This window comes from Lactuca virosa, chromosome 3 (genome assembly GCF_052849685.1).
Source record: "Lactuca virosa cultivar CGN04683 chromosome 3, Lactuca_virosa_CGN04683_v6, whole genome shotgun sequence".
NCBI classification, from domain to species: Eukaryota; Viridiplantae; Streptophyta; class Magnoliopsida; order Asterales; family Asteraceae; genus Lactuca; species Lactuca virosa.
The window spans coordinates 144,333,644-144,405,732 of NC_136428.1; the positions used below are offsets into that span (position 1 = coordinate 144,333,644).

Consider the following 72,089-nt stretch of genomic DNA (forward strand, 5'->3'; position numbering starts at 1 on the left):
GAGTGTAGGGAGCAGAGAAATTGTGTGTGACTCGCTTTTCAGCAAGAAATTCTTCAAACGATTGGTTTTTTATTCAAGCACGTTATCACTGTGAACGTTGCGAACCAGCTTTCTCAGTTGAACTTCCATCTGCTTCATGAAATCCTTGAGCTTTGGGGTTGCATCAGATTTCTGTCTAAGAAAGAACACCCAAGTGAAACGAGAAAAATCATCAACAATTACTAGCATATACTTACTACCACCAACGCTTTCAATCGTAGAAGGACCGCAAAGGTCGATGTGTAGAAGTTCCAAAGGTTTGATAACTTTCGTGTTCACAATAGTTGGATGACTTTTTCTACTTTGCTTTCCCATATCACAAGTAGCACACAAATGATCCTTGTTGAATTTCAATAGAGGAAGTCATCGCACATGATCACCAAGAACAAGCTTTTTGATGGGTTTGAAGTTTAAATGCAAAAGACGTCTATGCCATAACCAGCTTTCGTGTGAGTGAGCTTTTGTAAGCAAGCAAATGGAAGGTTTTCCTCGTATCGGGTTCAGATTCAGTGGAAACATTTCACCTTTTCGTTCTGATTTTAGAAGACCGTTTTTTGGATTTCTTTTCAATAATTTTTGAACCTTCGTCATCAAAGGACACTTTCAATCCTGTTCCCACGACCAACTGCGAGACACTGATTAGGTTGTGTTGTAAGCCTTCAACATAGGACACTTTACGAATAGAAAATTCTCCATTTGTTATCATGTCGTAGCCTTTTATTTTGCCAAATGAATTATTTCCGTATTTTACATTGTCGCCATCCTTGAGAGACCTGAACTCTCGCACCTCCTCCTTCCTTCCTGTAATGTGACGAGAACAGCCACTGTCGATGTACCATTCAATGTCGTACTGTTCGTCACAAATAACTTGCAACAATTAAGCAGATTTAGGAACCTAAAGTTTCTTGGGTCCTTGTGATCCTTTCACACAACTAGGAAAAGTAATATCAAGATTAACATATATGTTCGATTTATAAGAGTGGTTTCATCTTTGCGTTTAACGGTGAAAACTTTGATTTTGTCATTTTTGGAGTTAGTTTCCATGGAATCAAAAGTTTTATTCTTGTTATGAACTTGATTCTTGACAGACTTCTTTTCAGCTTCCTTGGGATTCGCGTTAGTTTTCTTAGTTAGAGCTTTTGGTTCTGAAAACAGCTTTCCCTTTCCCTTGATGCTATTATGTGCTGACTGCTTGGATTTTGAGAGACAAAGCTTTGGTTTCTCCATTGGTTGCTTTGCGAAGAAGGGTTGTGGAGTCCCTTTTTGCTGAGAGTCCCTTGGACTATGAAAACAACAGTGCGAACACTGATTAGAGTTTACTTGCGAATGAGCTTTCGCTTTAGGATTCTTCCTTCTTTCGTGGCGAACATAATCCAAATTTTGGGATTGCCAAAATTGCTTTCTTTCACTGATATTCCTTCTATATCTGTCATTTCTTTGTCGTTTTTGATCCGCAAGTTGCTTTGACGACTTATGGATGTTCACCTCAGGGTTCGCTTTTCTCATTTCAGGTTCGCTTTTCTTCACGGAGTTGGGTTCGCTGCGAACCTCCTAGATACCACTGGAACTACCTTTTTCAAACGCTGAGCGATTCTTTAAAGGTTCAGCCACATATCTTCCTTTGACTTTCCAGGAAGTTCTTTCAGATAAACCAACTGTTTTGTCAGCATTATCTATGGGAGTTGACTAGAAGAATTCATCACATCCGTCTTTGTTGTCTTCGTCGACAATGGTTTTCAGCTCGACGGTTTGAGTTTATGTTACCCCCATTGACTTTAAAAACTTGATTTGGCGTTATTTGAACCTTTGGGAAAACAGTTGGTTTTTCTTTCAAAATTTCAGGTTTGTTTTGAACAACTTTTGCGAATTCAACGGAATTTTCAAAAATAAGAGGTTTCGCAGGTTTAGATTCACTTTTAACAAACACTGAACAGTCAACCTCATCCTCTACAGAAATTACACTCATATCACTATCCTCATGAAATTCAGAAGTACTATCAACATTTATTTTACTTTTTGAACTTAATTTGGCATTCAATGAGTTAAATTTATGCACAGTATCAGATTTGATCTGCTTTTTGTCATTCTCATCCAAAAGTTGTTACAACATGTTTTTGTGGTCTTTGGACTTAATGCAACTTTCAATACGTTCAAGACCGACTTTGGATGCATCATAAGTTTCTTCAGACGAAACAATAGATTCGCATTTGTAACAATTTGCGTCTATTTCGTCTTCCTTTAATTTGAGAAATGGCAATATCATTTTATGGATTTTCTTACCAATTTCACAATCAAGGTGCAGTTGAGTGATATTAAAATAAAGCCTTTTGCAATTAAACAAAAAATGTTTCGCTGTTTAAAAAGCATTAAATTATCTCTCTATAAATAAATAGATTCATCCCTAGACTTAGATAAATCCGACTCAACCTTATGGATCCACACACGTCTCTCCTCACTTTTGGATGTTGCCCTGCTCAATTGATCAGTTAGGTTAGAGTTTGATAGATGAGTTTGCTTTAAACTATTTCTTATACTTGAAAAGGTGAATTTTAGATCATTAAATTATGTTTCGTATCTAGATGTAGGAATATTAAGTGATTCAAGAATGGAATTTACCTTATTGATCAGTTGTTCGCATTCATTGATCTGTTCTGGAACAGTCTTTGTCGCGAAACAGCTATCTTCGCTTCTTCCACTCTCATTTGTATTCTCCTGCATCCGTGATCCACCTTCAGACACCATCAAGCACCTTCCTGAGAAATGCGAATTTTGTTGTTTCGCAGCGAATGCTCTTCCATGTGAGGGCTTGCGTACTTCTTCATCTTCTGAGTCTGTTGACCAGACTTCTACTCCTCCGAACTCTCCTTGAGCCAAGTTTTCCTGTACAACAAAAGCAGGCATAGAATTATCATTAGATTTCTTCTTCTTAATCTCTTCCAGCTTTCGTTTGTGATAGGCCTCCTCATCCTCTTCTTCATTCTTCTCATTTTTCCTTCTCAACATTCACTCCTTAGCAAGATGGTTTTTACCATGACAATAATTGCAATCGTATCCTGAGTCTCCAACTAACTTTCTCTCCTTCTTCTCTTCCTCTTTAGGACAACCACTTTTGTTTTCTTCTTTCGCTTTCTCTAAGTTGTAGCTTCCCTGCCAGTTTCTATTTTTGCTTGAGGGAAACTTCTTACTAGCAAATCACTTAGGGTTGGACACCATCAAAGCAAAATCTTCGTTTAAGAGCTCGTACTCAGAATGATCTGAATCAGATCCGTTATCAGCAACAGCCATGCCTTTTGTAACTAAGGCTAGAGATCCCATCCCAGACATCACCTTTGCTTCTTTCATTATCTCACTCTCTCGCGCCTTCAGAATTCCCACACGTTTCGCAAGAGTATACTTATTGAATTGTTCGTGTGCCTTTACAGTTGACACTACAGCTTGCCACTCTAATCGAAGCCCGTTCATGAACGTGACCTTTTGCTCAATCAGTTCACGTCTAATCCCGTTTTTGATCATCTTGCTGAGAATATGATTGTATCGATTGAAAGTAGCACTTAGAGTTTCTTCAGGATTTTGGAGGAATTCGCCAAACTCAGATAACAAAAGTGTTTGAGTTGAGTGTTCTAGATCTCCGTCTGTAGAATAGAGTTCTCTCAACCTATCACATATACCTTTCGTTGTATCATACGAACTTAGAAGACAAAAAGTATCTCCTTACAATGCAAATCTGATGATCCTCATTCCTTTAATGTTGCTCATGAGTTTGTCTTTTTCATCTTGAGGCACGTCCTTCATATCAAGAACTAGCTGGTTGTATTCCATCTGGGTTTTGATGGTTCTTTTGGTCTCTGAGTGAACAAACGGACCTAGAGTCATTGCTTCCCAGATCAGATAACCATTGTCTTCTGAACCCAAAACATAATCTTCAAAGTGCATGGCCCAAACTTCATATTCTTGAGGAAAGAGAATTGGAATCCTTGTGGTTGATCCGATGATGCTTGAGATATTAAAGGAGTTGATATTTGAGTCTTCGTTCTGCATGGTTAATGATCTTTTAATACCTGTAACTAATCAGACTGTAAGCATTTATTAGGTTAATATTGAGATCACAGAGTAACGTCAATAAATCAGTGACGGCTCTTAATAGATCGAATATTTTCGGAAACCCTAATAATTTCTTCAAACAAAAGAGATGTGTATTAAGAACACAGTCTCCTGCTCTGATACCAATTGATAGGAATAAATCCTTAATGATCGAATAGATTAAAACAAGTAAAGAACCATTATGATAAAACTGGTGCTGAATGATTAATCGTCACGCCTCAGAAGAACTCGATGAAGAATTGCTTCTGTAGAGGCGTTAATTAGGGTTACAAAATATGTTATCAGACTTAAATAAAAATACGTAGCATGCATGCACCTTATATACTATAACCCTAACATTAAATACGAGTGGACAGGCCCAACTCGTTTATACAAAATGGACTAAATAACATAAGCCCAATGACGCAACACTAATATCTTCAACACTTCCTAAACCAGAAACATCTCGAACCTCTACAGATACACCTGATCATCATAAAACTGTGTCACCTATCTTACTTGCGATATGGAATTCACCTAGGCCACTAAACGAAAAGAACAAATGAGTCTTAAATATTCCATTGCTATAAGACGGAAACGATTGACCACGAACTGACCAATACCCATTCTTGCTATAGAAATTGATGTAGAGAAAACCTTCCATTTTTCCGATCTATCGACTGACACACATCCAATCGTTTATCCCTTAAACACGGGAAGCTAGAAGAACATAACCCCATCATAGAGAATGACATTCGAGCAATCGGCTAACCACCCTTCCTTAGATTGCAATGTTCGAGGCGATCAACACACTCGCTTCCTCTTAAATAATGCGACTCGAACTAGGTCTTCGACACCTTCGGATCAGCTAATGTGTATAGATATGCACCCTTTAGGCCCAAAATTCCATGGCTACTTGGGCCCGAACAAGCACCCAATTTTCCCTCATCTAGAGAAACCATAACCAAGCGACTCACAACAAGAGGACATGGTATAACTAAGCCTAACACATCACTACTCAGCCATCCATTCCTCGGACTCGTGACTTACTTGATACGCATACGGAGTCTGTGCTTATAGTAGTACAGATCCATATTACCTTCCACACATACCCGTATTTGTCTCGAAGGATCACCATGAATCACTTGGGCTACTAGGCCCGAACCAAACAGGGAACGCATATTCCCAATACTCGTTCTCTCAAGAGTAACTATCAGATCCTCACTATTGTTGGCCTTCTAAAAATCTACACCCAACTCATGAAACCTTCACTAGATCTGCAGTCGCCTTGTGTATGCTAATCATGCATGAAACTGGATTCGATAGACAGTCGAACAATTGGTTCTACCCTAATCCTACAACCAGACGTGGAACAGGAAATAAGGCTAACTCAAAAATTTGTTGGATTAGGTGTCGATGCCAATAACAGAATTAGTATATACTTGAACTATTAGAAAAGTCCTTTTAGGTTTCCCTTACATCCAATAAGTGAATAGGATGAGGTTTAGAGAGAGAGACTGATTTATTGATTTTATATATGATTAATAAATAGAAATAAATGAATTTATTGACATGTTATGGAAATAATATTTCAATTAGAAATAGTTTTTTTTAATTAACAATTAATCAAAAATGAATTTGAATTAATTTTAGGATTAATTTGATTAATTAAAAGTACAGGGGTCTAACTGTAATTGTTCAACGAGATTCGACAACCTTCTTCCCTTAGGGTGGACAGTTTCTGGAGGGAATATTCTAGGGTTTCTAGAATATCCTTTATAGATAATTAGGGAGTAGATAATTACCTAATGTGAGATATTAATATAATATTCAAATTAGGGTTATCTAGGGTTTCCTAATTCAACTATAAATAAACCCTAAGGGCTACAAAATTTCAGCCTTAATTATTCCAAGGCATAGCCGAAATTCTATTGTTCCCCTCTTCTCTCTCTTTAAGCCTCATTGTTGCTAGGGTTTGGTGTGAACCATCAGAGGCACCAGAATTCTGGTGCTAGCTTCCAAGTGACTACAATAAGGATTATGATTAATTATCTACTAGTATAATCAAAAGGTATGTAACCCTAATCTCTTGTTATTTTCAAAAATTCTAGGGTTTTTAATGTTCCATTGGTTATTGCATTCAATAGTGAAAACATAAATCCTTCAGGTTGCAAGTGAACATAGGGTTTAAGTTTTTTCGCCAAAATATGAATTTTGTAACCTATAAATCCCATCAGTGGTATCAGAGCCATTTTTTTCAATTGAATATGCATCATAGTTAAATAGATCAAGATTAGGTTCTATAGAAATTAAACCCTTGGATATGGTTTTTGAAACCCTAGCTTCCACCCTTATCTTCTAAATTTATAGGGTTTTCTAGGGTTTCCTTATTTGACAGTTATTGCTTTTAATTGTTTGATTTTTGAAAATTTAGATGGAAAGGGATTAGGATTAAATTTAAATTATTTGGTTAATAGTTAACGTTAAATAATTATTTAATCCTCATAAGATTTAAATTAATATAATTGATTGTTAATTAAAAGATAAAGATTAAATCTTAATTGGTTTATTTTAAATTTAATTAATTATTTTAATTTCGAAAATTTAAATTAAACCTAGTATTTTAGAAAAATTCTAAAATACACCTTATATATAATATTATAAATTAATTACTATATGTATAAGATTAATTTAGTCGGATCGCTAGTATGCCTCATTGACGAAGCTGAACTATAAGGGGGTATAAGGAAACTGCCTATAAAATGGTAGTTGAATGGGTATCCACTCTTACCCACCACTTTCTTGTTTGGTGGAGGGTCGTTAGCAGAAAGGATCTGATTGGACATTAATTTCATTAAAATTACAATAGTATTAAAGTACTAGAACTCTTTTATAAAATCTCACTCTAGTTACTTTAGGAAAAATGTGAAAAGTATTCTAATCCATGAAAACCGCACATTATCCTTTATATGTCGTTAGTGGAGTGTGTTTCGTTAACTAGCAAACTAATTGGAACTATATATATTATTAATGGGCATTTAGAGAATTATCATTGTTTATGGAGCGTGTGTGGTTAACCAGCACGTCAATTAGATATTATAAATGACATCCATGTTGCCAAGCACATTTGCATGGTTATTCACATCTTGATTGTGATCATCGGTATCCCATTCACAAATAGAAAGAGCATAATCTAAGATATAACATGCCATTGATATATTCACTGAATCTCAAAAGATCTAGGAATTTCATTTTTGACTGAAATTGGTAAATTTATTTTACCTACCTTTATAAAATTTATAATTAGATTACAGCATCCCTCTTCGAGATTGTGAATTGCATAGTTGGATCCTAATCTCAAATATTTATTATTGGTTAAATATTAAGTATTATTTTATTATCTAACTAAAACTACCTTTTTCTCTATAGATGTATACTCCTGGTGATGCTTCTGCTCCTGCATCGTCTACCTACCACTCGGGTTTCTCCCTACTCTCGATCGTGTCCAAGGTCACATTTGATGGCACCAAATACAATGACTGGATGTGTAATATCAATATGGCACTTTGATTCAACGGAAAATAGTATGTCCTTGAAGAAAAACATTTTGAAATCGATGAAGCCACTGCTACTCCAAAACAACTAGCCTCCTACAAAGAACACTACGACGATGCAACAAAAGTTGTTTGCATCATGGTCGCTACTATGGCCCCCGAATTGTAGAGATTCTATGAGGACTATTGGCCATATGAGATGAATAATGACCTTGTGGAAAAGTACCACAAGAGGGCTCATCAAGAGAAATATGATGTGGTCAAAGCTCTCATGGATTGCAAGATGAAAGAGAGAGAGTCTATGTGCAACCACGTGTAGTGAATGCAAAGGTTCGTGGAACGCTTTGTTAGGTTCAATGTGCATTTTGATGAGCAGTTGGCCATTGAAATGGTCTTGAACTCCTTGCCAATTTGTTATGATTAGTTTATTTTAGATTATCATTTGAACAACAGAGAAACCACATTAGCCAAACTACATAACTTGTTACAGACTGCTGAGTCGGGAATGAAGAGAAAGAATCCAACCCCCTCCACTAATGCTCTTGTTCTCGCCATTGGGCAAAGAAAATGGAAGAAAATGAAGGCTACTCCCAAAGATAACTAAAGGGCAAGGCCCATGTTGGGTCATCTAGAAATGGCCCAAAAGCGAGGCCCAGTTCAGACATTCTAGCTGCTATTGACCCCAAAGAGGCCACTTGTTACTATTACAATGACAAGGACCATTGGAAGACGAGCTGCCCCAAGTACCTGCCAGACATCAAGGAGGGCAAGGTGAAGCCATCCTCAGTAGGTATATACACTATTCAAACTAATAACTCACAATCTACTCATTCTTGGGTCCTTGTACAAGATGTGGTTTTAACATTTGTTCTGATTTGCAGGGATTAAAAGAAAGTGAAGGGGTGAAGCATGGGAGGATGAACCTAGTCATGGGAAATAGGCGATCTTCTCCTGTTACCAAGATTGGAACTTATCAGATAGTGCTTAGTGGTGATGTTAGGATTACTTTTATTGATTGTTGTTATTCATCAGAAATGACGCAAAACATTAATTCATTTCATGCATTGTTCAGACAAGGTTTTTGTTACACGTTTAATGATTTTAATGATTCAATTTTATCTTATAAAAAAAATTATATTTGAAACTCTACCTTTCAATGGTGTGTATGAAACAGTGACTTGTGTTGATAGCTTAGGCAATAATGTATTTCACATTGATTCGTGTAATGGTTTAGATAAGGCATGCTTGTTGCATTATCATCTTGGGCACATTAATAAGAAATTCATCGCCCAAATCCAAAAGGATGGAGTGTTGAAATCATTTGACCTAAGGTCAGATGATGGGTACACGAATCTTGTCTTTTGGGCAAGATGACAAAATCACCTTTCATTGGATCTTGTGAAATGGGTGAAGGTTTGTTGGACCACATACACACATATGTGTGTGGACTGTGGACCCTCAAATCCACCACAAGAGATGGTAATCGGTTTTGTGTAACATTTACGAATGATTATAGCAGGTATGGTTATATCTACTTGATCAAACATAGATCAGATACCATTGAAAAGTTCAAAGAGTTTAAACATGAAGTCAAGAATCAATTAGGCAGGAAGATATAACTGCTCTAATCTAATAGAGGAGAGTATCTTAGTTTTGAGTTCCATGACTACCTCAAGGAATGTGGAATAGTTTCACAATTGAGTCCCCCTAGAGCACCACAACTTAATGGTCTGGCTAAGAGGTGCAATTGGACCTTTTTGGACATGGTTCGTTCCATAATCAGTCAAGCCACTATTCTTATCTCTTTCTTGGGGTATACCTTAGAGACAGCCGCCCATATCCTCAATCTTGTCCCTACTAAGAATGTTTCCAAAACACCTCACAAGATGTAGACGGGAAAAGTTCCCTCGTTGGTACATATCGAAGTCTCGGGTTGTGAAACTGTTGTTAGACAAGAGACTCATGACAACTAGAAGCTAGAAGTGAGAAGTGTATTTTCATTGGCTATCCATAAAAGTGTTTTGGATAGTTGTTCTATAGATCTAATGAGAACGTGGTCTTTGTAGCACGAAGATGATTCTTCCGCGAGAGAGATCTCATATGCAAAGAGGATGGTAGGAGCACAATTGACCTTGATTGGATTCAAGAGTCAACAAATAAAGGAACCTTAGAAGACACTAGCTTTTAACGAGAGGAAGAAATTCTAGATGAACCAGTTGACAATCCATTACCTCTTTGTCGTTCTAGAAGAGTTAGCATGCCACCTCAGTTTTATGGTTTCCATATAACTACAGATGGTGATACGTTTATTGGTGATCGTACCCTGGTAAATTTGGAAGATCCAGCTAACTACAAGGAAGCAATGGCGGGGCCTGAGGCCTCAAAGTGGAAAAAGGCAATGGACAACGAGATCAAGTCCATGTATGATAAACAAATTTGGAATATGGTTGATCATGTACCCGATCGAAAGACAGTTGGATGCAAATGGATGTTCAAGAAAAAGACTGACATGAATGTGCACACATTCAAGGCATGACTTGTTACGAAGGGCTTTACTCAAACACCAGGGATTGACTATGATGACACCTTCTCACCAGTGGCCAAGATAAAGTCTATTAGGATAATGCTCGCCATAGCTGCCTTTCATGATTATAAAATTTGGCAGATCGATGTCAAAACCGCTTTCCATAATGGGAAGTTGGCCGAAGATGTTTACATGAGTCAGCTAGAGGGTTTTGTTAATGCAAAGTTTCCCAGTAGAGTGTGTATGCTTGAAAAATCCATTTAAGGATTGAAACAAGCATCTCGCAGCTAGAATCTTTGCTTCCATGAGAAAGTCAAAGAGTTTGGTTTCTCTAAAAGTGACGTTGAGTCTTGTATGTATGTCAAGGCTAGTGGGGCTATAGTAACTTTTCTAGTATTGTACGTTGATGACATACTACTTATAAGAAACGATGTTCCAACCTTACAATAAGTGAAATCTTTTCTTGGAAAGAATTTCGCTATGAAGGATCTAAGAGAGGTAGCCTATATTCTCGGGACTAGAATTTTATGAGATAGAAACAAAAGACTAATAGGACTTAGTTAAAGCACATACTTGGACAAGGTACTGAAACGATTTAGTATGGAAAATTCCAAGAAATGAGAGCTACCTATTCAGAGTAATGCCAAATTGAGTAAGGCTCAAAGCCCCAAAACGAATGAAAAGATACCTAACATGAGTCGAGTCCCTTATTCTTTGGTAGTAGGATCGATCATGTATGATATGACATGTACTCTCCCTAATGTATCTTTTGCTTTGAGCATGGTTAGTAATTTTCATGGAAATCCTGGCAGGGCTCATTAGATAGCAGTAAATAACATTCTTAAGTATTTGTAAAGGACAAAGGACATGGTTCTAGTTCTTAGTGGCAGTGATACGTTGAGAGTGACTGGGTATAGTGACGCTAGCTTCTAGACAGATAGAGACAACTTTCGTTCTCAGTCAGGATGGGTATTTCTATTAAATGGTGGAGCAGTTACTTGGAAAAGTTCCAAACAAGACACAGTGGCTGATTCTGCAGATGAATCAAAGTACATAGCGACAAGTGAAGCATCAAAGGAAGCGGCTTGGCTGAAGAACTTTATCGGAGCTCTTGGAGTAGTTCCAACCATTCAAGAGTCAATGGAAATGTTCTGCGATAGACCATGGCAAGTCAAGACATATTGATAGAAAGTACCAGTACATCAAACATAGAGTAGAAGAAGGTCACCTCATTTAAAAGAGGGTGTCATCAGAAGAGAATCTTGTGGATCCTTTGACGAAGGCTTTGAGTAGGGTTAAGCATAATCAGCATACTAAAAGCATTGGTTTAAGAGATGATATTAGTTTTAGTAGTTAGATGAGTAGTTTGAAACTTGTAACAAAATAAATGTAGTTGATTTTTTCTGATTAAATAATAGAGATTATTTATGAGTTTGTTTACTGCCTTTGTCAATTGTTTATTCTTGTGTGTCGTTTTGCATGTTTTACTTCCTGAATAATTTAATTATTCAAATTCCACAGTCACTCGTACTTTTGGAAGTAAGTAGTGAGTTAAGACTGTCATGAATTGGATTGTAGATTGTCTAAGGGAGTTAGATATAGAAATTGTATTGCTACAACATTCATGAGTACTTAGAATTGGAGATTTAAGTATTGGGTAAACCCACGCTCAGACAATTACTTCATGAATTATATCACAGGTAATTTTGAGACTATAATATCTTATATTCTTAAAACGGATATATAAGGTGTAATTTTCAAGTCGGTTGTGCATTGGTGTTGTGAAAACGCGTCAGTAACATGATGTTATAAAACGCAGTGGCATGTATGATTTGGTGAGTAAATGATGTATGCATATAAGTCAAAGTTTATTCGTTCATTTTTCCCTAACAGGAAAAGAAATATCTTTGGGGCCCTCTGTGATTTGGTGTTGACTTATGGTGATAAGCCTAGCTAGGACTAAATTGATGTGTTCAATTAGAAGTCTTATGATGTTATCATAAATCAGAAATCGGGAAACAAAACTTAGACAATGAGATTGATTCTAGTCCGTATCTTATGTCCATATGATATCTTGAAGAACGGAGGAATAATGGATCACTTAATCTTAGGGCCAATGTTTGGTCAGTTAGGAGTTCAGGAATTGCTATGGAAGCACTCTTTGCTGTTAAATTTAGAAATTATATTGGTAATTGCAATTATAGACTTATACAAGTGGGTGACTGTTGGATTAGGTGTTTAAGCCAATAACTGAATTAGTATATACTTGAATTATTAGCAAAGTCTTTTTGGGTTGCCCTCAAATCTAGTAATTAAATAGGATGACTTTTAGAGAGAGAGAGAGAGAGACTAGTTTATTGATTTATTATATGATTAATAAATAGCATTAAATAAATTTATTAATATGTTATGGAAACAATATATTAATTAGAAATAGTATTGTTTAATTAATAATTAATCAGAAAATAATTGGAATTAATTTTGGGATTGATTGGGTTAATTAAACGTACAATGGTGTAACTGTAATTGTTCAATAGTTGAACAAGAGGTTCTAGAACTTCCTCCCTTAGGGTGGATGATTTCTGGAGGAAATATTCTAGGGTTTCTATAATATCTCTTATATATAATTAGGGAGTAGATAATTACCTAATTTGAGATATTAATATAATATTCAAATTAGGGTTATCTAGGGTTTCCTAATTCAACTATAAGTATACCCTAAGGGCTTCAAAATTTCAGACAGTTTATTATTCCAAGTCATAACCAAAATTCTACTTCTCCCCGTCTCATGTCTCTTTAAGCCTCCTTGTTTCTAGGGTTGGGTGTGAACCATCAGAGGCACGAGAACTCTGGTGCTAACTTCCAAGTGACTATAAGACGGATTGTTACTGATTATCTACTAGTATAATCAAAAGGTATGTAACCCTAATCTCTTTTGTTATTTTCAAAAATTATAGGGTTCTTGTTGGGTTATTGATGTTCAATTGGTTATTGCATTCAATAGTGAAAACATAGATCCTTTAAGTTGCATGTGAACTTAGGGTTTAAGTTTTTCCGCCAAAATATGAATTTTGTAACATATAGATTCCATCACTATTCTCATGCTATCAAATCTTAGTTATGTACACCCATGATGCATACACAAAAAAACAATAGTAGTAATGTCACTTTCAAATTACACAAAGAAATCAACAGACAAACATTCAATCTACCAGGGAATACCTAGGCTATAAGGCATCTCAAATATTAGGCAACTCTAACATGTAATATCTAATAGATCCTTAGCCTATCCACTAGCATGTAATTCCAACAATTCTCATATCAGCAGATATATACAATAAACATGGGTATTTTAAGAACCACTTTCCAATTCAAGCTCAGGTTGATTTTATACACCACACCTTCCTTGTTAAATCTCGAGTCGAGTCAGAGATCAATGTTCCCAATACTAGGCCAACAATCAAACAAGAACATGACCAAGAACTGAGTTCATGTCTTTAGCCCAACTATTTTCTTAAATCCATTTTGAAAATGTTTGTGAAAATTCCAAGATCCTATTTTCAGTTTGGATTCACACGATTTTTCATCCAAATCCCTTAAATCAAGGCTCTTATAACAACTTGTAACATCCTACATTCCATAAAGTCAGGAAAACAATGTGGAATCTTTAATCATAAAACCGTTGATGTGGGTGTACACAGTCCCACCTTCACAATCTGATAAGTACATGAAAAACATTTAAATCACAACTATAATCCAAAGCTTAGTGAGTTTCCCAAAATACCCGACACAACAATACATATACAATGCATGCATACTAGGCCACCAATATAAAACTAGATTGCACTCAAGCCCACAGTTATCAGACTGGATTGCCCCCGGGGCCACAGTCATCAGAATGTATTTCCATCGGGCCCACAGTTATCAAACTGGATTTCCCCTGGGCCCACAGTCATCAGATTGGATTACCCAAGGCCTATTGTCATCATACTAGATTGACCCCGGGCCCATAGTCTTCAGACTGGATTTCCCTTGAGCCCATAAAACAGAGTTGGATTGCCCCGGGTTTGTTGGCCTACAACACAAAGTCATACCGCATCAACCCAACCGCATTATGTCGACATATGCAAAGAGATAAACAATAACGAGCACTAAAAGTAAACGTACAAATCTACTAATCTAACAGATCACTATAGTATACCAATTTTTCTACACACAAGAACATATACTTTAGTACAGAGTATAGTGAGAAAAATTACCTGAACAAAGAGCTGAAATCCACTACTCCAAGTTCCACGGTATTAGCTACACGATCCTCCTAAACCAAACACAGGCTAAACCTCAGACTACAGCTTAACACCCATCAATGTTTAACCAAAAGTCAAACTGGTCAAAAGCAACGGTCAACGGCCAAAGTCAAACCCTTACCACGCCTATGTCGTGACCACTCATTGGTCACGGCGTGGCATATCCACGACAAAACAGTCACTATGGCACCATTTTTCACTTTGTAGCAAGCAGATTGCCACGCGTGAAAGCTGAAATCTCACAGCTTAATGGATTAAGCAATTAATCCTTCAAGCCACCCATCCCTACTTCCAGAAGGCTCTATTACTTCTATTCCAATATAAAAATTGTAGCATTATAGACATGCACACTCAATTCAAGCCTAAAACTCAAACTAGGTCAAAATATAGAAATAAGACCAAAATCTCATACATGAAGCTCAATACACAATGAAACTTTAGATCCAAAAGATATAGAGACCAAGGGACTAAGATGAGCTTTAAAGTTGAAAACTTTATCTCATCTAACTATCCCAAACTCAAAAATGAGCCAAGAAATTCAATAAATTCTAGATCTATAGAGAGAGAACCAAAAAATTGGAAGCTTTATACCTTCCCAAGCTCCACTAGATGCATGAGATGCAAGATCTGGAGTGATACACTCTTTCAACTAGAAAGCACACCATCTACTTCTTCTTCAAGGGATAAAATCACAACAAATAGATCACAAGGTCAATATGAAGGATAAGGTTTCTTGGAGCATGAAAGGGAGGTTATGGAGGGTGATGGTGTGCAAACCCTAGCATTCACTTCCCTTAAATAGAAGGATAAATCTCAAAATTAGGGTTAAACACCCAGGTGGCCATCACACCTTGACCAAAGGCTTGTCACGTCATGATGCATAAGATTCAAATGCACTTATACAGATATTGTCACATCGTGGCAACCCATGTCCCATATCGTGGCATAAGGTTTTTCCCCAAAAAACCCATATATGATCCATTAAGTTTTTAGCTGACCCATTCTGCAAAATGGGTCTTATAATGGGTTTCTTGGATATCTATTAGGTTGAATGAAGTGATAAGGTGGATTGTAGTTTCTATGGAAGGGAGGATGTGCGAACTGTTTCTTATTGTGGTAGATGTAAGGAGGTAGTTTGTTGAACTGTTGACTTATAAGGGATAAAGTGTCTTGAAAAGCTTCTTCATCATCTAAGTACATGTCTTGTTTGTATGACCCTTGTGAGTAGTCATGTGAAGGTGGATACGAGGATGCTCCAGAGTAATAAAACTGTGGTGGTCTGTTGGTCGTCTACAGTGAGTGAGAAACGAGGGCTAATGGTCCACCAAGATCCATAAAGTCTTTCATCATTGTGTATTCTTGAGCTTGAAGTTCACCATATATCTTGTACAAAGAGAGTTTTGATTTTTCTATCACCTTGAACAATCAGCTTCACCGTTTTCCACTATCTTCCTAGACAATTTAGAAACTAGAGATTAGTTTCAGGATTCTTTCATATGGTAGCCGCATTTGAGAGTCTAATGACAATTAAGTTGAATCTCTTGAAGGAATCATCAAGACTTTCACCAGGAAGAGATTTAAAGTTTTTGAAATCATTCAATGTCGTGGTCAGCTTTTTATCTTAAGCTTGTTCCGTTCCTTCGTACATGTTTTTGAGAATATCCCAAATTTCTTTCGCTGATTTACAGTTGTTAACAACATCATAAGTATCAGGTACAACTGGAACATAAGGTCCTTCCTCAACAGATTGCTAAATGTCTTCACTAAGTCTTCTTCAATACCTTTAAATTCTTTGACACCAGTGATAGTACTCACTTGCAACGAGTATTGCACCTTGATTAGAGCTTCCAATATTGTTAGATATATTTTAAAGAGTAATGTTGTGCCATATTTTCTATAATTTTGAGAAAGATGAGCTAAGTGGTATACAAGGCCTTTTAAATCAGAGACAAATTTTGAATGATAGAAATAAGTTAATCTCATGGATCTTTAAGTAGTTAAAAATTAACTTAAGATGCATAATTTACGAACAGTTTATATAGAGATATAAGAACAACATATCAAAATTAAACATAAAGAAATTAAAGAAGATACTATGTTGAATTGTAACTAAACTTGCTTGCAAGATTTAAGTTAGTAGATGGTGAACAACAAATGTATAAATGGGTGAAAGAGACTTGTATTAGATTAAAATCGATTACAAAACAAATAATATAATCCAAAACAATCTTTTGAAGATACATTATTACCCTATATTTATATATAAAATAACTAGACTATGTTGACTAGACAATGCCAAGATATGGCGTTAGATGGACATGCCTCCCATGGTTGATCTGACAGAGCCTTCAAAAAGATTAACTGATAAAGTGAATAGTGTATTATCTTCTTCAATGCACATCAATATAAAAGGGGTTCACTCTTCGTATCATCTCTTCATTCAATTCTTTGTATAACATAACTTCAGACATCAAGTCTCAACTACAAGCTACTTTTCGCATATCCCATCCATAACTTCACATATCACCAATATTCACCCAAACTTCTTAGTTTTCAAGGGTCACTTCGTGTATCAACACCAAGAGAGAACTAGGTGGAAGAGAGAGAGAGAGAGAGAGAGAGAGAGAGAGAGAGAGAGTAATAGATGCATAAAGAAGACGGGCTTTTATTTGAGTAGATCAAGAAGAATGACCATGGAAAGTGTGTGAGTTAATTGTAGACAATTAAGTAAAATATTACTAGAGGGTTAATATCATTACAAAGAATCGAAGTGCTATTCGATTATTATATAAGATGTTACTCCTTATATGTATAATTGAATTAAGAGTTGAGAGTACAAATAATTGAAATTATGAAATGAGAGAGTTCAAAGATTTCTTACGTAACCATTGTGAGTATTATAAAAAAGAAGACCATATCAAGTTATTTCAAAATAAAAGTTCAAGTAATAGAAGTCTGTTTTTAGTGAATATAATTGAGGAAATCAGTACTTTAAATCATCATCGAAAAGAGTTAGATGTTGAGTTGAGAAGATTGAGTAATAATACCTAAAAGTTATGGATAATAGTAAGAGAAATAGTATTCGTTGAGAATATCCAAATCGTATAGTTAACAATGAACGCTAGTATGTGAAATAATACTAGTTGAAAATAGTTAGGAGTTGTGATTGATAGTAAGTAAAATACTATCTATGAAAATGACTAGAAATTGAGAGAGATAGAAATTGACAAAGTCTATTGATAATCGAGAGCGAACTGCAAAGCCCTTAGTTGATAATAAATAATATGCGAATTTCTATCCCTTTTTGTATGACTGACTATAATCCCTTTAATTGTGATTTTATCATATAGGTATCTCGGTTAATTTTAATACTAAGAAAGATAATAAGACTTAACCTTTTTTTATAATGCTCGATTGGTGAACATAGTAGTAGAGTATAATAATAGTTGAAATTATGTTAGTATTGACTTAACATTATTTTAAGCATATTTACTTTTGAGATTTTTCTTTGAGGTCTTAGAAATTGGTTTAACAATCAATATGCTTTCAACTATAGAATAATGTTTAAGGACTAACGTTTGGATGTTGATGAATATGTTTGAGATATATATAAACATTGTGTGTGACAGTTTCAGTCAGCGTATAATATGATTACTATAGTTGACATGATAAGTTGAAGAGATGAGTTAATTAAGTTGTTGTCCAAATAGAGAATAACAACTAATTAGTCATTTAAATAAAATTGAAGAGAATACAAGTTTTAATATAAGTGCGAGTATCATATTGTCAATATTCTATGGCATGAGAGAGTAATACAAAATGTAAAAGATTTATGTTTGCTCTAAGAGACCTATAGTCTGGTTAAGGTAAATATAGCATAAACAAAATAAATCCAGAAAGGGCCAAAATGACCAGTGTTTTTTCTATTGAGAAGAAACTGGACACTGAAAGAGGAACAACTCTGCTTATCTCATCGAGCTGGGGTTTTCTGGTATAACCAACACTTCATATATCCATATGATAAAACCATTTATTTTTCCACCATACACTTGAGTATTTAATATTACATGTGAAGCTAGTATTTGATATTATGTACATATGTTTGGAAGAAGTAAGAAACTGATTACAGAAAAATAGTATTCCATGTTAAAGATATGACAATTGTTGTTATTGATAGTATTGGACCATTTAATTACCAAATAGTTTGTATTTGATTATAAACAATGTATTTTTTGTACCTATTATTACTAGGAACATGTAATAGTTGCAACTTTTGAATAAATCCATATTTACTTATCATTTAATAGATGCTTCCATTCATGTTCTGAAATAATATATTCTATGTTATGAATATTTTCTCAAAATGTTATTTATGAAGTAAATATATATGTTTTCATTAAATTAATAGTTATAAAGATAAAACCTAAAGAATCAAATAATATTTGATTAATTATTATCTATGCCATTATCATCGTAATTATATAAACAAGAAACACATATATGAACTTCAAAATATAGAATTTTGAAGACAAATGAGTCGGATTCATTTGACATATGTGAATAGGAAGATCATTCACAAATTTTTTTCTTTATTAGTAGTGAAAGAACAAAAGGCTTGTTAAAGAATTGTACATAGTAATTTATGTAGTCTTTTTCAATCCGATGAATAGATTTGGTGATAGGTACTTAGTTAATTTCACTGACGAATTTTATTTAATATTTTTGAAACTTTTAAATTTCTCAAACTATTTCATAGTGAAGTTGAAATACAACTTAATGAAGCCATCATAAACCTTTTCGTTGTGATAAAGAAAATGAGTTTTAAAACCAAGTCTTCTAGGAACATCTTAGGAGTTGTGGAATCGGTTCACAACTCAATCCGCCAAGATCACTCACTCATCATTTGTACGGTTCTTGCGGGTCATGGGTCACCTAACCATATGGATTTTGTTTTATGATATTCGAGGTACTTTTCATTTTTTTTTCAAGTGTGATATGGTCACACGACCACTTGTTGTATATCGATAATACAAGTTTTCGAAAAGGATAAATAAGACCTTACAGTATGCTATATGATGCTTTGAGGAAGTATTTCCTTTATATATTTTGGAGTTATGCTCACTACAACACATATATGTTGAATATATATATATATATATATATATATATATATATATATATATATATATATATATATATATATATATATTTCTAACCAAACAAGTAGATTAAATACATTCATTAGACTAAGGATGAAATTTTCTATCATTATCTAAAAGGTATAGAGTTATAAAGCTTTTGTAACACACGAAGCTTACTCAACCTAGCATCCACTAATATCATTTATGTAGAATATCCTAAATGATTGTTTAGGATAAACTTTCTAATTATTTTTTAATTGATGGTAATAAAACAAAAATGGAAAATTAAATAATAAGGGCAAAATCGTCTTTACAAAAAATTTTAAACCAAATTGGACCAAACTCGCAAGAAAATGAAACTTTTGGACCACTGGTGCTAGTCCAAATATTTTTGGCCCAAACATGCGAGTTTTGATATACCACATGGACCATTCTTGCAATTTTGTCTAATGAGAATCTTTAATTATGGAAAAACAACTAGCCTAATATTGATCTCGACAAGAAATTCCGATTTATAAATTGAGCAAATCCTTTGTCTCTTTTTCTCATTCTACGACTCTCTAGGCCATGATGGCAGCTTTGATCGATTTTTGGCAGGCTAAGAAAGCTTTGTGATCAGCCCGGCTAAAATAATCAAGGACTGTCAGCATTTTAAAACATCTGAAAGACTATTTTTCCATAGAGAAATGTTGTTGAAATGAAGGGTGATAGGCCAAAATGAATAGATTGTAGAAGACAACAAGATCAGAAGGCAACCATTAGAGAATTCACATGGTAGGGCCAATAGTGAAGCCCTTAAAATTCATGAAAGAACTTCACTCCAAGAATAGTATAACTTATATAGGTTGGACCCATTGTCACTTATATAAGTATATCCGCCACTTCCATATGAAATTCTAAAGAGATTTGCGGTTTATAAAAATGTATTAAAAAGGAAATTCAAATAAAAGTCTACAAGTAATATTTTTCCAAAGGAAAGAAATTTCTTTATGTTTCCTTAACGACTCAACGGCAAGTCCACATATTCAAGTGTGGAATGACCATAACAACCAATAGAAAGACTTTGACTACTTGTGTGGCTGCCACTTGGCTTTTTGCAGGAAACTTAGTGCAACTGCTCTTTTAAAAACGTCAAATTGGTTTTTTTAATTATTAATATTTATATTTATGTTATGCGTGAATTGATCTCTTCATTGTAATTAATATATCTCGTTGTGTTTTATAAATTCCATCGACAAATACCATTTTACTAGACGAATATCCGTACGTTGCGCGGAATAAAATTATACGGTTAAATTTTTGGTAATCATACGTTATTGAAAATATTTATGTCACTTTTATTAACTATAAAATAATAATAATAATTACATTTAGTTTATGCAAAATTATAATTAATTGGAACAATAAATAATATAACACTTATTAAAATCAAATCAGTTAATGGTCTTTGCTCACACTTTACGTATGTATAAAATTAGTTGGCGTGACTTAGTAAGACATGTGGAAGATATGATGAATAAATTATTGACGAATATTTAAATTATCGCACTACTCCAGGAAATGATGCATAACCTTATATTTGCATCGAGGGATTAGTCGGGCATGGGATCCTCGTTAAGGAAGTTATATTTCCTGAAAAAAAAATAGTTATAGTACTCGCTAATTTAGTAAACAATTGTAGTATTGTGATAATTTATTAAAATTTAAATTTTTTTGATGATGTTTTAATTTCATCACAAATATTATTTAAATTATCAACCACTATTTGTAATGTAACATAGCTCATTTTATAACTTCATGTTATTTTTAACTATTATTATTATTATAAATTAATTAAAAAACAACTCAATTGAATTTTAGTTATTATATTTATCGTATTTAGTAATTTCCTTTCAACTATTTTAAAAAACATATGTTGGATTTTTATTACTTTAGTTTTTAAACTTTACACTAGATTTTTAAGTTTGTTTTATATATTAATTTAAGTTATGTATTTAAAACTATATTGAAGTCAACAAATTTAGTATACCATATTGATAATTCAAGAAGTATTCAATTTATGAAAATGTTTATAATTAACAACATATTTAAGTTAATAAATTAAATATATTATGTAGAAATATGAAGAGTTAGGAGTTTCAAAATGATGTGGTAAAAGAAAAAAATGCTTCCTGGATTATTTAAACTAAGCGAATCCTCGCGCGTTGCGCTTGAGTATAATTATTTAATTAAAATAATAAAATTTTACAAATTGTGATTTAATATTTATACATGTAAAAATCAATGTCAATAGCAAAATAAAACTTGTAGTTAACCTATTAGTTTTATTAACTGTAATAAGTTTATATTGTTGATTATTTCTATTATTAATTTGTGGTTTTATAGACCATTTTATGTTGTGTAAATTGTATATATCAAACGTATGTTGATTTCCATATATTTCAAATAACAAAGTAGTATGAAAAAACAAATACTATAACTTCTGACGATTTAATAGACTATTTTAAGTTGTGCAATTATATATAAAACATATGTTGATTTGTATTTAAAACAAATAAGAAATAATATGAAAAAGTACTACAACTTTTAAGAACATAAAAACATTACAACATTTGGTATAACATTTAGATAAATCAAAACTTACTAAACACTTATAAATCATTTAAAATGAATATTTAGAAATAAATATACATTTGATATATAGAAACATTGTTACAAGAAAATCGCGTTGAAATAACCATTAATGCGACACAACTCATTTATTCAACTATTTCATATTTGAATCACAAATATTTCCAAACATATTTATATAGTACAAATATAGCTATAGTGTGTATAAATAAGTGGAAAATAAAAAAACATTGAACATTCATAATCATAACTTAAAAAAAAACTTTTGAATGCAGTGGAAAATAAAAAGTCATGACTAATTATATTAAATTTGGAATCAAAACTACATTCAAAATTGAAAACTCTTGAGTTGTAATAGGAGTTTCGAATACTTGAGTTGTATGAAATAATGTATTATAAATATTGACAATTATATGTTATAATAACAAAACTATTGAAATTTATCATTAAAATAATGATTTTTATGCTAAGTTGTAACTAATTTTATAATTATTTTTTGTATACGATAAGATAGATATAATAAGTCGTGTTTGAATTAGACTAAATAAAATTTCTAATATAATAATAATTATAGGTAATTTTAAATGATTTCGAAATTATTTATTTAAGTATTTTTATTTCATTTATTATTATTATTATTATTATTATTATTATTATTTTAAATAACACTCATCTTTTAATATAATATAATTTACTTTGTAGTTTACTTTATTTTAAACTATTATAATTTTCACTTAATTAAAAACTACTTGTTTGAAAAAAAAAATTATTATTATATTTAAAAAAGGTTATCGTACTTCAGTATTGTATTTTTACTTTTGTCGTTAAAGCTATAAAAAGTTGGAAGTGAATGAAAAGTCCAAGTAAAATAGTGATTTGAAATTCAAAGTTGTAGTAACTGTTATGTACTAAGACCAATCTTACAAAAAACATGTTAAAACTGAGTTAGGAAGTGCGGAGTGTTACACGTGAAGTATATTTTTATCACTTATATTTTCTTATAAAAAGTATTAATATTTTCTTTATTTTTAATTTAACTTTATGATGAAGAACGAATACAAAAAAAGAATTTAACTAATTTAATAAGATATGAATAGAGTACTTATTTTAATTATTTTAAAAACATTTAAAAAATGGATACATGCATATAAATTATGCGAGAACATAATGAATGTATTTTTATAACACATAAATAATCCTTGATTTTCAACAATAAAATCATATCATATTGAAAATCATTCGTTCTACATCGTCATTATCACCAACAATTTGGAATAATAATGGTAAACACCTTATATCAAACTAATTATCAAAATTTCCATCGATGTTATTTACAACAAAATAAACGATAGAAACTAACATAGTATATAACTAATAGCATAAAATACATGTTGAATAATGTTCTCTTGGACAAAAAAAAAATATTCCTTTAACATAAAAAGAGAAAGACGACATAAAGATACGTACATGTTAACAAAGTTAATTGTACTAATTGATAAGTAGCTTAAATGTTGATTTACCAAAAGCTCATGAGAAGTAATTATCAGTCCCACTTCGTCATCTTGTGATTATAAAAAGATCCATACAACATAAAATTAAAAAAATTGTCTCAAGTATACATTAACACACATACCCAAATTTGAAGCTTGGTTAATATATAAAACTTTACATGCACCAAATTTGCATTTACTTACATTTACATTTGGAAAAGTTGCAATTGCTCTCTTACATCCACGTAACCACCCACATAAATCTTCAAACTCTACCAATATAATCTATCATTTTAAGTTGACATACATGCAATATGCAAGCTACAATATTCTTATATAGGGTAAATATTTCGTTTAACCTATCAATTAAATAACATGATTTGAAGAGTTTTGGAAGCTACAAATCACAACATTTCAATTAATCAGAAATTAAATTATATAAGTTGAATAGTCTAGGGAGTTTCAAATGCATGAGATTCAAGGAAAAATGTTAGCTTTATAAGATATATAGATAGATATAGATAGATAGATAGGTATAGATATAGATAGATAGATATAGATATAGATATAGATATAGATATATATATAGATATAGATTATCATCCATTGTTTGTAATGTAGCATAATTTAATTTATAACTTTATGTTATTTTTAATTATTATTATAAATTAATTTTAAAACAACTTAATTGAGTTTTAGTTATCGTAAAAAATAGTTTTTGGACATATTTTAGTTAATTCGAGTTTTAGTTATTGTAAAAAATATATGTTGAATTTTTAAAACTTTATTTGATATTTTAGTTTAGGTTTTAATTTTTACACTATATTTGTAAGTTTATTTAATATATTAGTTTAGGTTATGTATTTAACACTATATCGAAGTCAACAAATTTAGTATATCATATTCATAATTCAAGAAGTATTTCATGTATGATAATGTTTAATACTAACAACATATTTAAGTTAATAAATTAAGTAAATTATATGGAAATATGAAGAGTTGGGAGTTTCAAATTGATGTGGTGATAGGAAAAATATTTCTTTTATAGTATAGCTAGGCGTAACCTCGTGCGTTGCGCAAGAATGCATTTAAGTGGTTAAAATAATTATGGGAAAAAATAAAAAAAAATGTTGAAATTTACGTTTTTAGTCATGTTTTGGGCATTAACCGAATTATCAAATAACATAAAAATCCATCAACTTATATTTTGATACTATCTAATATAGTCCATACATTATAAACTTTGTTTTTACTTTTATAATATCCAATATATATTATAAGTTTTTGTATAACATTAATATAATCTACGTTTCTTATGTCTGATAATATTTTTTGGATAAAATAAGAAATAAGTTGTTTTGAATGAGCTATTAATAAACAATATTGAACTAATAAACTTTATATTACACTATTTATATTACACCAAAACATTCAAGGTTTCATATATGAACTTTCAAATATTAAACATTGAAATTAAGAATGAAGTCATACAAAATATATCATTATACATAAATTTCATCAAGTGTTTTAAAATAAGTCGATTAGTAAATATGATATTTATCTTTAATTACATATTTTGCAAGGCGTACGTTTGACTTTATGCTGGTGCGCCGAGAATCCTCTTCCTTAGTTTGTACCTAAAAAATTAAGGTGAATAGGAATATAAAATAGATATTACTAATGATTAATATAAATAATTAAAAAGGGTATTGTTTTCTAATTACATAAACAAATATGAGTAACCAAACATAAAAATGTTATCTTTATGTAGGAAAAACATTTTAGTTAACTAACAAATTAAATAATATAAGTTTAAGAGTTAGAAGTTTCAAAACATTAATATTTTTATTAATCAATCAATTAAGTAACACATGTTGAAATTTTTACAATCATTATTAAAAAAACATTTGAAATATTAGATTTAAATGAATTTTGGTTGAAATGTTTTGACCTCTATTATAATATATATATATATATATATATATATATATATATATATATATATATATATATATATATATATACATATATATATATATATATATATATATATATATATATATATATAGAGAGAGAGAGAGAAAGGGAGAGAGATGAAAAGTATAACATATGTATGAGTTTTATTTAATTATCTTTTTGAAACGGTACAATTACAAAACAAAAAAAAACATATTTAAAATATTTAATTAAATATTTTCGACATCACCTTATATAACATATGATCAATATATTAACGATTAAACCACAATATACAACGACTGTGTTACAATAATATATATATATATATATATATATATATATATATATATATATATATATATATATATATATATATATATATATATATATATATATATATATATATAGAGAGAGAGAGAGAGAGAGAGAAAGAGAGAGATGAAAAGTATAAAATATATATGAGTTTTAATTAATTATCTTTTTGAAACGGTACAATTACAAAAAAAACATATTTAAAATATTTAATTAAATATTTTCGACATCACCCTATATAACATATGATCAATATATTAACGATTAAACCACAATATACAACGACTGTATTACAATAATCCAAAAACGAAGAAAATATAAAAATAAATTAGTATAACAAATTTACAAATTAAAAGCTCTAATATAATAGTATATCTCTAAAAGTGGTCATAAGACCTCAACACAACATAAAAACCTTTAAGTTTCTTTTCTTTCTGAAAATTGTATGTGATTTGTATGAATGTCTTCCCAAAAGATTGACATTTTTATAGTAAACTTTTCACTAAATGCTAATTAAACATAATATAAGTTATAAAACTTTTGAGTGTTAAATCATAATTAAGAAAATTTTTGAGTTGCATTAGTTAAAAATGAGGTTTCAAATGAATGTCGTTTGAGGAAGTTAAAAAAGAGGGTTTCAAATGCATAAAATTCAAGAAAAAATTCTTGCTTTATAAGTATGTATGATTAACAAAAACATCGTATACAATGTAATTAACGTAAATGTGTTAAGAGGGAAAGAAGAGAAACAAAGAAAAAGAATTTTGTCTTTTGTGTTCCCGAGTTAGATAGAAGTGGAAGGAAAGTTAAACATTTTGCTCTTCTCACAAAATCCTTCCAAATCGGAAGGAAAGTTAGGAGGGAAAGTGATCATTTCATTTCCTTCCACTTCCTTCCTTTAATGAAACTCGGGAACACAAATTTCTTTTACTTGCACCCATTTTCTTTCTTTTCTCTCCTTAAATTGAACTCGGGAAGCGGGTGTAAATCATTTCCCTATAATCGGTAATTAACTTAATAAATACTTTTATTAAAATTTCAAATAAGTATAAATATAAAAAAAAACTAAATAATTTTTATAACCGTAACCAAAAATACCATATTCTGTAATGCATATATTATATATAATACTTTATCAGAAAGATATTTTATACCAGTTTAAATTAATGGTTAAAAAGTTTTGTAGCCTGTGACCAATGTACACAGCAACCATATCATGTAAATCGCCGAATCACAAAAAAAACCAAATTAATATATGTTTCGTCATTTAGTATTTATGTTTAGCAAATGATGTCTAGCCTACTTAGGGTTGATGCATCAGATTTGATACCCATATGAGACGTGAGGTTGGGAGTTCAATTCTTCTAAACTACCTCCTGTGGTGTCACATGTGAAGAATTTTTTCCTAAAAATCCCAATAAGGCTGTGTTTGCCCTGTAAAGGTGCTCGAACCCGAAGTGCTTATTGAAATATTGCTAGCAGGCTTCAACTTAATTTGTTTGTCGTTTCCAAAAACATCAATGTTTATAGATTGAAAATAAAAATTAACTAATTGGGGCAATACCCCTTAGGTATATGAATAGACTATAAATCACCGATTGTCTTTTCAACTTATATTCAAATATATTTAAAAAATACATTGACATTGGAAAATAAGTAAATAATAGAAAATGAGAAGATCAGATCGTAACCGATTGAAACGTGGCTTTAATCGATTTTTTATTAATACTTCTCTTTTATTTTAAAATATTATTTAATACATATTAATATTATTATGATTTTTCATTATAAATGTTTATATTATATTTATATTATTTAGTATATTTAGATATTATTTTACTAATATTATTCAGTGCAATAAGTATTGAACCACAATTTATTCAAATTTAAATATCGTGCAAAACATATATCAAACATATATTACATCTTTGGAATTATAAAAATTACGACTAGAAGTGCACAGAGATTTATGCGATCTATGTATAGGGTAAAGCATGTCGCAGCACACGGTCTTCTACAATGATTCCATTGTCAAAAGTTAGGAGGCATCATATATTCTTCTCTTAATATCTCTCTGACATAATGGTTGTTATTTACGTGCCCAATTGCAATTGCAACTTGTTCATGCATTCGTGGTGGAGTGGATCGAAGTGGGAAGCATATAGAATGTAATATCACATTATAATTTGAAGCAATGAGGATACGAGTTTCAGGCAAAAGCAACCAATTAGCATAAGGTGCATCGATATCCGAACAAAAGAAATTTATGGAGTAGAAGAGGTCAAATCGAAATTGACTCCCAAACATATCGTTATGTTCTTCCTGGTATGTGTCTAATTCCTCTAGTAAATCAGCCCGAATTTTGGACCAAACATTTTCATGAAGACCAAAACAAGAAGCTATAGCTCGAAATCCACAATGTCCATCACCTAGTACATCGTGTACATGACTTTATGTAAAGATGCAATATATATGTAAATTGATTAATGTATGATTTCGAATAGTTTCTTTGTCCCTGAGTATGGGTTATTCATTATTGGCTCTGGATTTCAATGTTATTAACTCCAATTCTAGAAGTGTTTGAAACATTCTTTCTATGGGGTTCTTTAATTTTGAAAGTTTTATGCTTCGGGATTAGCCGACCACGATTATTTATTTGAACAGTAGGCTCACGAAGTGAAGTTGTCAATGAAATAAATGTATCCTTGAAATTTTGAATAAACATTTGCTCTTCATCTTCCCAACTAAGATTATAATCAACTTGCACAGCTACATGCGATGACAAATCAAGTTTTCTCCAAAACCTATGAATTGAGTCAAGTGGAAAAGGTATACCAGCATTCAGATAATTTATTTGTTCATGCACACAAGGTAACCCATAACTCGTACGCAGTTGACAACCACAATAGCTATTAATATTGCTCCACTGGAGTTCATTATAAAGAATGTCCAAAGCATGTACAAAAACATACTTCCATAAAATTTTAAAGTGTGATATGTAGAATCTATGTTTCGTTTCTTTTTTGATTTGTTGAAAACTTGCTTTTTATAGTCGTAAGCTGTAACTCAACAACATTATGAACAAAATTTGCCAACGTCTATAAATCTGACTATGTTGTATCCAAGTACTTCTTTAACTTTCAATGTTGACTTTCAACTCTATTAGTTGTGTGATTTCCAAAATTATGAAATTTGTCGGTCCAAGCACACATAAGCATATGCTTATATTTCAAGCATGTGTTGTTCAGATAATCCATAATGCCTGAAAAGTATTACAAATTTGCATCAACTAAAATCATAATGATTGTTTTATATATTAAGTAGATGAATAATACTAATACATTGATATTCAAGCAATAATGTTTGGAGGTGTGCAAAATTAAAGTCATATGCTTTTTCTGTTTGAGATCCGACTAATGTTGCCCAACATCTAGTGAAGGAACACCAAGTGTCTTGTGGCCTTATTGAATTTCTACACTTTCACACCCTCTCCCCCCAGCGGAAATGCCAAGGTGCGCGACATAAATCAGTAATCACAATTATTAAACATACATTGAACAATATATATATAGTCTTCTATTATTACCGGAATAGAAATTACGTTGAAAATAACTATCGTTAAATTATGACACACGCCTAACAACCGACGTTTACAAAGGTGTAGTATAATTAACTCAGAGTCTTCTAAGCGAACACTTCCGACCTGTTAAATAACCTGAGAATACATGCATTTAAAATACGTCAACAAAATTGTTGGTAAGTTCTATAGGTTTTGAAACGAAGTATTTTTATAACTAAAAGTGTTTTGTAAAAGTTCTCTGGTTGACCAGTTTTTGTAAATGTGTACCTTTCTATCAAAGGTATAAGGTAATCGAGTTATAAAAATCTATTTGTTCTCATTTGGAAACATCATGCGTTCAAATTTAAAAGTACAAAATTTGATAAAATACATACAAGTAAGTCAAACTTATATCAAAATTCATACGGTTCTCATGCCCAAAATGCTTTTTATTTAAGAATTTTGAATGCCAATTTATATAAAATAAAGTCATATTGCATCTTGAGAAAACATAAAACGGTCACTTTACTATAGAAATTTTGTACAAGCGTTTATATAGTTTATATGTAAAACTCATAAGTTTCAAATTTATAAACTTTGAAAATCCGTGTCGTGGTATAACTAAGTATTATCTTACCAAATTTGGAAAACGAAACTTACCAGTGGGGCAAACTCTTCCCACATAAATATTGTGTTTTCGTGTAAAAACAAAGGACTTATGTAAATAACTTATTAATTGTAAGTTAATAAACCTAGTTCAGTCGTGTCATGATATTAATTAAGTATTATATGACTTAATTTCTGGTATTGACACTTATCGTTTTGAGTCACAAGCTATCCCACTACATATAGTGTCTTTCAACTAGTATAAGTGGACAAAAATCTCCGTATATATCCTATTTAAATCCTATACGGTAGCAGCAGTACATTTGGGGTCTATAATGAGGTCATAATCGAAGTATGACGAATGCCTCTGCACCAACACTGGAAGATTGTGTTGAAAGCCGATACCACGTATTTGATGACGTGGTAAAAAATTAGTGAAGGAAACGCCAACGCCCAAACTCGACTCGTCAGTCGATGCTTGTTGCTAGCAACCGGTGGCGGGATGTCAACCTGTATAAGTATGTGATCCTGAACTTATACTCGACGTTCCTCGTTCCATACGAATTAACGGTTATGACATAGAGGACTTTCTGCTAAGATGTACGGTCTTAGTGTGGTTCAAACGTAGCCCGTCCAGCTTAGGAAATGATCCTAACTCATACAGCTTTTAGAAACAAACGTAGCTCATATAGAACGCCCCGTGGGGATCCTAACAATCTCTCTAGGCATCCTAGTTCTAAACTCTCCATTATAAGTTTATCGAACACCTATAATTCTTTGATGTTTTGGATTAATTATTGATTGAAGTCTTGTGGTATTAAAGCAGTACAAGCGGGGTCGTAGAAACTCACCCTCGAAGCGTGAGTTCAAGTTGTTCGAATTCAGATTCTCTTGTGAAACTTGTTGTGTAAACCGCAAATCCACAATTCTTGAACTTTGAAGTATTCTCGGAACCGTTTCGTAACAAATATAAACTATTGGGGGTTGTTTGGTAATTTAATAAACCAAAATATGACTGCTTTGGTTAAAATAATTCAAAGGAGGGGCTGAAATGGTTATTTTTATTTTAAGTTTGAGGATTGGGATTTATTTTGTTAAAATAATCAAAAGAGGGGTCTTTTTGAATAAATGGATCCAATATTTGTGGACTGGGACTGGTTTCGAATAAATGTTTAAATAAGGGGGTAATTTGGTTATTTCATCAAAGTTGAATGAAAGTAGGGCTTTTATGAAAAGGAATCTCATGGAGGGACTGATTGTGTCTAATTGGTCCAAACTTAACAAAATTAGGGCTCATAAACCCCCATTTTCTCGTTTGATCGGTATTGATGGAAGAGGGGATATGAGGTTACGAACGGAGCAACGAAATCAGATGGCAAGAAGGAAGCTCGCATGCCCACGGCTGCTACTCCAGACGTCCTGGCCGATCACGAAGAGGGAGGCGACTCTAGTGCTTGACCAAACTGAAGGAGGAGAAGAGACGAAAGCAACGAGGATCTCTCTTTCTTGACCAGCGATTGTAGACCCATCGCACCCGAGTGGCGTGCTGCCGTGGTCAACTAAACCGAAGAAGGACATGGGTAGAAGTAGCTCGGTGATGGCGGTAGTTTGCTAGCGGTGGCATCCTCCTACTGTCACCGTTCCTCCTCTTGTTGCGAGAATGAGATAGGGGAAAAGAGGTGGGTCTGTGGTGGTTGGAACACACAATAGCAACGGCGATGGAGGTGAGTGGATAGGGGATGCTCCGACAGCCTCATAGTCGATTTCTTTCCCTTTCTTTTTTTGTAACTGTACCATTATAGTAGCAGTGAAACGGATGAGCAGGGGGCTGCTTCGGCAGTCTCGTTGTTTCTTGTTCTTTTCATTTTTGGCAGGAATCTAGGGAGAAAGGAAGCTAGTATTAAAAAACGGTCAAATAGGTGTTTTACTGTTGAGATTCACGTGGAGAAGGATGAAGAGGGATGGAAAGAGTAAAGCCACAACAATGGTTTTTTGTTGTAAGACAGAGAGGGAGGCGGAATTGTGGTAGGGTGGTGACGATGCAAGGTGGTGGACCTGTGGCGGCGACTGGTGGTGTTGGGGTTGCAACAATCAGCTCCGATCAACAGGAAGGAGGTGGAGGAGGGTTGAGGGGTTGGAACTGCCAACACCGACGAAGATTCACCGGCCCTTTTCTTCTTCTTCTATGGTTCTACAAACGAGAGGGGGGGGGGTATTTTTGGTGATCGATCATCAGGAAAGAAAATGAGGGAGGAGTAAGGGGAAACGTATTGAGTGTAAAAGTATATAAAATCTGATTTTCCAAGATTTTATTGGATTTTAAATTGATTTGTTGTACACAAATTAGATTTGTGAGAGATATTTGATGTAAAACCAAATGATATGTATTTTATTTATTTATTTATTTATTTTGTTATGCAATCTCTAATTCTCGATTCTCGTGCCATCAATTCGTTTTGTGAAGTTTTTCTGAAAATGTCTGCTTATTATTTTGGCCGTGATGATTCCAGAAATACAGACGGAATTCAATTCCGATATACAAAACTCCGGGAATTAACGTTTAAAGTTTCGCGATTAAAAACGTGATTTTGGTCGGGGTTAAAAATATTATAAAAATATAATAAAATAATAGACCACAGTCTGAGTTTAAAAACGTGCTCAAAAGTGATTTTTCGAGTTTCGTAGCTATTCCAAACGAAGTAGTGCACGGTTTGTTTCAGGAAAATCAGATAAATACTGATTTGCGTAACTTAAAGAGGCGTAACTTTCTCATATGACATCCGTTTTGGACGTTCTTTATATACATGAAGTCAGGAAAACACAATCTATTCAAATATCTTATCCATAACTGTCAAATATACTTAATGCAAAAAAAAATATTTTTAACGTTATAAATAGATTTAATTTTTGTTGATTTTTTATTCAATCTTCAACGATAAACGGTTTAAGCGGTTTGGGATGTTCTAATAGAAATTGTAAACATAATATATTTAATGCATATATTAAACATAAAATTACTCACAATTGTTCAATAATACATAGCGGTTCGTGGTGGTTTGACCGCCGAACATTAGCCAATTTTTACCAATTGTTACATTATCCCCCCTTTGAAAGGAATTTCGTCCCGAAATTCAATGTATAGATAAAATATGATTAAACAATTGGTGAAATTTTCGTTTGCTTGATCCATACATGATCTTTTTAATGTCGATTTAATTCGCGTAGCTCTAGATTAGATAACTGGTCCAATAGATGACTTGATCACAAGTCAGAACTAAATAGAGAATATGGAATAAGATCGAATCAAATATTTTAAGGTTATCAAATCTTACATACAGTTTTATCGCATGTACTTTCCCAATTATGATATATTTGCATGGTTTCCTAGCTCACTTCATAGAAATAGAAGTGACAAGTGTGTCATCGGACCGACACTCCATGAGATTTGGCGTATGAATAAGTGTCATGGATGTAGTTTAGTTCTCAAGATAATTTGATATAATTAACAAGACCAAATTAGGTTAAGAATTTCGAAGGTTCTTTGAGTGACATATGCAACCTGCCTCGTTTTCTAGGGATATCGTTCCTTAAAAGGAAAGCGTTTAAGATACAAAATCTCTATCGTGGAAGCCGAAAGACTTACTTCTTTTGTCCACATAACTCTTTTGTTGTTCGTGTACAGCCGAAAATCTTTCTCCGGTTCACACAATTTTTTCTGCAATATCGAAAGTGATTCATGGATCCAAATGCAGTGTATCACCCGCAGGCTCTTTGTTCAGTTTCATATCTTTAATCATTTCTCAACATATCGATTATTGGCGCTTGCATCCGTATAAAGCCTAAAATGGTGTGGCCTTGATGTTGGTGTGATAATTATCATTGCAGGAGAACTCAATTATCATTGCAGGAGAACTCAAAGATTTCACTTATTGTCATAATTGCTTGATGAATTTACTATCTTAGTGAGCGATGATAGAGATCGGCATCTCGTGCAGTATGATGATTTCTTTGTCATGTTCTGGTCAACTTTTCCATTTCACATGGTTCTTAGATTAGTGGAAAGTGGGCAAACTTAGTCAATATGTGGACTACTTCCTGAATAAAACCAAAACCATTATGTTTCTTTGGATAGCTTTGGTATGAGTTCCATTGACGTTGGCTCCCACTCTTACTTGGGTATTTCTCATTGTTACACTAACCCTGAGTATTCCTGACATTATGTCTTCGGTGTAGACTTGATACTTGCCCACTCAAGTGGAAATCTTTGCATTAGAGCATGATCACAATTTCAATTCCTTCAAATCTAAGCATATTAGGTCATATTATGGATGAATGGGACACTTTAACCTGTGAGCTTTATTCAAAACTATGCTCACGTGTTCAACGTACTTAGGCGTACAGATTTGGTTCATAGAGGATCACGTCCCGCCATCCCTAATCTTGACGTGATTGTTCAATCTTCATAGAGCTTCACTAGCGAAGCTTTTCCTCTCTCAAAGTCTCGAGTAAAACTTCTCGAATTTGAGCAGTAGGTTGTGAATGGATATTCATAGTTAACATTCATATCCAACGAGGTTTGGTACATTCTTTTAGGCTCAAGACATTTGCAACAATGTCAATCTCGTTACCATGTTACGAATTTCACGCATCCTGATGACGGTAAATTTCACATTTATGTCATTCAACCAAAAGCATTGGCAAAAACCTTGTCTCGATTCATCTATGTGCAACTCAATCCTTTATGTACATATCATCGTATACGAACAAGTTCTCTGTTCTTTCAGAAAAGTAGGATTGGGGCGTTACACCATAGTTGTTCCAAAAGTGATTTTTGAGTTTCATAGCTATTCCAAATGAAGTAGTGCACGGTTTGTTTTTGGAAAATCAGATAAATACTGATTTTGGTAACTTTAAAGATGCATAAGTTTCTCATACGACATCCGTTTTTGACGTTCTTTATATCCAAGAAGTCAGGAAAACATAAACTATTCAAATATCTTATCCATAACTCTCAAATATACTTAATGCAAATTTTTTTATTTTTAACGTTATAAATAGATTTAATTTTTGTTGATTTTTGATTCAATCTTCAACGATAAACGGTTTAAGCATTTTGGGATGTTCTAATAGAAATTATAAACAAAAGATATTTAATATACATATTAAACATAAAATTACACAATTAGTCAATAATACATAGCGGTTCGCGGTGGTTTGACCGCTGAAAATTGGCCAATTTTTACCAATTATTACATACACCTTGTCTTAATACATTCAGATATATGTCATCTACAAAGTAAATGTTTAGTTTCTGGATACAAATGTTATGCAAAATGTCAAATTAGCTGAACTTACTCCAACAATCTCAAGAAGAGACATATTATACTTGTTTGTCTTATATGTGACATCTATCCACATCGCCTAAGGAAAAACATGTTATAAGTGTAATGATGTTGGACGCATGAAAAATAAATCTTCCCAACTCATTTGATATATCATTTTCGCGATAAAAATAAGTGTAACCTCCTTTTTGAAAATACGACAAAAGAATTTGCATTTCAAACTTACCTGCTTTCTCCTTAATTTTTATCTTAATTATCTCGTGCATTGTATATGGTTTTTAGCGAAGAAATGTTTTCTCGATTTTTCTCCTTCAGTGTCGATAAGATATAGTGTTGCTTCACATTTTTTCTTGTCAAATCTACCACTAAACGAGTTTCATTGTGAGACAGTCGCACTACATATACATGACCTTCTAAATGTTCTGTAGATTCATGGTTATGTTTTTCACATACCATACTTAACGTCCAAAAGTTATACAACTTCAAATATTTACCCTTTAGTTGGAAGGAACAATTATTTATTTTATTTTATTTATTTATTTATTTTTTGTCTTTGTGTGTCTACTTGAAATTTTAGTACTTTTATATACACTACCACGATCACACATAAGTAAAACTTTTGTTAAGAGCCTACTAGCTCTTACCTTTCTTTGATTGATGATTATAATATAGCCAAGAGAACGCCCCATCTTTTGAGCCCAATCTATTAAATCTTGGCAAGATTCAAGCATTTGAATTGACTTTATTGTTAATATTATCGTACTATTATATGATTATATAACAAATTGAAATATATAGTAATAACATTAAACATCATACCATGTTGTTGGAGAATGTCGATGTGTTGTTTACAACTTCATTTGCTTCATTTGAATGAAAACTCGCCATTGGTGTAGAACAAATATATTATAATACTTGAGATTTGAAAGATATGGAAAATAGTGATAGTGAAAGATCGAGTAGCAATTGGAATTTATAATTGATAATAATAATCTTTGTAGATTAGTAGTATTTGGTATTTATAAGGGATGATATATTTTTTATAAACTAAAAGTTACAAAAAAGATGATGATTTAAATTTTTGAAATGTGTAAAACTTGTAAATGAGATGAATGATTTTTCTATCATATTTGCAAGTTGTAAAAGATGATATATATATATATATATATATATATATATATATATATATATATATATATATATATATATATATATATATATATATATATATATATATATATTTTGAAATGTGTAAAAATCATTAATGTGATAATATATAAAAAGAACAAGTTGTAAAAATCATTTGGAATTATTTTTCGTTTAATGTGAATCACTGTTACATGCAATGAGATAATATCTGAAAAAATCATTTGGAAATTACTTTTTATTTCTTGTAACTAAATTCAATGGGATAATTATGTGCAATATAACAATATTATAAATATGTATCTCAACGGTATTGATATCTTATGACTCATTTCCACCCTAGGGGCGGAGATGAATAAAATTTCCCTAACCAAATTTACTTCCTGTTTAAATTATTATATTTCTATTAAATTTAGGGATTGTAATCCAACGGCACCGTGTTTATGGAAAAATGTCGCCCAGCCAAATGTTTAAAATTAAAGTCTTCGAAAAAAAAAATGTAGTTTAAGAGAAATGTAGGTAGTGTGCTGTGTTTGCTATTCTAAAAAATATATTATATTTCTATTTCTGTTACAAAAATAAATTATTTTCATCACAAACCATAGAAGTATATTTACAAACTGTTAAAATTTGTCTAAAAGTTTTAATAAAAATAAAATGTTGAAATTTCATTTAAAACATAAATAATCGGAGAATGTAAAAGAGAAAAGCTTCAACCAACTTTTTTTTTTTACACTTTTTTAGAGTACAATTAGTTACACTCTAAATTTAGATTGTTGTTAGAGGGTCTTAAAACACAATCCATTTTTACTAAATAGAATTTAGTGTAATTCAAGTCTGGATTTTATTTTAAATTCTAAAATTAAAGTTTAAAAATAAAACGTTGTCGGAGATGCTTTTAGTATATATTTTAAGTTAGTAAAATATATTAAGAAATTAAATATCCTTCTATTTTTTTTCTTATTGTATTATATCAAAACATTTTTTTTCACTAGTTGTTTTTTGTCAATTTAAATTGATCAGCTAATTTGGTTGTTAGTTTTTACATTATTTTTATCAACCATTTATCCATTACAATGTGGTTTTTAAATTATTCTATCAAATATAGCCTAAATTTTATACAATGTAACACTCAACTTCATATATATATATATATATATATATATATATATATATATATATATATATATATATATATATATATATATCGGCTTAGGGAATATGTGGTTGTTATGTACCTAATATTAGATATAGAACCATCAAAAACTACGTAGATTTAACAAAATGCAATCAAATCTCTCTACCATCTTTCTTATATCCTCTATTAGACTAGATGATAGGCTTTGTACATATTTTTATGAAGTTTTAAATATTTAATTTTGCACCACAAACCATGTATAAGAATACATTATCAACTACCGATAAGTCTTCATATTCAAATTTAATATAGAAAAATGTAGTAAAAGATTGAAATTGTTCATTAAAAACCCAATAAACTTCTTCCCATAACACATCAAAATAGAATCATCCAAGTATACATATGGTAGGTGTCAAAGAAAGTTATGAAGCCTACTGGAGGTCTAATATAAACAACACATTCGAAATAGATAGATGTTGGGGATAAATTATGAAATCAATAATTTATATGAGCAAAAGCAATAGGAAGAAGCTAATAATGAAAAAAAATGTGATTTTTAATCAAAATGAAGTCAAATTTGATGGTTCTATACCTAATATTATATACATGACAGCCACATATTCATTTTTTTTCTCTCTCTAAATCGATCTCTTTCTCTCTCTCTCTCTCTCTCTCTCTCTATATATATATATATATATATATATATATATATATATATATATATATATATATATATATATATATATATATACAGAGAGAGAGAGAGAGAGTCCGATTCCGGTAAGAAGTCAAAAAATAGTGAGTACTGCGAGGACAATTCTAAACCACCCATTTCGTCAAAGACAAAAACGTCAAATCAAATACTTGGTCGTGGTGCATGCGCATGCAAGCCACGTCCGTAGTAACTCATACGAACTCGACGACTTAATTATGTGCGACGAACATCCATGAAATGTCATTTAAGTGAGTTTTATTATTTGTTTTTGTTTATTTTAGTTTGTTTTTATTTATTTTTAAAAGTTTTAATTAAAAAAATAAAGTAGATATATTCTCGGTTTTAACGTTTTTTTTGTCATTAAAAAAATTTTTTTGTTCGTTTTTTTTTATTTTTTTTAATATTTTTACTACATACTTGAAGATATTAGTGTTTTTGTTTATTTCTTTATTTAATTTTTTATTATTTTTATTTTTTTTAAAACTGGACACGTGTTTTGGTGAAGGATTTTTTTTTTCATTTCTTTTTACCTATTTATTCTCCAAACAGTTAACCTTACCATAAAATATTAAAATCTCACACATAATTAAAAAAAACGTCATATCATCTCGCAAAATTTGACGATAAATAAAATCAAATCTCCACCTTTTATATTTTCAATTATGCGGCAATGATTTGTTATCGCAGTCATTACTTATTTTTGAGTCTTACTCAATCCAAATAAATGAATCACTTGATAAAATAAAAAATAACATGATTCATAAAAAAAATTCTCAAAAAAACATCTCAATGATTCATTTTTACAATGATTTTGTTGTTAATCACTAAAATTGTAATAAAATTGAATTTTTTCTTTATTTACTTAAAAATGAATCATGAAAATGTTTTTTTGAGAATTTTTTATTGTGAATTATCTTACAAATGAATCATGTAATGATTCATTTTGTTTGTTCGTTAAAAAAATATGTAGAAAAAACTTATTACGTTCCTATAAAATTTTTCATTTTTATTTGATTTTAACTCTCTCTCTCTCTCTCTCTCTCTCTCTCTATATATATATATATATATATATATATATATATATATATATATATATATGGTAAGGTTCAATAGAGAACCATAATTAACCAAGGAACCAAGTAACTAATCTTTTTTTCAACTTTTAAAACTTATTTTTTATAAAAAAAAAAAACTAAAAATACAGAAATTCATAACTTTTTATCCTTTTTCCAATGATATAAAATTCAAATTTTTTTTTTACGTCAAATTCACAATGTGAATCTTTGAGAATTCACAACGTGAATCCGGATTCACACGGTGAATTCGAAAAATATTTTTCACATTCACAATGTTAATATATGAATTTAGATATTTTTAGATTTTTTTTTCGATAAAAAAAAAGCTATAGAAATTGAAAAAAAGATTTGATTCCTTGAAGAACCAATAATTATGATTCTTTATTGAACTTTTATATATATATATATATATATATATATATATATATATATATATATATATATATATATATATATATATATATAATCTAGGATTATAATCGACAAAACAAGCATATGAAAATTGATGAAGATACGGTTTTTGTTATAAATCCGCAACTATCCTATTCAGTTTTTCAATAGAACAGAAAGTTTATATTTCTAAATAGAAATATATTTCTAAATAGAAAGAAGATTGACGCATAAAATAATCTGGTAAAGGTTTAAAGCGTTCAAAGTCAAAAGGCTGTGTTCAAACACATATGTGTAACGCCCTCTGTAATATCATTGCATATTCCAAGCTATTTTCCTGAAACATTCATGGCCCCTCCTCATTATACCCTACCCCACCATGCTAAATAACGTGCTTCCTACCTCTATATATACAGTCTCTTCTCCCTTCCTATCCTTCACACCATAATACATACATCTCTCCATCAAACTAGCAATCGCTTTCTACCTCCAAAACCTTGTATTAGCGAATACTTAGTTTCAGCCAGCAATCTACCGTAGTTAATTCTATTGAGGCATTAATGGAGAGACTTCCGAAGTGTGCAGCAAACTATGTCCCTCTCACTCCTCTCACTTTCTTCAACAGAGCATCAAAGGTTTATGCCAACCGAGCCTCTGTCATATATGGAGGAGTCAGCTTTACCTGGCGCCAAACTTATGAGAGATGCTGTCGTCTCGCCTATTCCCTCCGTTCCCTTAACGTTGTCAAGAACGATGTTGTAAGTTTCTTGCTTTTTATGTCTATAATATGCATGCTTTGGTAGCAGACACTATTGTTTATGAAAAAAGTTTCTTTCTTCTAATATTCGATTTTGTTAATTCTATAGGTATCTGTGCTAGCGCCAAACGTACCTGCGTTATATGAGATGCATTTCGCAGTTCCAATGGCAGGAGCTGTGCTTAATGCAATCAACACAAGACTTGATGCTAAAAACATCGCCACTATTCTCTGTCATTCTGAAGCCAAGGTGTTTTTCGTCGACTATCAATATGTTCCTTTAGCATCTGAGGCGCTACAATTGCTGGATGCTAAAAACGTAGCCATGCCTTTGGTCATCGTGATTGATGACGTTGATAAGCCGACTGGTGTTCGTCTTGGCAAGCTGGAGTATGAGCTACTCATCCAGCATGGCAATCCACTATATCATGGTGAAGAACTTGAGGACGAGTGGGATGCGATTTCACTGAATTACACATCCGGAACCACCTCTGAGCCCAAGGGAGTGGTGTATAGCCACCGTGGTGCTTTTCTGAGCACCATGAGCTTGATTCAAGGTTGGGAAATGGGTACGGAGGCGGTGTACTTATGGTCACTACCAATGTTCCATTGCAACGGCTGGACGTTCACATGGGGTGTTGCAGCAAGAGGAGGCACAAATGTGTGCATACGCAACACGACTGCTGAAGAAATGTACAGGAGCATCTCTCAGCACAAGGTGACTCACATGTGTTGTGCCCCTATTGTCTTCAACATCCTTTTAGATGCCAAGCCCCATGAGCGTTGTGAAATAACATCTACGGTAAACATACTCACCGGAGGGGCACCGCCGCCGGAGGCCCTGTTGGAGAAGATGGAGGATCTTGGATTCCATATAATGCATGCGTATGGCCTTACTGAAGCCACAGGACCTGCTCTTGTATGCGAGTGGCAAACCAAGTGGAATCAACTGCCGAAAGATCATCAGGCGAGATTGAAGGCTCGACAGGGGGTCGGAATACTCACCCTCGCTGATGTCGATGTCAAAAACAAGGACACAATGGAGAGCGTTGTGCGTGATGGGAAGATGATGGGAGAGATCGTACTCCGAGGAAGTAGCATCATGAAAGGGTATTTGAAAGATGAGAAGGAGACTGCGAAGGCTTTTCAGAAAGGGTGGTTTTTAACCGGAGATGTTGGAGTTATTCATCCCGACGGATACGTTGAAATCAAAGACAGGTCAAAAGACGTGATAATCTCCGGCGGAGAAAATATCAGTAGTGTGGAACTAGAATCCATTCTATTCAAACACCCGGCAATACACGATGCAGCAGTAGTGGCAATGCCTCATCCAAAGTGGGGAGAAAGTCCCTGTGCTTTTGTTGTCTTGAAAGAGATGGAAAGCACAACTGAAACCGAAATCTTGGAATATTGCCGGAAAAAGATGTCAAAATTTATGGTGCCAAAGAAGGTGGAGTTTGTGAAAGAACTACCAAAAACAGGAACAGGTAAAGTCGTAAAAGTGGAGCTCAGAAAACTGGCAAAAACCCTAAAGATCTCGGAAAACATACAAATAAACAATAAGAGATCTCAAAAGGAAGTCCATTTGCATCAAACCCGGTACCAACAAAATGAACCCCATGATCAAGAAAAAGTTTTTGCAATGTCCCGACTTTGAATTAATGACTTCAATAATTTTATCTCATGTAAGTTTCGATACATGAAGGTAAGGGAGTATACCCATATATATGTCCTCGTTAATAATAGTTTACGTTAATAATAGTTTACAACAGGTGAGTTTTGTGGCATGTGGGCATCATAAAAATGGTATAATTAATTAACCTTCTTTTTGATATTTCTCCTCTTATAGGATAGATAATTAATTGGAACAGCATTAAATTGAAAAAATTACTTCCAATTTAGATTTAAATCTAAAAATGATAATGAATGACATGACTTCCATTTGATACACTTCTGTGTTGTGTCCGACCTTCTCAGCTATACACAACTTGACCGTTCAACTTCCAGTTTTTTCTTTTTTTAGCGATCCCTTTATTTACCTTTTTCATTTCGGCCCTGCCTATTAATTAATAAGTGTATCAAGTATCAACATAAGTAATAAACACTTTCTTTTCAATTAAACCATATCAAAATTGTAATTTTGTGTTGCATTTTTCAATCCCACTCCTTAAGGATTGTTAAAGTCGGAATGGTCCGTCTAACATGTGTAGTATCCTGCACATAAAACTGTGTTGACAGTCAAAGAATTTGTTAAATTGTCAGCTATATGATCTTATCATTCCATTTCCACCACTTTCTTCACAATAGAAGAAAAGGGTTCATGCAACTACTTGAATTGCAAATTTCAAAATTTGTTATCATTCTATACCGCCTCCGGTGAGTGTTTAGCTAGTGCATGACACCATAAAATTACAACATTACAATTAAACTATCACAAGTGAATACTGGGACAGAAAAAATCTGTTGCTGTTAGTGACAGATTAGTGACAGATTGGCAGCATACACACGCAAAATATAGTACTCGATTTCTAAAGACATCTATGACTGGCTTAGCAATGAAGTGTTGCCCGCAGCTAATTTTTACAATAATTTACATGATTATGAACAGATTAGCGACGAAATAATATAATATCTGAACTCTGTCACTAACGCTTAAATTCATAAAACGAATAATATCTATTTAAACTAAATGGTTTGTGTCTTTACGACAACTTTACGTGTAATTGTTGGTAAATTTAGTGTTATCAACATATTTCGGTGTAATTATGATTAATAATGAGATAGGTTGAGCTCCATTTACTAACCGAGGTTGGAGGTGTGGGGTGCACACTCGGAGTGATAAATGTGAACTTAGGAATACGGGGGTCCGGGGGCAGCACCCCTTGGTGCAGGGTTCGAAGGAGCTGCAACACCTTAACGGGGTCTAGGGGTTGAGCCCCTAGTGGGGTCCAAGAGGCAGAGCCCATGGCGGTGGTTCCTGATGACATGTTGATGATCCAAGCGTTAGTTATGTCTCATAACTACCATTTTTGGCGCCAAATCTGGAGGCAACCGCCATAACCGCTTTACCCTGTGGTATAAGAACATTCCCCATGTTCCAGAAAACAGGTTACAAACCATATACTCTTAAAATTTGATTTTAAGATTTGTTCTCTCTCACAAGAACACATTAACAGGTAATCTATGTTTCACAATCTGAATTAGGCTTGTAATTCAGATTGGTTCATTCTTGGATTATCCTACTTCTGAATTTGTGTACACCAGGCAAAACGGACGAATTATAGATTTCGGAAAGTGTTTGTTAAACATGATCCTTGAATCTATCCAAGTCTATATTTATTTTTATTCTGATCCCTTTATTTTCTAACATTTGAAATCTATAATTTGTGTGAAAGAATAACAATGACAGAATCTATTAAAGGCATGACTTCCAAATTTTGAATGTTGGATAAGTTTCAAGACACTGATTTTTGTTGTTGGCAGAAGAAGATACATATCCTTCTTACTACCCTAAAAGTTGTTCACGTTTTGAGCACTCCTACACCAGAAGCAATGGAGGATGAAACACTTGAACATACCACGAGAAGATGCAAATGGGAAAATGATGACTACATCTGACGTGGGCACATTTTGAATGGTATGCTTGACTCTCTCTTTGAAATTTATCAAAATCAAGAATTTGCAAAAGATCTGTGGGATACCCTTGAATCCAAATACAGGGCAGAGGATGCCTCAAGCAAGAAATTTCTTGTCTGTAGTTTTAACAATTACAAGATGGTGGATTCAAGGCCTGTCATGGAATAGTACAATGAACTCATGAGGATTTTGGCACAATTTGAACAACACAAAATGCAAATGGATGAATCCATTTCTGTCTCAAGTGTTATTGACAAATTGCCCTCATCGTGGAAAGACTTTAAACACATACTGAAACACCAAAAAAAAGAGTTGTCTCTAGTACAACTTGGCAGTCACTTGAGAATTGAAGAAGGTCTTTGGGCTCAAGAAAGTGGCAAGTGAAAAGAAAAGGAAGTTCCTGGATCTTCAGTGAACATGGTGGAAAATGATAAACATCAGAAAAATAACAAATGAAAAAGTAAGAAAAAAATGACCATCACAACTTTTCAAACAAGAAAGCAAAACTTATATGTTGGAATCGTAACAAACCTAGTCACATGAAACAAGATTGTTGTTTTAAGAATAACAAAAATGGTGCAAGCCCTTCTAGAGAAGGATAGAATGATCAAGGTCCAAAACCACAAGGTCAGAATTTTATTTCTGAAATTACTACTACTGCTGTTATATATCATGTAACACTACTTCTTAAATCATTTTATGTTCAGGATGATGATAATGCATGGTGGATAAACTCGGGGGAGACGAGTCATGTTTGTAAAGATCACTCTTGGTTCAAGGATTATGAAGTTGTTATTGATGAATCGGTGATGTACATGGGAGACCATAATAAAGCACCTGTTATTGGTCGTGGTTGTGTTTCTTTATGTTTTAGTTCTGGAAAAAGTCTTCTTCTTAAGAATGTTATTCATGTTCCTAAGATTAGGAAGAACTAAGTTTCTGGTGGTGTAATTAATTGATATAGATATAAACAAGTCTATAAATCTGATAAGTATGTATTATCTAAGTGTGGTACATTTGTTGGGATTGGATATTATTGTAATGATATGTTTAGGTTGAATGTAAATAATAAGAAAGTTGTAGATTCTATATACATGGCTTGTTCTAGTATTGATGATTCTTCTTTACAGCATGCTCGTTTAGGACATGTACATTATAAAAGAATGCTTGAAATGTATAAAAATTGATTAATACCATCATTTGATGTTAACATAGAAAAATGTATTGTATGTTAACTAAAATAAAGAGACAACCTTTTCCTAATGTTAAAAGGAATTCTGTTATGCTTGAATTAATTCATAGTGATCTATGTGATTTGACTTCAACTCCATTGTTAGGAAATAAGAAATACATAGTTACTTTTATAGATGATTATTCGCGTTTTTGCTATGTATAGTTATTACATTCCACTGATGAAGCCCTTGATAAATTAAAAATTTATAAAAATGAAGTTGAATTGCAAAAAAATGATTTAATTAAAAGACTTCACATTGATCGTGGTGGAGATTATTATGATCCTTTTTATTTCCAATCTATTGGTATTATACATGAAATAACTGCTCCATATACTCCCCAACATGATGGGATTTCTGAAAGGAAAAATAAAGTTCTAAAGGAAATGGTGAATTCTATGTTGTCTTACTCAGGTTTGAGTGATGGTTTCTAAGGAGAAGCTATGCTAACTACATGTTATCTTTTAAATAGAGTTCCAAACAAAAAGAACAAGATAACTCCCTATGAACTTTAGTACAAAAAGAAACCAAACTTAGGATATCTTAAAGTTTGGGGTTGTCAGGCTGTTGTGAGGCTGACTGAACCAAAAATGAAAGCTTTGGGTGAAATAGGTATTGATTGTATATTTATTGGATATGATGACCATTCCAAGGCTTGCAGGTTTTATGTTATAGAACCTAATGATTCTGTTTCAGTTAACACTGTTATAGAATCTAGAGATGCAATATTTGATGAAAATCAATTTTCATCCATACCTAGACTAAAGGACTTAGTTTCCAGTTCCATTGGGACTACCAATCAAGTTGTATCTGATTCAAATGAATTACCTAAGCTTAGAAGAAGTAAGAGACAAAGGAAAGCTAAATCATTTGGTAGTGATTTTTAGCTTTACCTAGTTGAGAGTACTAAAGATGAAATTGCAAATGAATATACATATTGTTTTAGTGTTGAAGAGGATCCTAAAACATTTGATGACTCAATGAAATCTCAAGATTTTTCTTTCTAGAAAGAAGAAATAAATGATGAGATGGACTCCATCATGGGGAATAATACGTGGGTGTTGTCTAATCTTCCTCTTAGATGCAAACCTTTAGGTTGTAAGTGGATATTCAAAAGGAAGATGAAATTTGATGGATTAATTGATAAGTTTAAGGCTCGATTGGTTATTAAAGGTTTTAGACAAAAACCTGGCATTGACTATTTTGACACTTATGCTCCAAGTGCTCGTATATCTACCATTAGACTGCTGATTGCCTTAGCAGCAATTCATAATTTGATGATTCACCAAATGGATGTAAAAACAACATTCTTCAATGGTGATTTAGAGGATGAAGTATATATGAAATAACCTGAGGGTGTTATTATGCTTGGAAATGAGCATAAGGTGTGAAAGTTGGTGAAATCATTGTGTGGTCTAAAACAAGCACCGAAACAGTGGCATCAAAAATTTGATGATGTTGTCTTGTCTCATGGTTTCAAGTTAAATCAATCAGAAAAGTGTGTATATAGTAAGTTTGATGAGTCTGGAAAATGAGTGATCATATGCTTGTATGTAGATGATATGTTAATCTTTGGTACTAATCCAGGTCAAGTTGACATGGCCAAAGAGTTTTTATAATCTCAGTTCTCCATCAAGGATATATGGAATTTCACAGTCTCATTACATTAAGAAGGTGCTTAAGAAGTTCAATTGTTCTGATTGTTCTCCTGTAAGTACACCTTTTGATCAAGCGTTAACATCAAGGAATCTTAATTTTACAATCTCATTACATTGAGAAGACAACATCATCAAATTTTCACGAGGCCATAGAGTTTTTATAATCTCAATGTTTGTTCGATGTCAACAAAACTTAGCTAATCACTTGACGAAGGTTTTAGCTAGAGACTTGGTAAATAAGTCGGTTATAGGGATAGGATTAAGGCCCACTTGATATCACTACAGATGAGATACCCAATTCCCTTCTAACACAAGGTTAGAAGTTGAATATAATGTGGAAATCTTGCTTATTGAGATTGAAGCACATTTATTCTACTACATCCCAAGGTATGTGCTTATAACCTGTATTGTTCAAGTTGGTTGATTTAGTTCTTAATAGTTCTTTTGAAAAAGTGTATTAACAGGTGAATGATATAGAAGGACTACTTATGTGAGTATGAAGTGTTGCCACTTCAGAAAGCTTGGACTAGGCTTTTATGCACTCATGAATGGATTGGACACATGGTTGTAATAGTGTCAAGTATGAAACATTAGATATTGTAATTAACTTATGTGTATAGTATCTTCAGTTACTCAAATGAGTTGAAGGGTTCAATCCTTAGGACACCCTGATTCTTAAGTATTTGACATGTATATTATACTAATGTGAAAATTCAAGCTTCAAGATATTTTCATTTGTGCATAAGTTTGATTTTCTATTTGCTTTTAGTTAAATAAGGATTACACTAAAATAGGGGAGGAATGTTGGTGATTTTAGTGTTATGAACATATTTTGGTGTAATTATGATTATTAATGAGATAGGCTGAGCTCAATTTACTAACCGAGGTTGGAGGTGCGGGGTGCACACTTAGAGTGATAAATGTGAACTTCGGAATACGGGGGTCTGGGGAAGCGCCCCTGGGTGCAGGGTTCTAATGGGTCCCTTGGTGGGGTCTAGGGGAAGAGCCCCTAGCGGGGTCCAAGGGGAAGCACCCCGAAACTTAAACGGATTTTACATATGCTCCATCCAATTTCCCACCAAAACTCTCCTAATGACATCTTCATGATGCAAGCATTAGTTATGTCACATAACTACCAATTTTGGCGCCAAATCTAGAGAACATTCTTCCCTATGGTATAAGAACATTCTTCATGTTACAGAAAACGAGTTACAAACCATATAATATCAAAATCTGATTTTAAGCATATACTCTCAAAATCTGATTTTAAGATTTTTTTTCTATCTCACAAGAACACATTAACATGTATTATGTATTTCACAAGTTGAATTAGGCCTATAATTCAAATTGGTTAATTATTTGATTATCCCACTTCTGAATTCGTGTACCCCAGGAAAAAGGGATGAATTATAGATTTTGGAAAATGTTTGTTAAACATGATCCTTGAATCTATCCAAGTCTATATTTATTGTTATTTTGATCTGTCACACCCCCAAACCGGAACGGTGGAAAGGTTCGGGGGCAGATGACGTCATGTACAGTATCACAACAATTGTATAATAATAATCAAAGCAATCACAACCATTACATTGATAAAATATAGTAATTACATCTCTTCGTAACATAGTTGTATGACATCCAAAGGTATAACAAAAGTATAAAAGACGCAACTCTATACGGCTTCGTCTTCTCAAAATCCTGCGGTGTACTTGTCTACTGATTCTCTGAGAATACAAGTGATTTTGAAAGTGTATCAACATTTAAGTTGGTGAGTTCATAAATATGTTTTAGTGATGGAAAAATAGTCTTCGTACTTTGAAAATGCTAGTATGTTTCTCCAGAAAATCCAATATTTTCTATAGTGAATGAAATATAGTAATGTATGTCCCCTAAAAATGTATACTGTAGTGGTGTACTAGGTACTAGAAAATAGTGTATTGTAACTGTATGGGTATGAAAATCCTTGCATAAATGTCTGGATAGCACCAGTTGTAATGTAAAGTAGTGTATCATTGTAGTATTTGTATGAAAACATTGTATGAATGCCTGGGCACCCCCAGCTCTAGTGTAGAGTAGTGTATCATATAGTATTGTAATTTTATTAAATAAAATAAAATCATTGAAGTAGTATTAATCCTGTAAACATATGGTTTAAATTATATTGTTGTGAGTTTCATATAACCATGCTTGATATGACCTAGTGACCTCTAAGACGTTCTTCAGGCGTCTGAAAGTTATGAAATTTGTCACCAAAGGCCTGCCGACCTAGCTGTTGCAAGAACCTCTGGTGCGGGATTGTCAGTCCCGTATAGTTCCATACACATATCTCACGCTCTCCCTCCAGGAGACTCTAGTTATACTGTATAGGATTTAGTTCTGTACCCTGGTGGATACTAGTGAAGTAGTGCCCCACAACCTTGTATTAACTAGTTTACGTGTAGTGTAGTGTAGCAGTGTTTTCTTGTATTTGAATATTATGCTCTTCAAAGGACTTGAAATGTAAATATTAGCTTAATGGGCTAATTTTTGGGCTATTCGGCCCATTAAGCCCAAAGTTGCGAAAATCATGACTTTCAAAGGGCTGAATTGGTAAATTCTTCAACACAGGGGATAAAAAGTTAAAGAAAACTATTTCAAGGGTTAAAATGCTTTTCTTTTCCAAAAAGGATCAAAAATGTAAAGTTTTTGGATTTTGGGCCAAAGTTGTAAAAATTGCGAAAAGTTTGGACTTTAACCGAAAAATACTTTGCTGGAAGGTCTGAAACTGCCAAAGAATAAGTTTTGAGCTAAAAATATCATTTGAACAAGTCTATGATTCAAAAGTGTCAAGAAAATGGTCTAAGGGTTTGAAATGTCTTTTCTTTTGTATAAAGGACTAAAATTGTTATTTTTATTAAAGAAGGGCTGAAAAGGTCAAACCAATATTTTGAACCAATTATTTTATTTTAAGATATTTGAGTCAAAAGAATACCAATTTACAACTTACGAAAACAGAATGAAGAATATGCCTATATTTTTAAAAACATCATTATAAACAACCGAACGGTCTCGTGCCGATCCAAAAATAACAATCGTTCAATCAAACCTTCCAACAATTATGCAATACCTAAAACAAGTAAACATTCAAACTTTGGGCTTGAAAGTTCCAATCATGCTAGTTGGACCTTTGTGATCCATTAACATGACCGTTGGGCCCAAGGGATAATGGTAACCAATGTTATTGGGCCTTCTATGACCCAATTCCATATTAAAGGGACCTTCAATGGCTTTTAAGTGCCATTGGGCGTTAGTGGCCCATTAGCATTGCTAGTAAGGTCCAAGTAATCAAATGCGAAATGGGCCATCGTGTCCTTCGTATACCCAACAGCCTAAAATAACTCACGGAAGTAGCAGGACTTTGTATTCCTCTTCTCCTCGTTTGCTAGGCTTATGTGTAATCAAAGTAAACAAATTCAGGTCGTTAATCAATAGTAATCAAGGTGGTTTGGATTAAGTGATTAATAACGGACGACACCTCTATGGGTCGTTCGTAGTTGGTAGTTATAACCAGTCATTACCATGCATGGTTACAACGACTCACAAAAATTTGATAATATCCGACACCACCCGAGTAATCAAGGAAGAGTAATCAAAAATCATTTGTTGTGGCGGTGTAGCAATTCGTAAACAAGTATATTTCGCGTTATCGGAAAACATCGGGTTTTTCGAGGAAATCAACACCACTCGCTTGTAATTTCTATAACTATAATACAAAACTCCCTTTTATATACACATTTTGAAATCATTCATGCATCAACTTATGGATCTTCACACTTTGATAAACTATTGCCTTTCACAAAATATCGGATTTTCTGGGTTTTACAAACTACACAAATCATTTTTATCACAACCTTGCTTATGAACTCACCAACATTTCATATGTTGACGTTTTTCAAAATAACTTGTATTCTCAGGTAACAGGTAAGCTGAAGGGTAATATCAAGTATGTTAGGATATTATGTTTTGAAAACTCTCAAACAATTTAGGGTTGTGGACGTGTAATATTTAAAACAATGTACTGGATGTGAACAATATCAATTGTAATGTATTGATGCATGGTGATGTTTATGTTATGATTCATGTATATTCATTGTGATGATATTCAATTTAAGTCACGCGAGCCCTCGGACGTTTCCGCCGTCTGGTTTCGGGGGTGTGACAGGTTGGTATCAGAGCTCTGTTTATAGTGAACTGGCATATCTAAACACACATTGATATGCAACTATAAGCCAAAGAGGGACTAAAACAACTCTGAACAAAACAAAATAAAACACAACGATAAAACATCTTTACTTGTGCGATATAGGAAAAAGAACATAATACCAAATCAAATAAAATAATGCTGACATCTTGGTTAAGTCGGGACTGTTCTTAGTTGTAGTAAGGGGTGGATGTAGCCTGATCAACTACATTTTCTCCGAAGTACAACTATTACATCCCCCGTGGAAACCTCGATGGTCGGTAGACCTAAAAACATACCCCTTTGTTACCAAGAAAAGAACATCAACTCAAATTACATAATAATTAAAACATCTTAGGAATGATGTTAGTACATTTATATACTCTCGCAGACAGTATGGCCGGCTTCCATCACCCTGGAGATCCGTATTTCCCTAATCAGGGAAATAACGAATGGCTGGAGGAGGAACCTGAAGAAGACCCTGAGGAAGGGTCTGAAGAGGAACCTAAGGCGGAAGTCGAGGGCAGACCTGCTGAGCCAGTGGAGGTCCTGGAAGAGGAAGAAGCCGAAGAGGACTTCGAAGAGGAACCTAGCGATGATGATGATTCGGACACAGAGTCCGAAGTCATCAACCCCCCTTACCCGACTAGGGTGCCCGCTCACCGGATGGGCCTGACTGGCCCTACACCCCCTGGGGTATTGACCTTTGGAGGTGGAGCAGATAGCAGGGAAATCGACCTCCATTTGGCATGTCACGCGAGTTCTACGACTTGAGGGAGGGAGGACCAGCTGATCGCGCGCTTCCGGTCATGGTGAGACGATTGCGGAACACTGGCGACCTAGCTCAGAGCACCGTCGATCAGATGCACCAGATACGGGCTAGAGTTGAGCGTGCAGAACAGGAGACGCGAGAGGTTATCCAAGAGTTCCACATGAGACAAGTGAGATAGGAGACTCGCCTCCGAGACGCTGAACGACAAGTGGCTCGCCTTCAGGGAGCGTCCACTTCTTCAGCACCACCCCTTGGCGCATCCCACCACGACTAGGACTAGTCATTTCTATCCATAGTATTATGCTTATGTGACCTATGCTATGTACCATCGACTCTATGTTTAAGTGAGTACACTACTCATAGAGCCGTTACGCTGCCGAACTTGCACCACTAATGTGTGCTCCTTCGAGCAAATTTTCATGTAACAAAAATGCGGATAATATTAATGGAAAATTTTTATGTGTTCTATTGTGATGTTGTTATCTGTTATGATTGTATGTTAACATGCGGAACCACTTAAGTATACACAATACACCTAGTTTTTAGGACCACAATCTCACAAAAATCATAGGCGTTCAACATCTTTCCGTTCCATGACAGAAAGATGCCCCAACGACCAACCCGTGGAAATCCTGGACCAACCCCACCCGAAGTCAACTCAGTTGCATTCCAAGCAGCTGTATCTGCTGCGGTTACTGCAGCCATGGCGCAAATCCACCAAGGGAACAATGGTGGACTCAATGGGCAAGGGGCTGGAAGTTCGAACAACGGAATAAATCAAGGACCTACCAAGACATGCTCCTACAAGGACTTCACCAACGCCAAGCCACGAACCTTTAATGGCACGGGTGGAATGATAACCCTAAAGAGATGGATGGAAAAGGTGGAATCAGTATTTGAGATATGTGAATGCCCCGAGGAGGTGAAAGTGAAGTTCGCCGCATGCACATTCGTTGACCAAGCTCTCACTTGGTGGAACGGACATGTAGAGGCCATGAATCTCCCCGTAGCCAACGCTATGCCGTGGGCGGAGTTGAAAGAAATGCTGATGGCTGAGTACTGCCCGCGAGGCGAAATTCAAAAAATGGAGCAAGAGTTATGGAATCTCACCGTCCGAAACTCCGACATAGATACATACATATCAAGGTTTAGCGAGCTGTCATTGTTGTGCCCTGGCATGATTATTTCAGAGGGAAAGAAAATCGAACGATTCATCTGGGGATTAACCTCCCCAATTCAAGGAAATGTAATAGCTGCAAACCCTGAAACATTCGATAGTGCCAAGAGGTTGGCCAAGAAACTATACGATCACAACAACAAGAAGGGCGAGAAGCCAGTGGAAACTGAGAGCAAGAAGGAGAGTGACAACAAGAAAGGAAAGAAAAACAAAAGAAAAGGGCGACAAGGCTCAGAGTCGTCAAAGAAGCAACAGACAGTGACAGTCAATGCTGCAACCACCCAAGTACCCTCCACACCACATGCTCCAGCTTCAGCTAATCCAAGTGCCCCTAGGCAGTATTTTGGGAATCTCCCAAAGTGCAACAAGTGCAGTCTCCATCATAATGGTGAATGCAGGGAGATGCATTGTACCAGTTGCAATCGGAAGGGTCACACGGCAAGGTATTGCAGGACCTATCCTCCCCAGAGCCAACAACAAGGAAACAACAACAACAACAACAACCGCAACAACAGCAACACCAACAACAGCGGCAATAATGCAGGATCAAGCCCCACCTGCTATGGATGTGGAAAGACTGGGCATATCCGTCGAAACTGCCCCAACATCAACAACCCTGGGAACGGAGGAACAGGAAGGGTGCTAGCAATGGGTCAAGGAGAAGCGGTTCAGGATCCCGCTGTTGTTACCGGTACGTTTCTCCTAAACCACACTTATGCATGCATCCTATTTGATACTGGGACAGAACGAAGTTTTGTGAGTAATAAATTCAAACACTTGTTAAAACAACAACCCCAGAAGATAAATGAAACCTTTACGGTGGAAATGGCTAATGGGAAAACAGAATCCACTGGGGAAATCTACATCGGATGTACCCTGACCTTGAACCATCACGTATTTCAAATAAACTTAATGCCTGTTTCCATTAGGAGTTTTGATGTGATTATCGGCATGGATTGGTTAAGCCCCCACCATGCTGAAATTATGTGTCACGAGAAGGCCGTTCGCCTTCGCCTCCCAAATCATGAAACCCTAATTATATACGGAGACAAACCCAGCACGAACCTTCGTCTTATCTCGTGCATTAAGGCACATAAGTATTTACGAAAGAAGGACTTGACGTTTCTAGCTCATATAGTGGATAAGTCCACAGAAGAGATCATTATTCGAAACATCCCTGTGGCTTGCGATTTCCCGGATATCTTTCCAGAGGATCTTCCAGGGATACCCCCATAAAGACAAGTCGAGTTCCGAATCGATCTAGTGCCGGGAGCTACTCCCATCGCCAAATCGCCCTACAGATTGGCTCCTGCGGAGATGCAAGAGTTGTCCAGTCAACTCAGCGAGCTTTTGGACAAAGGATTCATCCGACCCAACTTCTCACCTTGGGGAGCTCCGGTTCTCTTTGTTAAGAAGAAATACGGTACCTTTAGGATGTGTATTGACTATAGGGAACTTAACAAGCTCACTATCAAAAACCGCTATCCACTTCCGCGAATTGACGATCTATTCGACCAGCTCCAAGGAGCAAGTTACTTCTCTAAGATAGATCTACGATCTGGATACCACCAACTCAAAGTCCGGGAGGAGGATATCCCCAAAACCGCCTTCCAAACTCGTTATGGACATTATGAATTTGTCGTAATGCCCTTCGGTCTAACGAATGCCCATGCCGCATTCATGGACCTAATGAATCGAATCTGCCGACCATTCCTTGACAACTTTGTCATCGTTTTCATCGACGATATCCTCGTCTATTCTCGAAGTGAAGAAGAACACGGCCGACATCTCCGAAAAATCCTGGAAACCCTGCGAACCGAAAAGTTATACGCAAAACTCTCTAAGTGTGAGTTTTGGCTCCGTAGTGTGAACTTTTTAGGTCATGTTGTTAGTCAAGAAGGGATACATGTGGATCCTTCTAAGGTCAAAGCCATTGAAGGATGGGCGATCCCAACAACACCCACAAAAATTCGCCAATTTTTAGGCCTCGCAGGCTACTACAGGAGATTCATTCAGAACTTTTCCAAAACAGCCAAGCGACTTACCTCGCTTACATAAAAGGGCGTACCTTTTGAATGGACAGATAAACAAGAAGCTGCATTCCGAACTCTGAAGCAAGCACTCTGCAGTGCGTCGGTGCTATCACTACCGGAAGGAACAAAAGACTTTGTAATTTACTATGATGCGTCGAATCAGGGTTTGGGCTGTGTACTCATGCAGTGTGGAAAGGTGATAGCTTATGCGTCCCGACAACTAAAGACACATGAAGTGAATTATACCACCCATGACCTGGAATTAGGAGCTGTGGTCTTCGCCCTGAAAATTTGGAGGCACTACCTTTATGGTACCAAGTGCACCATTTTCACCGACCACAAGAGTCTCCAGCACATCTTAAATCAAAAGGAGTTAAATATGAGGCAACCAAGATGGGTTGAATTGCTGAACGATTACGAGTGCGAAATCAAGTACCACCCAGGTAAAGCTAACGTAGTAGCTGATACCTTGAGTCGGAAGGATTACTCGAATCGTCGTTTGAAGACTCTCTAAATAACCATCCAATCCCACCTGTCCTCGCAAATCAGAGCAGCCCAGTCGGATGCCATGAAGGCAGAAAACAGGACGAGCGAAGCGCTACGTGGAATGGAAAAGAATTTCGAAGTGAAGGAGGACGGAGCATATTACATCATGAACCGCATTTGGGTCCCTAAACTTGGGGGATTCAGAGAAGTAGTCATGAATGAAGCCCACAAGACGCGATACTCCATCCATCCGGGTTCAGATAAAATGTACTTGGATGTCAAGCAACATTATTAGTGGCCTAACATGAAGGCAGAGATTGCCACTTACGTTAGCAAGTGCCTCACATGTGCTAAAGTGAAAGTGGAATATCAAAAGCCCTCGGGATTACTACAGCAACCAGTAATTCCCGAGTGGAAATGGGAAAGGATTACTATGGACTTTGTGACCAAGCTACCCAAGACGACTGATGGTTTGGATACCATATGGGTAATAGTTGATAGATTGACAAAATCCGCTCATTTCCTGCCAATAAAAGAATCATACAAGATGGAACGTCTGACAAGGACCTATATCAAGGAAATCGTGAGACTCCACGGAGTGCCAATATCTATCATCTCAGATAGAGATAGTAGGTTTACTTCACGCTTTTGGCAATCCCTTCAGAAAGCTATGGGAACACAACTTGACATGAGCACTGCCTACCACCCACAAACGGATGGTCAAAGCGAACGAACCATTCAAACCCTTGAAGATATGCTTCGCGCATGTGTGATAGACTTTGTAAAGTCGTGGGATATCCACTTGCCTCTGATCGAATTCTCGTACAATAACAGTTATCACTCAAGCATCAAAGTTGCTCCTTTCGAGGCATTGTATGGGCGTAAATGTAGATCACCGTTGTGTTGGGCAGAGGTAGGGGACACCCAGTTAGCAAAAGGACAAACATCAGACAATGCACTAACGGGACCAGAAATCTTACGCGAGACGACCGAGAAGATAATTCAAATCAGACCCCGATTGCAATCATCACGAGACAGACAAAAGAGCTACGCCGATAAGCGGCGAAAGCCCTTGGAATTCAGAGTCGGGGATAGGGTGTTATTAAAGGTCTCTCCTTGGAAAGGGGTGATTCATTTTGGGAAACGGGGAAAGCTAAACCCTCGATACATTGGACCCTTCGAGATTCTTGCCCGAATCGGTCCAGTGGCTTATAGACTGCAGCTACCCGCTGAGCTCAGCAGTGTACACCCCGTGTTCCATGTTTCCAATTTAAAGAAATGCTTATTCGACGAAACTCTTGTCATTCCATTAGAAGAAATCGAAATCAACGAGAATCTCCTGTTCATCGAAGAACCAGTCGAAATCATGGACAGGGAGGTGAAGCGTACTAAGCAAAGTCGCATTCCGATTGTGAAAGTTCGATGGAACGCGAGACGTGGACCAGAATTCACATGGGAACGTGAAGACCAAATGAAGCAGAAGTACCCAAACCTATTCTCGCATTCTCAAATCTAGCTTTCAAAAGAATTTCGGGACGAAATTCCCTCTAACGGGGGGATGATGTCACAACTAGGAATTTTGATGCTTTGTAACAACAACAATGATAACATTTGTGAACCAAAAATGTGAAAGCATGTATGATGCTTATTCAATAACAACAAACTTCCATCAAACACTTTATACAAGCACTTCAAATAGTCAACAAAGAATTGGAAACCCTAGAAACCACGGTTTAAGTCCATTTTGGAATAGGATTTTCTTATTTGGGCCTAATGGACCAATAAGCTTCCAATTTGACTATTTTGGGCTTAGAACTCCTATATGGACTCTAATTGGACCCACTTTCATTTATTTTAACATTTTGGGCCATAATGGGCCCAGAATGAAATAAAATACACTAAGGGGGCCATAACAAATCTAATTAACTTAAAAAGGCCATAAGACTCATACTTTGATGTAAATTGGGCCCATATCTTGGACTTAAGCACAAAAAGCCCAATTTCTTTTCTTCCTTCCCCTTCTCTCGGCCCAACTACACAAATGGGGGGAAGAGTTGACTTTTTACTTGCCACCTCACAATTGTACATGGGGTATCCATGCACCCTTCCCATATTTCCAAGCATCCATCACTTCACACTTTCTTCTCCTCTCTCTTTTCTTCTTCGGCCGAGAACTACAAAGGGAAAGACACACACACACAATTCACTCAAACACTCTCAAAGAACACTCTTCCTTCTTCTTTATCAAAAATTTCGAGATCTAGGAGCTTTCAAGTAGGATTCTCCCTAAGAGTCATCATCTAAGGTAAGTTGATGCTTAAATTCATGATCTAGCTACTTCATTCCATAAAAAATCTCTTCTAAATCTATTCAAACTCGTGATCTTGCATCTTAGAACACATCTAAGCCAAAGATCCACCAAGAAGCTTGTTAGGCCGAGATTTGCATCAAACTTCTTCCATTTTTCTTCTAAACTGAATCCACAAACTCAAGGTGAGTTCATACCCCTCTCTTTTCATTTTTCATAAGTTTTAGGGGGGAGAATACAAGTAAAATGTGTAGATCTATGTGTATGTGTATGCTATGTATGATTCTATGCATGTATGTGTGATTTTATGTGCTTATGTGTTGAATATGTAAACAAAAAGGGAAGAAAACTCGAGATCTATGGCATGAGTAAGAAAACAAACAAGAACTAAGGTATATTACACTAAACAAGTCAAGAAAATTACCTTCCAAGATTATGATAAACATATTATAACATAAAACTAATTTTTGGGCTTAAATTGTCAAATAAACAAAAGTTGAGTTAAAAATTGCCATTCACGGTTTTCTTAAGGGTCAAAAGAGTTAAATCAGTTAAAACAAATGTTTTTATGAATATTATGCTCTTCAAAGGACTTGAAATGTAAATATTAGCTTAATGGGCTAATTTTTGGGCTTTTCGGCCCATTAAGCCCAAAGTTGCGAAAATCATGACTTTCAAAGGGCTGAAATGGTAAATTCTTCAACACAGGGGATAAAAAGTTAAACAAAACTATTTTAAGGGTTAAAATGCTTTTCTTTTCCAAAAAGGATCAAAAATGTAAAGTTTTTGGATTTTGGGCCAAAGTTGTAAAAATTGCGAAAAGTTTGGACTTTAACCGAAAAATACTTTGCTGGAAGGTCTGAAACTGCCAAAGAATAAGTTTTGAGCTAAAAATATCATTTGAACAAGTCTATGATTCAAAAGTGTCAAGAAAATGGTCTAAGGGTTTGAAATGTCTTTTCTTTTGTATAAAGGACTAAAATTGTTATTTTTATTAAAGATGGGCTGAAAAGGTCAAACCAATATTTTGAACCAATTATTTTATTTTAAGATATTTGAGTCAAAAGAATACCAATTTACAACTTACGAAAACAGAATGAAGAATATGCCTATATTTTTAAAAACATCATTATAAACAACCGAACGGTCTCGTGCCGATCCAAAAATAACAATCGTTCAATCAAACCTTCCAACAATTATGCAATACCTAAAACAAGTAAACATTCAAACTTTGGGCTTGAAAGTTCCAATCATGCTAGTTGGACCTTTGTGATCCATTAACATGACCGTTGGGCCCAAGGGATAATGGTAACCAATGTTATTGGGCCTTCTATGACCCAATTCCATATTAAAGGGACCTTCAATGGCTTTTAAGTGCCATTGGGCGTTAGTGGCCCATTAGCATTGCTAGTAAGGTCCAAGTAATCAAATGCGAAATGGGCCATCGTGTCCTTCGTATACCCAACAGCCTAAAATAACTCACGGAAGTAGCAGGACTTTGTATTCCTCTTCTCCTCGTTTGCTAGGCTTAATTGTAATCAAAGTAAACAAATTCAGGTCGTTAATCAATAGTAATCAAGGTGGTTTGGATTAAGTGAGTAATAACGGACGACACCTCTATGGGTCGTTCGTAGTTGGTAGTTATAACCAGTCATTACCATGCATGGTTACAACGACTCACAAAAATTTGATAATATCCGACACCACCCGAGTAATCAAGGAAGAGTAATCAAAAATCATTTGTTGTGGCGGTGTAGCAATTCGTAAACAAGTATATTTCGCGTTATCGGAAAACATCGGGTTTTTCGAGGAAATCAACACCACTCGCTTGTAATTTCTATAACTATAATACAAAACTCCCTTTTATATACACGTTTTGAAATCATCCATGCATCAACTTATGGATCTTCACACTTTGATAAACTATTGCCTTTCACAAAATATTGGATTTTCTGGGTTTTACAAACTACACAAATCATTTTTATCACAACCTTGCTTATGAACTCACTAACATTTCATATGTTGACGTTTTTCAAAATAACTTGTATTCTCAGGTAACAGGTAAGCTGAAGGGTAATATCAAGTATGTTAGGATATTATGTTTTGAAAACTCTCAAACAATTAAGGGTTGTGGACGTGTAATATTTAAAACAATGTACTGGATGTGAACAATATCAGTTGTAATGTATTGATGCATGGTGATGTTTATATTATGATTCATGTATATTCATTGTGATGATATTCAATTTAAGTCACGCGAGCCCTCGGACGTTTCCGCCGTCTAGTTTCGGGGGTGTGACAAATAACCTTTCCTCGCTGCATAAGTACACAACCTAGCCCCTGATTGGATGCGTCACAATAAACTACGAAGTCTTCTGTCCCTTATGGAAGAGACAAGATAAGTGTGTTGCACAAGGCTTGCTTCAGAGTCTGGAACGCAGCGTCTTGTTGCTCTCCCCAACTAAAGGTTACACCCTTCTGAGTCAGGGTAGTAAGCGGTTTAGCGATTCTGGAGAAATTCTGTATAAATCGGCGATAGTAGCCCGCAAGACCCAAGAATTGACGGATTTCTGTGGGCGTTCTCGGTGCTGACCAATTCTCGATTGCCTTAATTTTGGAAGGGTCCACGTGTATGCCTTCTTTGCTGACCACATGACCAAGGATATTTACTTTCCTAATCCAAAACTCGCACTTTGAGAATTTTGCGTAAAGAATCTCCGTCCGTAAAGTTTCTAGAACTTGTCTCAAGTGCCGACTATGTTCTTCCTCGCTTGGTGAATATATAAGTATATCATCTATGAATACTATCACGAATTTTTCTAGGAAGGGTCGGCACACCCGATTCATTAGATCCATGAATACTGCGGGTGCATTGGTGAGACCAAAGGGCATTATGACAAACTCGTAGTGACCATAACGAGTTCGGAATGCTGTTTTTGGAACATTATTCTCATGGACTCGTAATTGGTGATATCCCGGTCTCAGGTCTATCTTTGAAAAGTAGCTGGCTCTGTGGAGTTGATCGAAGAGGTCATCTATACGCGGGTGAGGGTATCGGTATTTAATAGTGAGTTTGTTCAGTTCGCGATAATCTATGCACATACGAAAAGATCCATCCTTCTTCTTAACGAACACGACCGGTGCTCCCCAGGCTGAGAAGCTTGGTCTAATGAATCCCATACTGAGCTGTTTGTTTAATTGGCTGGATAATTCCTGCATTTCCGCTGGAGCTAGACGATACATGGATTTGGCTACGGGGGTAGCTCTAGGGATTAACTCGATTCGGAACTTGACTTGGCGTTCAGGAGGAACTCCTAGAAGATCTTCGGGGAAGATATCAGGAAAGTTACAAACTTTGGGGATGCTCTCGAGGTCTTTAACTTCTTGTTTTTCGTTAACCACATGAGCTAAGAATGCGTGACACTATTTTCACAGGTATTTTTGGGATTTGATGCAAGATATGATGCGAAGGTTTGAACTGAGTTTGTCGCCATAGATAACAAGGGCTTCGCCGTTTGGCAGATTAAAGCGAATGACTTTTTCTTAGCAAAGGATATCGACACGGTTAGGACTTAACCAATCCATGCCTACGATGACGTCAAAACTATTTATGGAGACCTGCATAAGTTCAATGGAAAAAGAGTGGTCGTTTAGAGTAAGGGTACAACTTTACGAATATGCTGTTAGTGCTCTCCTTGTTCCTGTTAGCCATCTCGACGGTGAATGTTTCTTTTAGCGATTGTGGTTTGTGTTTGAGTAGGTGTTTGAATTTATGGCTAACGAAGCTCCTCTCCGCACCACTATCAAAGAGAATGCATGCATAAGAGTTATCGAGTAGGAACGTAACCCTGACTATGGTAGGATCAGCTACTGCTTCCTCCTGACCCATTGCCAGCACTCTCCCTGTGTTTCCAACATTTCTTTCCTTCGGGAAATCCCTCTTGTAGTGCCCGGTTTCACCACAACCATAGCAGGCTTGGCTTACTCCAGTTCCGAGGGTTTGGTTGGTTGGTTGTGTTGGTGTCTTGCAAAAACGGGTTGTGTGCCCCTTTTTGTTGCAATTATTGCACTGCATCTCACGGCAAGGCCCGTGATGATGGAAATTGAATTTGTCACACACCGGCACATTCCGAGCGTATCGAATGGGAGGTGTTTGAGTAGTAGGAACGGCAGCAGGAATGGTAGGAGCATGGACTGCCACTATTTGCTGTTTCTTCGAGAGCTCTTGCGAAGTTTGACCCTTTCTTTTGTTCCAGAACTTTTTCTTGCCGCCACTCTCCTTGGGCTGTTCAGGAATGACCGTCATGGAGTCTTGGCCATCTCCATGATCTATCAGTGTCTGTGCCAGACGTTTGGTACTGTCGAAGGTAAGAGGTTTAGCATCCAGAACATTTTCTTGAGTTGGGGGAGTTAGTCCCCAAATGTACCACTCTACTTTCTTGCTATCCAGGGTGACCATCCCGGGATAAAGTAGATCCAGGTCACTGAACCTCGCTATGTAAGCAGCGATGTCGGAACCCTTCATCTTTAGGTTCCAGAGCTCCTGCTCCAATTTATGCATCTCGCCCCTCGGGCAGTATTCAGCGAGCATCAATTCTTTCAAATCGTCCCAACTCATAGCGTTGGCTATCGAGAGAGTTAGGGATTTGACTTGGCTGTTCCACGAAGTTAGAGCTCTATCGGTGAAGGTGCATGCTGCAAATTTTCACTTTGCTAGACTCGAGGCACACACAGATCTCGAATATTGATTCGGTCTTTTCGAACCAACGGGTTAAGGCAATGACACCTCCAGTGCCATCGAATGATTTGGCTTTAGCTGTTGTGAAGTCCTTATAGGAACACTCTTTCGGGTGTCCTTGGCTACCTCCTGACAGTTATAGTGTTCTATTAAGCGATTTAGAAAGGAAGTCTACTAATACAAGTAAACAATCGCCATGAATTTAATAGCAACACTTGGAATGAATTTGTATAATGTGATTCGTGCCTGATTCCCCCTATAATAACACAGTGTACACAAACTATATAAAACTAAGATCAAATAGACCTTCGACTAAGTGATCCTACTCTAAGTCCACAACCAAACAAGGAACAGGAAGTAAAGTCAAATCACTTATTCTGAGTCTATATAATATTACTTATATATAACTTATGAGTATACACTTAGCAGTTATAGATCTATTAGCAAGAGTTCTTTGTTTTCACGTGTTTGGCTCTAGTATTACAGTGCTACAAAATACTCCTATAGTATTCTAAATGTAGGTTTGGTTCTAGTGTTTCCTTTGTATAGAGTTCAGTAAGTTTTACACTTGTTGCAACACCACTATCACTCCCAAACGCATGTTGGTCGTATCTCGAATAAATATAGTTGATCAGGCTATATTTATCCCATATATGATTACATAACTATTCAGGTTTAACCGTAGTGTCCAACATCTAAATACTTTTGTTTTGTTCTTCTTGTGATATGGTTTCTGGTATGTATGTATACTTGTATAGTTTTTATAAAATACTTATATTTTAAAAGTATACTTTTAGTTCAGAGCGCTTCGGCCCCAGAGTGTTTATAGTTGTATATCATGTAAGGTTTGATATACTTAGTTCACTATAAACAATGCTCTGATACCAACCTGTCACACCCCCAAACCAGAACGGTGGAAACGTTCGGGGGCGGAGGACGTCATGTACAGTATCAGAACAATTGTATAATAGTAATCAAAGCAAACAAAACCATTACATTGATAAAATATAGTAATTACATCTGTTCGTAACATAGTTGTATGACATCAAAAGGTATAACAAAAGTATAAAAGACGCAACTCTATAAGGCTTCGTCTTCTCAAAATCCTGCGGTGTACCTGTCTACTGATTCCCTGAGAACACAAGTGATTTTGAAACTGTATCAACATTTAAGTTGGTGAGTTCATAAGAATGTTTTAGTGATGGAAAAATTGTCTTCGTACTTTGAAAATGCTAGTATGTTTCTCCAGAAAATCCAATATTTTCTATAGTGAATGAAATGTAGTCATGTATATCCCTTAAAAATGTATACTATAGTGGTGTACTAGGTACTAGAAAATAGTGTATTGTAACTGTATGGGTATGAAAACCCTTGCATAAATGTCTGGATAGCACAAGTTGTAATGTAAAGTAGTGTATCATTGTAGTATTTGTATGAAAACCTTGTATGAATGGCTGGGCACCCCCAGCTGTAGTTGCAAGCAGCTCTGGTGCGGGATTGTCAGATCATATAGATCTATCCACAAATCTCACGCTCTCCCTCCAGGAGACTCTAGTTATACTGTATAGGATTTAGTTCCTTACCCTAGTGGATACTAGAGATGTAGTGCCCCACAACCCTATATTAACTAGTTTACGTGTAGTGTAGTGTAGTAGTGGTTTTCTTGTATTTGAATATGTATGAATACCTTTTTAGTAATGTACTTGTCATGTAGAATAATTATTTTAAATAATTATATAGTAGTGTATACATGTACCAATGTATTAGAGTAGTGTTCCCCAAACTATACCTATTATAGTTCGAATAAATGTTTTGATTCCGTGTATTGTACTTAGCAAAATACTGTAGAGATTTCCAAACTATGTCAATTAGTTTAAATGTATGTTTCGTAGTGAAATGAAAAAATTTTCAATTTAATATTATGAAAGCAATTACCCTTATGCTCGACATACTACAAAAGGGTTGAATTTAGGAAGTGTAACGACTTGCTCGGTTTGAAACAATTGCAAAAGTTTTAAAACTATTTAAGAATGTTTGAATGAACACAAAAGTCCCTATGTTTTACTTGTATTCCCCCCTAAAAACATTAAAAACATTTAAAATGTTGGGGTATGAGCTCACCTCAAATGTGCCTTAACTTGAATTAACGAGTTGTAGAGACGATCCTCCGGTAAGCGTACGCGCGAATAACGTTATCCTAAAAATAATTATATTCGACGTCGTATTTAAATTAATAATATATTAATTTAAATAATGGGGTTAAATAATAATTTAATTATAAGAAGGACTTACAATTAAATTGGAATTAATTGGAAATGTTGGAAATGAGTTTTCGGTTGTTAAAATGGGGTTTACGGTTGGAGCAAATTGTGTTCAGGGTTGGATCTTGAATTATTATGAAGATTTAAATATTTCTTGAAGATTTGAATGTGAGTTTGCATGTTCTTAGTGGGGAATATGAAGATTTGAAGGAACTGGGCGTTAACTCTTGAAGATTGAGAGGAAATGAGATTGTTCACGGTTGAAGATTGAGAGGATTTTGGAGTGGTTCACGGTTGAGAAATGAGGAAATGAATTGATTCAGGGTGAAAGCATATATATATATATATATATATATATATATATATATATATATATATATATATATATATATATATATATATATATATATATATATATATATATGGTGTTTACGGTTGAATTGGTATTAGGCCTTAGTGTTTACGGTCCACAAATGGACTTGAAATGGGGTTTTCAGCCCAATAAGAGGTTGTTCACGGTCATAAAGCAACCGTGAACTACTTTTGTTCCAAATCTCAAACCGTGAACTCTCGTTTCTTGAATTCCTTGAACCGTGAACTCCATGTTGGAGTGGGTGTTGGCCGCAAACTCCCTTTTTGGATTTAATTATAGGCGTGAACTCCTTTTGGAGTTAATTTATTGATTTAACCATTACCTTATCCACTTAAAATAGGTTATATTATCATAATTCACTTAAGGTTTAAGCCATATTTAGTTATTAGCTTATAAATATGCCCTTGGGATAATAGGGGGTATGAATAAACATAAGGATCGAAATGATATTTTAGCTATTATTGAATTGAGAGTAACGGGTTGTTACATGATCCCTTTATTTTCTAATAGTAGTCAACACATATGTTTAACTAATAAGTAAAAGACAAAACTGCAAAAATGGTCCATGTGGTATTCAATTTTTCCGGAAAATGGTCCAAATTATGAAAGTGTTAGATTGGTAGTCCTTTTAATCATGTTTGTATGTAATTTTCGTCCTTACGAAAATTCAAATAAATTGCTTTTATTATATTTTTTTCGTTTCTATATGTATTTATATATATATATATATATATATATATATATATATATATATATATATATATATATATATTAAACAAATATAAGGGCCCACATAACCCACATAGCCACCCGAGTTATCTATCTCTCAATCTATCTCTCTCAGTCACTCACTCTTTTTCTCTTTCTCTCTCTCTCTCTCACACACACACACATACACAAGAACACATATACACACAAAACACACACTCCTTTCCCTTTCTTCTTCGTCGCTATAAACCAAACCTACCAACAACCACCAAATCTTTTTTTTATCACTCTAACCACCATGAACCACCTTTGAACTTCGTAGAACGCTTCTTTAAAACCATCAACCACCTATATACCCATCACCATCATCACCACCTAAAGCCATCCTTATCCCTCTACCACAACCAATACTGACACCACCTTCCAAATCAATCATAAATCACCCCCCCCCCCTCTTAACACTCTTTAAAGCCATATCCGAGGAATCAACTACCACTTACCACCTCTCTTCAAAAAAGAAAAACCCACCAACACCTACCTAATTTCGAATTCGAGAGAAATGGGAAAGATTGTGATCGATTTGAGAAGAAAGATGTAACATCTCGAAATCTAGGCTTGAGTCTCTCATTAATAATAATAATAATAATAATAATAATAATAATAATAATAAGAACAACAACAACAACAACAACAACAACAACAATAATAATAATAATAATAATAATAATAATAACAACAACAACAACAACAACAACAACAACAATAATAATAATAATAATAATAATAATAATAATAATAATAAATAAATAAATAAATAAATAAATAAATAAATACAATAGACAATGAATAATTAATTTTGGAAGTAGAATCAAACATTTTAGAGATCAAGAATAAAATTTTTGCAATATTTTGGAAATAAGGACTAAATGTGTCAAGTTCTCTAAAATATGGTTTGACTTGACTTTGATCTATTTTGACCACTTAAGATTAATTTCATCATGTTTTCGATAGAGAAGTACTTGGAACGTACACTAGCAAAGTTATATTCCCACTTATTAACTTTCGTTCTTAATTGTCAAAAACTCGAAAGTAGAGGGTGGAAAGTGTAAAATTTGGAAATAAGAGGCTCACACCCTTCATTCCAACAAATTGGATCGATTTTGGGGTTTGAAGGTTGTGGATAAATGGTGATTTAAGCAAACAAGGCCATACAATTTGATCCCAAGCCTTTTTAGTTCATTTGGAGCACATTGTGAAGCAATCTAGTGGTCTAAGGTATAACTTCTTTCCCCTTGGTGTGCAAATCCAAAATTCAATTGTGGTTTGGTGTTGAATCTGATTTCCATCTCATTTGAGGACTAGGGTTTTGTGTTCTAATCAAACTAAAGTGATTATGTTAGCTTGTAGCTCAAATCAACCTTCCCATGGTTGAATTTGGGTGAAATTGCTAAATATCCACAAACCCTAGATTTTCCAATGATAATGGTGATGTGACAATCTAACCCTTATATGATTCCATGACCATATAGAAATTATTGATTGCAAATCTCCATAGAATAGAAAAATTTAAGAAATGGTAGAATCATTTACTTGGAATATGAAACATGAGGGCAATTAAAATACAAACTTTAGTGGTGATTGTAGGTGATATAAGTAGGATGTATTGTTCATAATCAAAGTTCTATATTATGGATTAGGAATTGAAGGTCAACATGAAGAATTATCACATCCTAGTTTGCTTCTAGTGATTGGTGGGAAAACATGTTGTTGAGATAGATTCTATGGATTGAGATGGTGAGAAGATTTTCATACTTTCATATACTACTCTACTTGAATTTATGTTCATAATGGTGGTAGGTAGTAGAGATATTGAGTCATTTGGTGGAGTGAGTACTAATTCCTATTAGGTGGCTTGATGACCAATTGATGTTTAAATCATTGAGAAAGCTTTGTGGATTACGTCAAATTAATGTATGTAGCTTAATGATTTCATTAATACTTAATTGAGTATAATGGAAGTAAATAGTCCTTATTATGTCCATAATAACCTTGTGGTGAAGTTTGGTGGCCATCAGAGGTCAAGAAAAGATTTTAAAAATCATTTAGTAAACTTTTGCAAAAGTAGGTGTACAATAAGATTGACACGGGGTTGTGTCACAATAGTAATAAGTGACACGGGGGCATGTCACTATAGTGTAATTTGACACGAGGCCGTGTTGGGTGTTCTGTTAAGTGTATATTTTTCGTTTAAAACCTGGTAAACGACGTCCATTTCCGTCAAACTTTATATATAATCTAATAAGAAGTAAATGAGCTCATAAGGAGGATCAAAATGATAAAAGTATTAGAGGGGTAAATTGGTAATATTTAGTAATTTACCATGGTTTTATAGGTAGTGGTTGAAGGAAGTTTACCATTGAAGAAGAAGTGATTGTCAAAAGGAAGAAGCTAATGTGAGTTACTCGGAACATACACGCCCTACTTACTCATTTCTATTTAATAAGTTTTCCTTGATTTTCAACGTATGGTACTCTATGTACGTATTGATTGGTATGTGACCTAATTATGCATTCATGAAATGTGATTTTTGAAATGTTTTGATAACCTAAAGAGCTGAAGTGTTGGAAACTGTTTTCATCATCCTATGTATTATTGTTGTATATTCATGAAATGTGATTTTTTAAATGGACATTAGTTATTGTTGTTGTGGTGAGTAGATATCTAGATAATCGTCACATGCACGAGTAGAGGCTCGCTACCTCTCGTGTGGCCTAGGTTCGATGGCCCATGGTGCCTTGATTGTGGATGTAAGAGCAAATTTGAGAATTTCTTCTATCATATGTTCTTCACATCCGGCCATAAACTTGTGAGTTGGACTTTGAGATTGACATGGGTTTGGGAATAGATTAGGGGTGGAAATGGTATGGTACTAATTCTATTTTTCCCTAAACCGTGTACCGTACCAACTATAGTTGGTATAAAAAATTTCCTACCAGTACCGTACTAAGTATACTTGGTACCAATGTATATGGCTACCAACAAATTTGGTAAGTACAAATTGGTAGTGGTATATACCAACTATTTAATTTTTTATTTAAATATTTGAAAATAAGCAAAGGCAACAGGTAATTTTGACATTCAGTAAAGAAATTCGTTACCTAGTTCTTTTAATTTACAAAAGATTTCTATTGAAATAACGCTAAAGTAAAGTTTTAATTTTACGTTTAATGTGGTAATAACTATTGACTAACGTGACCAAATGACTTACATAATGTTCCTAATACTGTAAACAACAAACACAATTAACAATTACTATATATATATATATATATATATATATATATATATATATACATACACACACACACATGATTGATCAATTGGTGTGGTACTACGAACCAAACATGTTGGTTACCAAATATATTGATTGTCAACTTTATTGGTTTGGTTGGTAACATGTTTGTTGATTTTTTTTGCTACAATTTTGACAACCTAAAATAGATGCGTGCATAACAATACACTTAGTATGAAAATCTAATCCATCTTTTGTCATTGATTGAATTTTATATTTTCGCCTATTTTTTTTACTAAGATGTTAATTATAAATGTTTGGGAGGATTAATTAGAGTATTGGGATTGTTATTACCTACTCAAAATGAGTTCATCCTCGAGTAACTCACTTTACATTTCATTGTCTAAATTATTTAGGATGTATGTTCATATTGAGAGGCTTGGTACTTAAGAGATAACATGGATTTTAGAAGGTCCCGACTTCTGGGGAACTTGAACCTTTGTTATGATACCTAATGAACAACCTTGCTCCTTAAAACTTTTATTTAACTTTTGGGGACCGTTGAACTTTTCTTCATCAATTTGAAACTTTTGAACTTAATACAGTTTACATTTTGTTTGAAATGATTTTACAACTAGGCCCTAGCGACTGGTGGTACAAATTGGTATTAGAGCAGTGGTTTAAGTGAACTAGGTACTAGGGTTAGTACTTAGACTTATTGCTTATGGAGAGGTTTAGTTATCAGAAATATATAAAATGATTTATATGAGAAATTTATGTGCGTAGGACTCTATGTTCTTAATTGTTATCTGAATAGATAACATGTAAATGTCTCAAAAACGGTTAACACAAGGAGTCGAGCACCCATAGTGGAACCATAAGGCATACTAGTGAATCAGTTGGTTCAACCTGAGCCAACTACCTTTGGACAACTTGAAGCATTCATGATTCATTTAATGGAAAAATAGGAATAGAAAGTTCTTGAAAAAGTATATGAATTTCTTGAAGGTCAGGAGAATCGCCTTAAAAATGAGGCAAGAAGATTATATAGGGAACCAGCTGCACCCGAGGTTGAGGGTGGAAAATTTAGCAGTTTCGCAGGGAGCACAGAGCATGAACCTCATACAGAGAGCATTCCCAGAGAAGAAGAAGTGAATTATAAGTAGTGTACCTACAAGGATTTTAGCATGTGCAAGCCCCCAAGTTATGATGGGGAAATAGATCCAGTTGCACTGCATAACTGGATCAATGGGATGGTGATGGTGTTTTATGCATGACAGTTCCCGAATAGCATGGAAATGAATTTTACCATCACTATCATTAAAAAGGATGCACTTGATTGGTGGCTGGAACTGAAATCCAATGTCAAACTGAGTGTGATCGAAAAACTGACTTGGGATGAATTTTTGGAAAAACTGAAAAAAAAGGTTTTGCTCATAAGATGAGATCTGTGACTTGGAGAGAGAATTACTTGATTTAAAGAAAGAAAAGATGATTATGAAGGAGTACAAAACCAAGTTCTTAAAATTTCTTTGTTTCTCAAGAAGATTAGGACCAAATGATAGCACCAAAGTTAATTTCTATAAACAAGGTTTGCCTTGGAACTTCAAACTGAACTTTGGGCAGGCCACCAATTTGGATCAAGCAATGAGGAAGGCGATGGAAATTAAAAAGACCCTCGCAGAGCGTGACGGTGATAGAGTTGGCAAGGAGACTGACAAGAGGAAAGCGGAAAGTGATGCCCGAGGCAAGAGCAAATTCAACCAAAAGAAGCAGAGGTTTGAAAAGTATACCTGAAGCTTTGTTACTCAAGGAAGAAATTTGGATTCTATAGTTTTCCACAAGTGTGGAGAAAAAGGACACTATGCTAAGAATTGAAAGAAATCTCCCTTGAAGTGTTTTCATCGTCACGAGGATGGTCACAAGATCAACGAGTACCCAAAGAAGAATACTGACAAGAGTGGGGGAAGTGAGAAGAGAGATGTGCCGAAGGCTAAGGGAAGATCATAACATATGACTTTTTCTAAGCCAAATGAGAACTATAAGGTCATTTCCAGAACTAATCTATTAAATTCTTCTCCTTTATTGTTGCTTGTTGACTATGGGGAAACCCAATCATATGTGTCTCTTAATTTTTGCGATAAGCTTAAAATTCCTTCTCGAGAATTGGAAAAGGGATTAGTGGTGGAGATTGCGGATGGTAAATACATTATATTGAGAAGAGAATACCCCCACGTTACACTCGAATGTGAATGCGGTAGAGTTGAGTTCAAAATAAATCTCATCCTTATGCAACTTTAAAAATCTGATGACATTGTAGGCATAGATTGGCTATCAATGTTTGAGGCTGAGATTCTTTATGGAAAGAAGATGGTAAGAGTAAATACACTTGAAGGGGAAAAAATGTTAATATATGGGGATAGAAAAAGA

The 72,089-nt window shown here is 34.4% G+C and overlaps 1 protein-coding gene across 1 annotated transcript; it reads left to right on the plus strand.

Annotated features, from left to right (window-relative positions):
- Positions 1-40,462: 40,462 nt before the first annotated feature.
- On the plus strand, positions 40,463-42,553 carry LOC145166665 (trans-cinnamate:CoA ligase, peroxisomal-like). The gene is made up of 2 exons (XM_079085687.1): positions 40,463-40,767; positions 40,876-42,553. Exons 1-2 carry the CDS (start codon positions 40,570-40,572, stop codon positions 42,421-42,423), a joined length of 1,746 nt encoding a protein of 581 aa, XP_078941813.1. The 5' UTR covers positions 40,463-40,569; the 3' UTR covers positions 42,424-42,553.
- Positions 42,554-72,089: the final 29,536 nt, after the last annotated feature.

Excerpts from the sequence above, each read along its gene's own strand:
- LOC145166665 (XM_079085687.1), top strand. The coding sequence starts at position 40,570 with ATGGAGAGACTTCCGAAGTGTGCAGCAAACTATGTCCCTCTCACTCCT. Across the intron at positions 40,768-40,875 it reads ACGTTGTCAAGAACGATGTT|GTATCTGTGCTAGCGCCAAA; the intron begins GTAAGTTTCTTG and ends TTAATTCTATAG.